At 40.6% G+C, this 72,089-nt stretch overlaps 3 protein-coding genes across 4 annotated transcripts in view; 1 reads left to right on the forward strand and 2 right to left on the reverse strand.

Annotated features, from left to right (window-relative positions):
• Positions 1 to 20,060: 20,060 nt before the first annotated feature.
• LOC147638244 (uncharacterized) lies at positions 20,061 to 21,009 on the reverse strand. Its single transcript, XM_086795255.1, has 2 exons — positions 20,490 to 21,009; positions 20,061 to 20,277 (listed from the first exon to the last, which is right to left on the reverse strand). Exons 1-2 carry the CDS (start codon positions 20,894 to 20,896, stop codon positions 20,271 to 20,273), a joined length of 414 nt encoding a protein of 137 aa, XP_086651381.1. The 5' UTR covers positions 20,897 to 21,009; the 3' UTR covers positions 20,061 to 20,270.
• Positions 21,010 to 48,915: 27,906 nt separating this feature from the next.
• On the forward strand, positions 48,916 to 52,316 carry LOC147638245 (putative pentatricopeptide repeat-containing protein At3g01580). Its single transcript, XM_086798164.1, has one exon. It carries the CDS (start codon positions 48,997 to 48,999, stop codon positions 52,084 to 52,086), a length of 3,090 nt encoding a protein of 1,029 aa, XP_086654290.1. The 5' UTR covers positions 48,916 to 48,996; the 3' UTR covers positions 52,087 to 52,316.
• Positions 52,317 to 71,666: 19,350 nt separating this feature from the next.
• The window catches only part of LOC147638246 (uncharacterized), a 31,492-nt gene continuing 31,069 nt past the window's right edge, over positions 71,667 to 72,089 (reverse strand). For both annotated transcript variants that reach the window (XM_086798165.1, XM_086798166.1), the window contains one exon: positions 71,667 to 72,089. This exon is cut by the window's right edge and continues 47 nt beyond it. In XM_086798165.1, coding sequence (XP_086654291.1) covers positions 72,086 to 72,089 — 4 coding nt within the window. In that variant the 3' untranslated portion in view covers positions 71,667 to 72,085.

The raw sequence follows: 72,089 nt of genomic DNA on the forward strand, positions 1-72,089 counted from the left end.
CTCAAAGACTAGCTAAAGATGAGAAAGATAATCCTTCCATCTTGAGTGTATACATAGGTCGTGAATTAATACCTACAAGATTTTCTGAACAAGATCCTTGAAGGCTAGTACACATCAAGTGTTGGAAGGTAGTGGGATAAAAGTTGAATGCCATGACTTGATATGTATAGGTTTTCCATTCCATGGCCAATGTTGTTTTATATTAATCAATTGAGTGGATCGTCAATTGGTTGTAGCCTAAGAAGCCATCCAAGAAGTTTCTGCTCTGCTAACAACTCTTTCTTAATGTAAGGCAAGGAGTAGTAATCGTGAATTATGGGTGGCATTAACCTTTTTGAGGTTAACAAATACTCTAAGAATTTTGTTCTTTTTGGGAACAATCACTATTAGCAAGACAACCACTCATGGTGAATTATGGGTGGCATTAACCTTTTTGAGGTTAACACATACTCTAAGCATTTTGTTCTTTTTGGGAACAATCACTATCAGCAAGACAACCACTCATGGTGTGCTCTATCTCGTACACAAATCCATGCATCGATGAGCTTGTCTAGCTCTTCTTTAACCAATTTTATGTAGTGATATAGGCTCTCTATTTGGGTGGTTTTACATCTTCATGGAGAGGGATTGTGTGTTTCACCACTTCCGAAGGAATTCTCTTTATATTAGTGTATGTCGAGGCAAAAACATCATGAACTCCTTTAGCAAGGCTATCAATTCTTCTTCTTCACCTTGCTCAGGGGTGAGGTTCTTGGCAATAAACATTCACTTAGGTTCTTCACCACTAGGGCCAGTGAGATTTACTTCCTTGACCTTGAGGGGACCATCACATGAAGCATGTGGCTATTAATTCAGCAAGGATATCAATTCTTCTTCTTCTTACTCAAGTATGGGGTCCTTGGCAATAAACATTCACTTAGGTTCTTCCTCACCAAGGCTAATGAGATTTACTTCCTAGACCTCGCCCAGAAGGGGGGGAGGGGGGGCGTCACATGAAACATCCTAAAACCCCTTTAGCAAGGTGTAGGTATTATGTGAATCTATGGCATTAACATAGCAAATCCAAGATACTTCTTTGCCTAAATGGTGACCTTGTTGAGGTAAACTTCCCCACCATTGGTGTAGGTTTCATGTCAATCTATGGCTTCAACATAGTGGAGCTAATGAAGGTCTGTTCTCCATGGGGAGAAGATAATTTTTTTCCTAAATGTTGACTTGTTTAGGTCAACTTCCCAACCATTGGTGTAGGTTTCATGTAAATCTATGGCCTCAACGTAGTGAAGCCAATGAAGATCCATCTCCATGGGGAGAAGATACTTCTATGTGGCTTTCTCCTTCTTGGTCAGGTAACTATGGGCAATGCAAAAGTTGATCCTGCTATGGAGGAGTATCTTCTCCCCATCTCCATGGGGAGAAGATACTTCTATGTGGCTTTCTCCTTCTTGGTCAGGTAACTATGGGCAATGCAAAAGTTGATCCTGCTATGGAGGAGTCCTCACTAGATAAATTACTAGTTACTCCTGGTTTGAAGTCATTCTTAGCTCTCAAAGGGCATGTTGCTCCTAGCATGAACAAGGAGGTGATTTCCATTCCATTCAGTCATGCAAACTATCTTCCAAGCCTTTATAGAAGAGTTTCCAATCCTCAAAGTCATCAGGCTTTGGGAGAGGCTTGTAGTCTTGGTTCTCATCTTCCATATCCAACAACTTGTTATAACATTTGTACATATTGATCAAAGCAGTTCAGATAGTTGTGTGAGACTCATGGGGCAAGAATATCTCAACCCATGGAATGAGTCTTCCATATCTTCAAGTTTATCTTCAAGGACTAGTTACATTTGTGTATATAAATGTGATTGGTCTCCTAATCATGAACCAGCCTTATTTTCTAATATGTAAGGCCTTTTGATGATCATTATGTATGACCCTCTTCTCCACAAATCCATCACTAGAATGTGTGGTGAACGTCTTAATCTTTGCATCTTGTAGGATTCCTAAGGGTTTGGTTGTGTTCCTATCAATTTACCACAATGCTTGTGTCTACAAGCGATGGGCTAGCCCATAGCTCCCAACAATTCTTGATGCTTATACTAACACCACCACCATCCAAGATCACAGAGAGATCGTAAGTCCTTTGTACATGGTGGTAAGTAACACAACGTTCATTACATCACTGTCAAAATAGTGCCCTAGCTTGTTCATGGTGGGCACTTTTGGTTGTTCTTCCATTTTGGTTATAGGGAGGATGCTCAATGGGACATGGCTCATCCTCCTCCTCTTAGAGTTCGAGCTCAAGTTCAGTTATGTGTGGGCTCTTAAGTTTCCATTCATCCATTCAAATAAGCCTCTCCAAAATTGGGAATTTCCTTACAAAAGAGAACTTGTTGAAACTCTGACTTCTGAGGATAAGAAGGTTATGAATCTTGATTCCAAGTACATTTTTTTATTCATAGTTTCATAATTTGCATGAATAAAATAATAGAAATTGATTCATCAAACCATAAAATAAGTTGAATGGAAAATACTTATAAGACATAGACAAAAGCATTAAGTGCAATCTCTCCTCCCTGCCCCCCCAACATGAGTGGCTCTCTTCTCCATGTGTGAGGCGTGCTATGTTCCATGGGAAATATTTGCACTCATTCATACTCACATTGAGGTGGGATATGACCTACCAATGTGTAAGAAATGTGCACTTATCCTTCCCTTATGAAGCAAGAGGTAGGGTTGGTGGTACGCACTCGACCTTTTGCTCCTCTAGCATTGGCTCTAGTTTAGTATGCATGTTCCTTTACAAGCTCTTGGGCTTGCTTCATTCTCTCCTTCTCCAACATGGGTTTGTGGTAATCCTTGAGTTTCTTTGGAAGGTTTTTGTAATCTATAGGTTTCTTTTCTCTGGTAAGAGCGAGCTTGTCGTTGGTTGTCTCCATAAGGGAGGCAACCTCGGAGATCCACCGAACCACTTGCAATGATTCTGATATTGTTGTCCTTCACAACAGTTTGTGCATTGCATTTCTATGTGATCTTCAAGGTATTCTTCTTTTGGACTATGGTTCTGGGTCATTATCCCTTTTAGGGGCTACTACAGCCTTTGGGGGTTGTGCTTCTAGCTCTTTGGTTGCCTGCTTCAAGGTGGAAGCCTCAAAGTTTACTGTAGCCTTTGGGGCTTGTGCTTCTAGCTCTTTGGTCTTTGGTTGCCTAATTTGAGGTGGAAGCTTAGGCTTTCTACTTTATTATTGGTAGCCTTGGATGTTCCTTTAATTAATGTCCTCGTGTCTTGGAGCCTTGTGATTGGAATTAAGGATGACTATATGAATAAGTCCTCTCCTTATTATTGATAATAGCCTTGGATGTTCCGTTGATTGTCTCCCCCATCTTGGCTTAGAGATTTATGATGAAAATAAGGGGGTTATGATGAAAATAAGGGGGACTATATTAATATGTCCTCCTTGTATGCCTAACAAGATAAGGCTCATCAAAGTGGTAGTAGATGCTTTTTCCACATGAGGGTGATTGTCACTCTATTGGGATTAATCCTTGTAAGCTTGGTTAAATCCACACTTATGCCATGTGCCTCTCTAAGGAATCACATTAAGGTTTGGCACAGGATTCAGGGTGCTTGGAGCACTCGGCAAATTTGTTGTGGGGTCTATGTGGGGAAACTCCGCAATACAGTGTGAGCCTATTGCAGAGGGCCTTTGCATCCAAAAGCATTGCATCGGTGGCCTACTTATGTTGAGGTCTCTTGGTCTTTGTTACACCATGGCTTTGAACATGGCTTCAAACAATAGAGAGGCATAGTCTATGGGTGAAGCATGTTTAGTGTTGAGATATCAAGCTCAACACGAGCTGACACTCATGACATGCTTGGGTGATTGTTCCACCTTTACACTATTGGTGCATTTGGTAGCTGACATGATGGATCTTCACCAGTTATTCTATAGCTGGATTACACCAAGTTATGGCATACTTATCTTGCCAACTTATCTACTTAGCGTGTTCAAATTATGGACCGCCTATACATAGTAATCTAGTACTTATGTTGGTTTTAACTTATCTTTTGTAGACCTCTTTTTTGAGAGCAACAAGTAGAAGAAGATTTTCAGCCTTCCATCTCTGTGGGTGTCTTATCCATTGTTGTGAGAATGTGTGTGCTTTGTAAGAGCTCAAGCTCTCTCTCCTCCCCCAATATTTTCATGGTATCAAAGCATGGTTCAAGCAAGGATCTAAGCAAGAAGCAAAGGACGCTACGAAGGCAAAGGAAGCAGTGCATAGGTAAGAGCATCAGCATCTCTTCCCCTTCTTGTTTCGGTACAACACCCCCTAGGTAACTACATCTCCAATTGAGGAGTTGTCTTTGCAGAGGTGTGAAGGTACTTGTCTTGTGTGTTCGGGCATGTTTTGGCCTCCGTTTGGCCACTGCAAGGTGTTTTCAGCCACTTTTGGGAAGTTCTAATTTGGAATTGTTTGTGTCCTAACTCTAGTTATCATAGTGGAGCAATGCATTTTGGGTGTGCAGACAATGGATTGCACATGTATTGATGATTGTGGGTGTATGTACGTGTAATCTAGTCATGTGTTGTGACAGACACACTGTGCAAAAGTACCACTACATGAGTTACATAGCCTTATTGTTGTGTTGCAGGTTACGTACAAAAATTACCTATTTGCATATTTCTAGTTGTTGAAAGTAAAGATGTTTGACAATATCAACCAAATTGTTAGTGAGAAGCTTGACAAGAACAACTTTCATGCATGAAAGTTCAAAATGACCAATTTCCTGATGGGAAAGAGATTTTTGGACTATGTTGAAGGAGACAATGAGGAGCCTCCAAAATTGCCTAAAGGGAATGCTACCCCAATAGAAATAAAGGCATTCAAAGACTAGAACCAGGGTGCAAGGAAAGTTATATATTAGCTTTCAATCAGTGTTGTGTGATATACAATGAGGAGCCTTGGAATCACTTGAAGAGAAGGCTACTCCAGCAGAGATAAAGGTGTTCAAAGTCTGAAACCAGGATGCAAGGAAAGTCATGTATTGGCTTTCAATCAGTGTGACAAACAATGAGGAGCCTCTGAAATTTCCTGTAGAAAATGCTACTCTAGCACAGATAAAGGCGTTCAAAGACTAAAACCAAAGTGCAAGGAAAGTCATGTATTGGCTTTTAATCAGTGTGACAAACACTATGGTCGGGCATATATAGGATGTAAACACTCCAATAGTTACATGGCAAAACCTGGTGTGTGAGATCCCTGTTCCCACCGAGCAACGGATTCGAGTACTAGCAGCGGAAGTAGCACTTCTCGCGTGGGACAGGGGTCCCACACTCGGGGCCTCGCCCACGGATATCCGGACAAGAGACTAATCCGTCGGTTTATCCAAAACCGAACCCGAAAAAACTTCCTTTACTCGGAAAGCACGGGCGATTCCACCAGGATAATTTTTACTCTAACGTAGTCAAAACCCTTACTGATCAAACAGATCCGACTACATCTATAAAGATACTTGATCAGATCAAGGAAGAAACTTGCACTTGGATCATTGGGATCAACGCTTTTTTCCCCACCAAGGAGGCACAGCCTGTTGATTCCTATCCATAGAACAATTACTATCCGAGATTTACTTTATCTATCGTAATAACAGAAATTGAGTCTCGATTTACGGATCCATCAGTCCAGCCTAACCCCATCCAGTCCAATGGGTTAGCCAACTGCCCAACCACTGTAGTGATGGGATCCAATTAAGAATTTGGTTAGGTTTTGTCCCGGGTACCAAGGAAAAGAGTTCCAAGGCCCCCTAGCCAGAAGTTCATGCAAACATAAAACTAGTCACACCACTTACACACCCAATATGAAATTACCTTTTCCTCAACATCAGCTTACTTTAAAACAATCTTTTAATGAAACCATAGTATCACTGATCACAATCTTCCAATTTATCCGATTGATTCAATTTTCCATCATTCCTTCATCAGAGTATCTATGGCATCATTGGCAACTAGAACGTTCACCACCTGTCCACACAGGGGCCTTTTCAATAGTTCCTAGCCCATAATACTCGGCAATATAATCACTTATAAAAATCAAGATGGACTCTCGTTGAAGATCAGCAAGATCAACCAACAGATCCATAAAAAAGAGCCATGGACTCATCCATTGAAGACCAGCAAGGTCAATCAACCAGATCCATGCCCGGTTTCAGAAAACAACTCTTACTTCTTGTTCCAATATCTTCCTCGATGCACGCGTGGGTATCCTGGGCGACCCAGAGCCCGAGCACCGTATGGTCAGTACCCTCTAGGATCCTTCGCAGGTGACCTAGCGGTTCACTCATAGGCCGCTTCCTTGGTCCCTCATCCACCGTACCGGAAGCTCACCATTTTAATCAAACCGAGGCTAGTCAAGACCTCGGCTGACTTTGCTACGCGAGACGTCCTCCATTGACTCTCCGTCAGCAGTTGCAACTTTATCAGTTAGGTCTCCACGACCTTAATCACAAGACAGTCAAAATGCTTCCCCAGCATTCTTGACATAAAACAGCCATTTACAAACAGCATTTACAGACAGTTTACAAATACAGTTTCTATATTAGCTCTCATTTTTCCACATTATCCCTCATCAATCCACATTACTTATTCCACATTCCATTTATATGTGTACTCATCCCATCACATCATTTTCCATCTCATCACTTCAGATTCCTTCACATCACATTATCCCTCATCAATCCACATTACTTATTCCACATTCCATTTATATGTGTACTCATCCCATCACATCATTTTCCATCTCATCACTTCAGATTCCTTCACATATCATATATTCACATCCATACATATATCCACATCCACATCCACATTCACATCCATACATCCACATCTACATCCATGCATCTATTTTCACATCCACATCTACATGCACATTCATGCATCCTCATCCATACATCCACATCTACATGCACATTCACATCCATATCTACATGCACATTCACATCCATACATCCACATCTACATCCACATTCACATCCATACATCCACATCTATATGCGTACATTCACATCTACATGCATACATCCACATCTCATCCATGCATCTACATCCACATCCTCATTTACATCCATACATCCACATTCACACTCACATCTACATGCGTACATCCATACATACACATTCACATTTACATCCATGCATCCACATCCACATCCTCATTCACATCCATACATCCACATTCATGCATCCACATCTACATGCATACATCCATACATACCCATCCACATTCACATCCACATTCACATCCATATTCTCACCCTATCACAACCCATATACATCTTATCCCATCACATACACTTCTTACCTCATCCCATACACATCCTATCACTTCTTAACTCATCTTATTACATCCTAACTCATCTCATATGCATCTTATCACATCTTATCACTTCCCATATCTTTTATGCATACCTCTATGCATGAAATTCAATTATGCTAAAAGTAACACTTTTATAATAAAATAATTATCTTTTATGCATACCTCTATACATGAAATTCAATTATGCTAAAAGTAACACTTTTATAATAAAATATTCATCTCTTATGCATACCTCTATGCATGAAATTCAAGTATGCTAAAAGTAACTCTTTTATAATAAAATATTCATCTCTTATGCATACCTCTATGCATGAATTTCAATTATGCTAAAAGTAACTCTTTCATAATAAAATATTCATCTCTTATGCATACCTCTATGCATGAATTTTAATTATGCTAAAAGTAACTCTTTTATAATAAAATATTCATCTCTTATGCATACCTCTATGCATGAAATTCAATTATGCTAAAAGTAACTCTTTTATAATAAAATAATCATCTTCTATGCATATCTCTATGCATGAAAATCAATTATGCATAATATAAAAATCAATTTCTCTAGGATTACAATGAATATCTTTCAATTAATCTAGGATGATAATTCCTAGAATATGGTAGGAAATCCTCTTTTCATGCTTTGAATGAAATTATTTTATGCGTAATTTTTATAAAAATTTTGCCATAGCTTCGTTGCTATGATTGATAAATCTCAATTTTTCTAAGGGATAAAGCTTATCATTAAGAAAATAATTAGAATGATCCCCAATTGGATCATTAATCCATAATGGATTGAATCATCAATATTCATGAAATACATAAACTAAAAGCATAGGGAAAGCCATTAATTTGGTCTTAAGCATAGATTAATCTTGGATTAAGAAAAAACTTTATGAAAAGCTTCATTTGGATTGAGAATAGGTCATGAGTATAACCATTTCTTCAGTATGAGAGAGATATTACATAAAAATCATTAGGATTAAGCATAAATGGAAATTTATGTAATTCTTTACTATCATTCATTAATTACTTCTCAAAAAAAACCATTTCAATTAAGCTTCTCAAGCTTGAGAGGGGTTGAGAAGAGAGAAACATTGAGAAAATATAGAAAAGATCAAAATTCACCACACTTACCTTACAAATTGCTTGATTCTTTGTTCACGGTAGAGCCAATCAATTGGTTTAGTATGTTGATGAAGCCACTAATGGAGATTGAAGAAAGAGGGAAGCTCCAATTTCTTACAAATTGGAGAGAACTTTAGAGAATAGTAAATATTAGCATTATTTCAGCATAGTTCTAGAATAGTAAAATTCTCCTCCCTACACATGGATTGATGCTATTGGCCCATAGGAACCTTAATTGGACCATAATCCAAAAATTTCTGAAAATCTAGACCCTTAGGATAAGGTCCTTTATACCCATTTCCAATTAATTCCAATTGCACATTGGAAAGTTCTTTTTGAATTTCTGTTTCAGGGAAACTTATTTTAATAAGATGAGATAATTTTCTATCCAAAAATATTAAAAATCTGAATATTCTCTCTCAAGAATATTTTCTCTCTCTAAGTTAAAACAATTAGAAACAAGTCTTTTATATATCTGAAGAGGGATTGATTACAGGGAAAGATGCTGGACATTTTGACAGGCTGGGGAGGAATCTTACATTCTCTCCCACTTGAAAAACGCGAGATGTCCTCATCTCGCAAACTTGGGATAATTTCGCAAGATGCACGAACATGAGACTTAGAGAAAGATTTAATTAAGATTAACCACCAAATAAAAAAGTCTCAAAGAGAGTAAGGGTCAAGACAAGAACAAGATTTAAACTTTATTCATTCTTGGAACATATACAGTAAAGATAGAAGAACTCTTTACACTTCCATCAGTCCGTCCATCATATGATCACAAAAGCAGCACTCACAAGCTGCGCACGTATAAGGTAACTCATCTATGGGAAAAATTCTGTCGGTTATTACCGCACCTATCTCAGTGGTATGAGGTGATCTAACAAAAGGACCTCTGAGAGGCAAGCCAAAAACGGGGTAAAGGCATATCTTCTAATGAGGAAGAAAACACGCCAGTAAGAAGACCCGCTCAGAAAACCCAAGATGTCTTGATCTCATGACGCAGTAGTATCGAGGACCCAAACCCAAGGCTTCAATAACCATGGCCAAGCGGACATTGTTACGAAAGTGCTGTTGACCCCAGGGTGTTACCCTAGTTATGTCTTGATAGGTTCGCCATTTGGTCTGAGCTACAAAAGTTCCCAAGTGAGAAAAAAGTGAGCGCTCATACTGTTCTATAAAATCTTTCTTCACAGACTCGCTTGCGTCTTGAAGGTGAGAAATCATCATGGATAAAACTAATTCCTGTTGCCAAGCCATGAAGGAGATTAAGAAGAAGGGAGATCGATGGAAGCAAGATTACTGTGAGCGACAAGTAAAAGTTACGACTTATATAAAGGAAGGCGCTAGCGTAACTTAGAAGCCAACGGTATCTTGCCACACTGAAGTTTTACCGTCTTTCCATGATTTGGGTCTGGCACATTTTTCTATAGAAGGTATTAAGAACTTTGAGATGAAGAGATAAAAGAAGTTCGTAGGCTAAGTCACCTACTTTCTTTGGTCCACAATATCTGGGGGGGATAACTACTTATACTCCCCTAGAGATAAAGAAATTCTTTTGGTCCGTATTCAAATGAAGACTATAACTGCTTCTTTGAATTCTCTGATTGTCCTCTTCTTATCTGTATATTATCTCTGTCGATCCTGGGCAGTGTTTATATCTTTATGAATTGCCTGCATCTGTTGCTCTAAGTCGCCAAGCATTTGACTCGTCATCTCGACCCTAATCAATGGGTCGGACCTAGTTAATGGAGTTAAGCAATCTTGTCCGAGACGGACCCTGATTAGATTGGTATGAAGGAATTGGTCTCTGAATTTGGGTTCTAGACTTCCCTGTGCCCTTTTCATGGTAGGAGTCAGGCAGTCTTTTAACTGATGGTCAAAACCTTGGCATCCAAAACACCGGTTCTCACTTCTGAATTCATCGTTCTGAATCTTTGAAACAGGTGGGCGCCTGAGAAGGTATTCTGGGTAAAGTGTCTTCCTTTTTTAAACAGAATCTTTCTTTTATTTTAGAGAGGGAATAATTATAAGATCAAAAAGAGAGATTCTTACTCCTGTATGCCTCGAAGGTTGGGGAGGAATCTTACATTCTACCCCACTTAAAAAGTGCGAGATGTCCTTATCTCGCAAAGTAGAGGACAACTCTTTTTCTTAAGATCCAATTTATTCTGGGGTTCCTTATATTCTGGTCAACCCAACAGAATACGAGGATAATTATCCCTTAAATAGAACTCATCATTACATAACAATTTTCATTCAATTCATATCATTCATATCTTTAACACGATAATGGTCCATTAGACCGAAAAAACTTCCTTCTGAACATTCCTCCACGGGAATTTTAGTTAAGCAAGTTCTCAATTTGTCATCCCTTAACTTGATCTACCGTCTCAAGTATTAACAGTAGCAATTTGACAGTACAATCCACTAATCTCATAGTGATTTGCTGAAATCATTATCATCATTTATCATCATAGGGACTCGTCCCATTCATCCTCATTGTAGTTTTGCTCAGGTTATTATATTTCAACTAAATTTCAGAAATCATCATTTTTCAATCAGAATCCAAATCAATTCATCACTTCTCAAACAAAATTAAAATCATATCAACCACATTCGAAATCATCATCTAGATAGCATTAACGCTTATAATTTCAAGTCTTGGATTTACTCGTGTATACTGCCAGTAAAGAGCTACCATCATGTCTAGGCCTCAAGCAAGTCAGGGTTCCATATAATTGTGGTACTTCCATTTGAAGACCCAATTACTAATTTATGAATTTTTAGATTGAATATCGATTTGTATGAATTATATCACACAATTACAACCTTTTTGATTCTTGATAAATTTTTGATATATTTGGCTTCTCGGTTGATCCTCATTAACCAAAAAGCTCTGATACCAACTGTGAGATCCCAGTTCCCACCGAGCAATGGATTCGGGTAGTAGCAGCGGAAGTAGCACTTCTCGCATGGGACAGGGGTCCCACACTCGGGGCCTCGCTCACGGATATCCGGACAAGAGACTAATCCGTCGGTTTATCCAAAACCGAACCCGGAAAAACTTCCTTTACTAGGAAAGCACGGGCGATTCCACCAGGATAATTTTTACTCTAACGTAGTCAAAACCCTTACTGATCAAACAGATCCGACTACATCTATAAAGATACTTGATCAGATCAAGGAAGAAACTTGCACTTGGATCATTGGGATCAACGCTTTTTTCTCCACCAAGGAGGCACAGCCCATTGATTCCTATCCATAGAACAATTACTATCCGGGATTTACTTTATCTATCGTAATAACAGAAATTGAGTCTCGATTTACGGATCCATCAGTCCAGCCTAACCCCATCCAGTCCCATGGGTTAGCCAACCGCCCAACCACTGTAGTGATTGGATCCAATTAAGAATTTGGTTAGGTTTTGTCCCGGGTACCAAGCAAAAGAGTTCCAAGGCGGAAGTTCATGCAAACATAAAACTAGTCACACCACTTACACACCCAATATGAAATTACCTTTTCCTCAACATCAGCTTACTTTAAAACAATCTTTTAATGAAACCATAGTATCACTGATCACAATCTTCCAATTTATCCGATTGATTCAATTTTCCATCATTCCTTCATCAGAGTATCTATGGCATCATTGGCAACTAGAACGCTCACCACCTGTCCACACAGGGGCCTTTTCAATAGTTCCTAGCCCATAATACTCGGCAATATAATCACTTATAAAAATCAAGATGGACTCTCGTTGAAGATCAGCAAGATCAACCAACAGATCCATAAAAAAGAGCCATGGACTCATCCATTGAAGACCAGCAAGGTCAATCAACCAGATCCATGCCCGGTTTCAAAAAACAACTCTTACTCCTTGTTCCAATATCTTCCTCGACGCACGCGTGGGTATCCTGGGCGACCCAAAGCAACCCAAGCATCAGCACCCTCTAGGATCCTTCGCAGGTGACCTAGCGCTTCACTCATAGGCCGCTTCCTTGGTCCCTCATCCACCGTACCGGAAGCTCACCATTTTAATCAAACCGAGGCTAGTCAAGACCTCGGCCGACTTTGCTACGCGAGACGTCCTCCATTGACTCTCCATCAGCAGTTGCAACTTTATCAGTTAGGTCTCCACGACCTTAATCCCAAGACGGTCAAAATGCTTCCCCAGCATTCTTGACATAAAACAGCCATTTACAAACAGCATTTACAAACAGTTTACAAATACAGTTTCTATATTAACTCTCATTTTTCCACATTATCCCTCATCAATCCACATTACTTATTCCACATTCCATTTATATGTGTACTCATCCCATCACATCATTTTCCATCTCATCACTTCAGATTCCTTCACATCACATATCATATATTCACATCCATACATATATCCACATCCACATCCACGTTCACATCCATACATCCACATCCACGTTCACATCCATACATCCACATCTACATCCATGCATCTATTTTCACGTCCACATCTACATGCACATTCATGCATCCTCATCCATACATCCACATCTACATGCATATTCACATCCACATCTACATGCACATTCACATCCATACATCCACATCTACATGCACATTCACATCCATACATCCACATCTATATGCGTACATTCACATCTACATGCATACATCCACATCCCATCCATGCATCTACATCCACATCCTCATTTACGTCCATACATCCACATTCACACTCACATCTACATGCATACATCCATACATACACATTCACATTTACATCCATGCATCCACATCCACATCCTCATTCACATCCATACATCCACATTCATGCATTCACATCTACATGCATACATCCATACATACCCATCCACATTCACATCCATATTCTCACCCTATCACAACCCATATACATCTTATCCCATCACATACACTTCTTACCTCATCCCTTTGCTTGATTCTTTGCTCACCGTAGAGCCAATCAATTGGTTTAGTATGTTGAAGAAAGAGGGAAGCTACAATTTCTTACAAATTGGAGAGAATTTTAGAGAATAGTAAATATTAGCATTATTTCAGCATAGTTCTAGAATAGTAAAATTCTCCTCCCTACACATGGATTGATGCTATTGGCCCATAGGAACCTTAATTGGACCATAATCCAAAAATTTCTGAAAATCTAGACAAATTTTAGGATTTCTTATCTATGTTAATCATAGAAGAGAAGTCTTTGGGTGAAGACTCTTCCTCCCCTAAAGTAAAAACACTTTAGAACAGGAGTTTTGCACAAATTCAGGTAGAGGTGGAGATAGATGTCACAGTCAACAAGGCCAAGGGGGTGGCCGTTTTAGAAATCAAAATTATGGACACACAGGTGGAAGAGCAGCAAACACACACAAGTGGAAGAGGCCAGTCTCAAGACAAGGGAGTGGTAGAGGAAATTGTCAAAGACAACAATCAAGATCAGGTTCAAAGGATTTTTTTATTGTGGCAAACTAGGTCACTTTGCAACAGAATGTCACCAAGAAACAAAATGACATATAAAATGGTAGGTTATAGTAAAATAATTATGCATCTTCAAGTAATCAAGTTGAAGATAGATGTGAGCATTTGTTTGTTATGTAGGACATGTTGAATTCAGTGACAGTAAATGTATCCACAAATGGTGATAATGTATGGTATGTAGATTCGAGAGCCTCTAACCACATGACCTGTCATATGGTGAGTGATTTAGAGATGTTAAAAATCTAGAAAAACCAGGTTATATAGAGATAAGGAATGACACAGCTCATCCTATTACTGACATTGGAAATGTGCCATTGGCTATGCAGAATAGCAAGATGAGGTACTTGGCTAATGTACTTCATGTGCCTAACATAACAAAGAATCTGGTTTTTATTATTGAGTAGGGTTTGTAGGTACGCTTTACCCCTAAGGGCTGCTATGTTGAGGACTTCAACAAAAAATGCCATTTGGTTACAAAGGATAAAAGAGTGAGCAGAATGTTTACTTTGGATGTAAGCATGCGTGAGGTGAACGTTGCTATGTTTGCACAAGGTGCAAGTATTGTAGCTGATATAGATATTTGGCACAAACAAATTGGTCAAGTAAATGAGTAGCAATTAAAGTCTATGCAAAATTCATAAATTGTTACAGATTTACCAAAGATTAAGATGGATGAAATGCATAAAGTATGTGAAGCATGCCAGTTTTGACAACAAACAAAGGATGTATTTCCACATGACATGAATGTAAGTAAGAAAGAACTTGATGTAGTACACTCAGATGTATGGGGACTAACAAAGACGGCATAAATGGGAGGATGTCATTACTATGTTTCTTTCATTGATGATCACCATGTAAGAAAGGTGTGGGTCTATTTCATGAAAGAGAAAAGTGAAGTGTTTACTTACTTTTAAAATTTCAGAATGATGGGTGAAAAGTAAATAGGTTTGCAGGTTAAGTGCCTCAGGTCAGATGGAGGGGGAGAGTACTTCTCCAATGAGTTCAGTGTGAGAACTTAGGAAAGCATAGAATTCAGAGGCAATTCAGGTACACTTCACAGCAAAATGATATTGCTGAGAGGAAGAATAGGCACATTTAAGATATCTCTCATGCATTAATGGGGCTAAGAAGATCATGTCTTACCATTATTGGGTTGAATCAGTTATGCAACTGCATTTTACATTATGAACAGGACCTCCACAGCAGTGTATGGTGTGACTCAAGAGGAGAAGTATATTGGTAGAAGACCAAATTTTTCACACTTGAAAGTGTTTGGATACATTGCATATGTACACATTTCTAATGAGCCATCCAGTAAGTTAAATCTAAAGGCTTAAAAAATGTGTGCTCATTGGTTGCTCCCTTGAGAAAAAGGAGTATAGATGTTATAACCTTGTCACATGTGAAATGAGGGTGAGTAGGGATGTTGTCTTAATGAGATAAGAACTTGGTATGCTATTGTAAAAAGACTCGATTGGGACTGATACACAGGATCATGTGATTGTACATAATACAAATCACAGTAATCATAGTCATTGAGTGGACCAAGAGAGCCCTCTAGCAGTGGGTCTAAAGATAGACCATGGTATGCTACTGTAAAAGACTCAATTGGGACCGATACACAAGAGTAGGTGATTGTACAGAATACAAGTCATAGCAATCATAGTCATTAAGTGGACCGAGAGAGTCCGCTAGCAGTGGGTTTGAAGATAGACCATGGTATGCTGCTGTAAAAGACTCGATTATTGGGACTGATACACAGGAGCAGGTGATTGTACAAAATACATGTCACGGCAATCATAGTCATTGAGTGGACCCAGAGAGTCCTCTAGAAATGGGTCTAAATATAGACCATGGAGTGGCAAGTTGCGTTAAAAAATCAGTCGTGCTGGTTTAGCAAGTGCATCAAACAAAGGTAAAGAGAAGGTTGATTAGTCTCTTGGTATGCTTGACATTTTACACAGCATTCGTATGTTGATGTTGGCGGAGAGTCTAGTGGCTCAGAGAAAATCCTTGAGCTTGACCTTTTAACACAGCATTCGTATGCTTGATTGGTGGAGAGTCTAGTGGCTCAGAGGAGTTTAGGACTCAAGCTATCAAAACACCTACTACTGCAAGGAAGGCTAAGGCAGCCACAAGGACACCAAGGACAAATCCATGACCACGTAGGTTGAGTAGGGTCAAAAATCCTATTCAAAGATTGATGTATAATGGTTATGTAGCTCACCACTATGCATTCACGGCACACGTTGTGCAAGAGGTGGAACCTACATGTTTTGAGGACGTTGTTGGGTATGTACACTAGATGTAAACCATGGAAGAAGAAATGTTTGCATTGGATACAAATAAGACATGGAAATTGGTGCCTTTGCTTGAGGGTAAAAAGGTTATTGGTGGGTAAGTGGGTCTACAAAAATTGGCTACCAAGGTTATGCTCAAACCTACGGCATTAATTATGAGGACTCAGGAGGCATTTAGTCCCATTGCCAAGATGGAAACCATGAGAGTTGTTATTACTGTGGATTGTGTTAAAAGGTTGGGTTTTGCATCAGATGGATGTAAAGAATGTGTTCTTGCATGGTGTTACAAGAAGAAGTATATTTAGACCAGGCACCTATGTTATGTGAGGTCCACAGTGGATTATGGTCTCTTCTATGAGGCTGGAATATAGTTGCAAATGTATGAATACACTGATATGCAGATTGGGCTAGTAGCATCTTAGATAGAAGATCTACTAGGTTTATGTTTTCCTTTGGCAGTGGTGTTGTTACATGGAGTAGCAAAGAAGTAGTCCGGAAACAATTACCTCATCGAGTACAGAGGCAAAGTATAGGGGTGCTATGATGGCAGCATGTGAGGTAGCTTGGTTATGTCAACTACTTGGAGATTTGGAGTTGCATGTGGACAAGGCAGGTTGTCATCTATTTTTGTGACAAGTTAGCCAGGAACCTAGTGTTTCATGGCCGAACCAAACACATAGAGGTCAAATATCACTTCATCAAAGAGAAGGTCTTGGCAAGAGATGTTAATCTCGTGTATGTCAGCACAGAGGAATAGGTAGCTGACATTTTCACCAAGGCCTTACGAGTAGAGAATCTTCGTAAATTTCACACTATTCTTGGAGTCTTAGAGATGGAGTTGAGCTTCAAGGGAAGTGTTGAGATGTCAAGCTCAAGATAAGTTGACATTCATGGCGTGCTTGGTTGATCACTCCACCTTTACACCACTGACATGTTTGGTAGCTGATATGGCATATCTTGCGAGTGATTCTACAACTACACTACACCTACCTAATCCAACCGAGTTATGGACTACACCTACCTAATATAACCGAGTTATGGCAACCTTTATACCACTGGCATATTTGATATAGCTGACACAGCAGATCTTCGCCACCAGTGATTCTATAGCTAGACTACACCTACCTAATTCAACAAAGTTATGGCATACTTATCTTACTAGCTCACCTACTTAACATGTTCACATTATGGATATAGTACTCTAATATGTTGGTTTTAACTTATATTTTGTAGACCTCTTTTGAGAGCAATGAGTAGAAGAAGATTTTCAGCCTTCATCTATGTGTGTTTTATCCCCATTGTTATGTGGGTGTGTGCTTCCAAGAGCTCAAGCTCTCTCTCCTCCCCCAATCTTTTCATTCAAGATATCCATAGGGGTCATATTATTGTTGTTCATATAGGTGTTCTTGGTCATAAGACTCATACATCTATTATTCATGGTTTTCTATCTCTTGTGCAAGCAGTGTCACCAAGTACCATTGTACTAGTGTGGTTATTGGAGGAACTAGTTAAGGTGGTAGTACTTCAGATGGATATGGCAATTGGGGCACTCTATACATACCTTGCAAATAAGGGTTTTGATAGGTAGGCAATGGATCTTGTGCCTTTTCTAGTGACACTAGCAAGGCCAATGGTTACCTTGCACATGAAGTATTTGTCATGGTGTCAGAGTCCATCCTGGTGGGTTTCCTTGGTACCAACAATGAGTTGTGTCATAGTTCCCATAGTGCTAGCAATGGGCAAAAAATTATTGTTATCTAGGCCTCAACATTGGGCACTCTATACATGTATGATTTTGGCAACGATTTGCACACCAAACCCATGTCCCTTTATGGGATTAAGCGTGGATATCCTTCTTGAGGTGTTGGCTCGCGCTAGCCTTGAGGTTGCCACCATTAGGACTGGCCCTGTAAAAACCGTTGGCCTAAATAGTTTAGGAGATTCTCTGCCAACTCACCTATGCTCATGTCCTTGACTAGGGTCTAGTTGGTGCTAGTTTAGCACCCTTGGGCAATGAGGCTTTGGATGATGGATCCCCTATCTCTTGGTTCAGGTGGATGACTTGTACACCCCTTGTCTTACAAAAATGCTCTCATAGATCCTTTTGTGTTAAGGAAATCCGAAACACTGGCTCTTTATCATAGGTCAACAGCCAAGGTTGGCCCCACCCCACTTTCTCTCCCTTGTAGCTTCTTTCTCTTCACAATGGACAAGCCAACCTCTCCCTAACACAATGTGTTGTTACCAAAGGTAGGTAAAGGGACATTTTGTGAGCATTTTGATAAGTTTAGGAGTGGCAAGGATAAAGAAGGCATACATAGAGAGTAAATGATAAGAGAGGAGTGTTAATTTCTACTAGCCAACACAATAAATCTGCAAAAACTATTAAATCATGCATGGAGAGGACTGGCATGTGCCATGTAGGCTAACAACCCAAAATATAACATAAGGCAAGCAAAAGGTGAAGGGTGTACCAACAAGTGTTCAATAACCTAGCATAATGTTGGAGGTTCAAACCCCAATGGCCACTTGTGACATGATACCTTGTAAATGAAATATATATGCTAGTGTGTGTTCATGTTTCAAAGTGCACTTGCCCTTCATTTTTATTTTTTAAGTTGAAGAGGTTGATTTTTAGGTAAATGTTTTTAAGTGCAAAAGGCAAAAGTGCAAGTGGTTGTACTTATTTGTCTATAATAATCAAGTAGAAAATGTGTTAAAATGGTAATTGCTAAGGAGTTCAGCATGAGAAAAAAATGTTAGGAAGACTTGAGAATCCTCATCCAATCATAAGATGTATTCTTTTTTTGCCTCCTAAGTTATAACCCAATGGTAGCTCTCGCACCTTCCAACAAGGAGGCTTCCAATAGGAGGTGTCAAGTTCAAATCTACCTACTCCTAGGGATGGAAGTGATGGCATGTAGTTTTTTTAAAAAAAAGACTAGTTGTTTGATCATTCCAAACATATCAAGTAGGGATGTACTTTGTCAAACTTTCTATGTGCCAAAGTGTGATCATTTGAACCAAGCAAGCTTTAGCACAAGTAGTAATGGTCTATCGATTAGCTATAACACAATGGGAATTAAAGGTTACCATACTAGGGAAGAAATTAAGTTTTTAAAAAAAGGATATTTATTTTAATGCTTTTAAGTCAAAAGATGTTTGCGTCTAGACTCGGTGCTTAATATCTGAAAAAACTGAGTACACTTTATAGTATTAATCATTGAGAATCTACTTTTAAGAGAGCAAAAATTATTACTTAATAACTTAAAATTTTGAGTACACTTTATAGTATTAATCATTGAGAATTTACTCTTTTAAGAGCAATGAATAATTTTTGTTGTATGCATCGAGTAGGAGCAAGTGGCATGTTTTTTCTCGATACGAAACAAAAACGCTTCTAAACAAAAGAAGTGGTGGATCCAGAAATCTACTTATGAAATCTACTTGACTGAAGAAAACATTCTCATAATAAAAAATGGCAAGATTTGTAAATCCGTATAGTTGTTCAATTTTCTTAAGTGGGTTGGATCCAATGTTTTCATAATTTAGTATTTGTCAGGATATTAATCATGTAAGGATTAGAGTGATGAAAATAGTGATCACGTGAGGATTGGGAAACACATGCTTGCTCACAATCTTTTTATTAGATGGGCAAATATCGTTGACTTTATGTGGTCTTGCACTTGCCATTAAGTCTCTTGATGAAGCTCCTCTGTATGCACCTTTCTATGCATAAAATAAAAATTGAAGAAACCTCTACTTGTACACACTATGATATTATACAGGCTTTTTACTTGATCCAGTAAAGCCTTAACCTTGACCCATAAATAGGAATTATAAAAAAGTAAAATCCACCACTAATCTAGTCCTATGGCTGCAAATTAAAGCCTTAACCTTGACTCATAAATAGGAATTTACAAAAAAGTAAAATCCACCACTAATCTAGTCCTATGGCTGCAAATACAGTACAATTGAACTCCAAGGAAAGCCTGCTCTTCTATAACCTACACAAGATACACACAAGATGGCTGCTGAAGTAAAACATGCATAGCTTGAGAGGTTAATTCAAGTTAAACCATGCAATCAACAATGAGTTTAATTGCACATCGTACCCATGGTATGATTGAAGAGAGCATAATAAGATGACACTTCCCAAGAATTAACCCTAAAGTCGGCTCTTCCTAAGAACTTGAATCCTCACATATAGAAGCTTTACCTCAATTTACTGTGGTGAGGCGGACCAGGAGACCTAGGGGGGAAGTCCTGCACAGGGTTTCCATGTTCATCATACAAGATAAGCCCAGAGAAGTCTGGGGGCTCGCATCTCTCGCCCATGAGTATGGTGCGCTGCCACACAGGAGAATTTACACCAACAGAGAAAGAAGAATCTATCGCCATCACGTCATCGTTCACTGAAGCATGCTTCGTCTTCGTCATGGATATAAGCCTCTTGCTGCTCAAATTGATCCATCGTTTCGGCACTTTGAAGCTTCCATGGCGACTGCTGCTGCTGCCGCCACCGCCCTGCGAGGAGCTCGGGGTTTCTTCGCCACCATCGCTGGACTCTCTGCTCTGCACGCGATTGTCTCTCGGCGCAAATCTCACCACGCAAACGTTGCCCATGTACAAGCAAAGAAGGGAAATCGTGATGGCACAGAGAAACCCTACCGCTAACAGGATTCTTCCTGTTCTGCGTGCTCAGAGAGATGGGGGGAAAAAAACTTATGGCGAGCTATTCAACGCCGTCCTATATATAAAAAGTCTAAGGGCCCTTTCCTCCTATTATATATAAAAAGTCTTAAGGGCCACCGCTGACTAGTCATCAAATCCAGAAATTACACGTTAAGAACATTTTTTCTAATTATTTATTTATGGGACCCTTCAACACAGAAATTTTGACCCTTCACCCCCCCCCCCCTTTTGACCCCATTTATAGAACTTGATATTTATGGCTTTCCATCATGCCTCAGTGCTCACTAAGGTTTTCGAGCAAACATTTTGAATCTGTGATGTATCTTGAAGGTTCTGAGTGTGGTAGCTTTTTCTCAGTAAACCTTTTTTTTCTTTAGTAAACTTTTCTCTCTTGCTTTTAGTAGCAGGCAGTATGTGGTGCTTTTTTCTAAGTGCTTTTAGTAGGTAGTACATGGAGTTTTTTTTGCTTTCAGTAGAATTTTGACAGATAGTAAAAGCAACAAAAAAAAACTCCATGTCTTGAAGAAAATTTTCTCTGTCCTTTTAGTAGGTAGTACATGGAGTTTTTTTTTTCTGCTTTTCTCCATGTACAACAAAATGGAAGATTATGGGACCCTTCAAGACAAAGAAAATTTTGACTCTTGGCACCCCCAAAAAGAAAGGCCTTTTGACCCCATTTATAGAACTTGATATTTATGGCTTTCCATCAGGCCTCAGTGTTGACTAAGGTTTTCAAGCTTTTTTCCAAAATATGTGGCATATTTGGAAGGTTTTGAGTAGTGGATTTTTTTTCTTTAGCAAACACTTTGAATATGTGATGTATCTGGAAGGTTCTGTGTGGTAGCTTTTTCTTAGTAATCTTTTTTTTTTTTGCTTTGAGTAGGTAGTAAGTGGCATTTTTTTCTAAGTGGTTTTAGTAGGTAGTACATGGAGTTTTTTTGCTTTTAGTAGGTAGTATGTGGTGTTTTTTTTTTTGCATCATCCCCCTCTCTCTCTTTCTAGATCACATTCTCTTTGTGCTCCCTTCTTCCGCACACACATGTTCTAAAATAAATCTCTCTCTCTCTCTCTCTCTCTCTCTCTCTCTCTCTCTCTCTCTCTCTCTCTCTCTCTCTCTCATCATACTCACCATTGGCATCGAGAGTCATAGCATGATAATCTCTATTAGCATGTGTCAGGGCAAGATGGTGTGGCAACAAAAGAAGAGAGGACTATGTCCCACCTCTCTCTCTCTCTCTCTCTCTCTCTCTCTCTCTCTCTCTCTCTCTCTCTCTCTCTCTCTCTCTCTCTACTCTCTCTCTCTACTCTCTCTCTCTCTACTCTCTCTCTCTCTCTATATATAGTGTTTGCTTCTTTGTGCAAGGATGCACGTTTAAATCTCGCTCGTGCTACACCATAGTCATAAAAAACGTTTTGTCATTTTTGTCACTTTGACTTGTTTTGTTTGGTCTCTATGGACGAAATGGAAGGTTTAGAAGTGTCACACTTGTCAAATAAAATTGGGGAAAAGTGAGAAATTAAGAAACGATTGAGGTTGAAAGTATGAAATTGAGATTTATAAATTGTAAGAAAGTGAAAAATTGAAGAAACTTTAACAATTGGGTGTGAAATAATGTGCAATTGAGGCTAAAGTATGAAACGTGGATTTATAAATGGAAAGAAAGTGAGAACTTGAAGAGCTAGTGGAACACTTCCAGGAAATTTATAGAGAGAGAGTAGAGAGAGAGAGAGTAGAGAGAGAGAGTAGAGAGAGAGAGAGAGAGAGAGAGAGAGAGAGAGAGAGAGAGAGAGAAATCCATCTCTTTGTGAGCAAGTATCTCTAAAGAAAAACGAAACAATCCCCACATGGCTTTCATATTTCTTCATTTCTAATAGCGTGCTCAATTGATGTAAAGGTAGTCAGATTGAGAACCCTAGAATTGTACTTTGTAAGCTATGAGCTCCTTGAGAACTAGGTTATGATGTATTTGGAGACGATTTCTAAGAGAGCAATTTGCAATGACATTAAAGCTCTAAAACTTCAAGATGGTATCAAAGCACCCAAGGCTAGCCATAGTAAGTGATTTCACGATGGTATCAGAGTATCGTAGGACCTAGAATTTTAAGATGGTATTAGAGCATAGCCATAGCGAGTGATTAATGCCTAGGTTTGCTTGATTAAGGCTCTCCTTTGTATGGTGAGGACTATGTAAAAGGGGATGGGTAGATGGAGAGATATAAATGAGTCACATGGATTGTGGTAGGTGGCACATGGAGAGGTGTCTGTTGACTACATTTATGGCACACTAGGGTGCATGTACCTTGTGAGTTGTGAGCTCCATGAGAGCTATATTATGATGTATTTGCAGCTCATTTGTAAGAGAGCAATATGCACTAACATTATAGCTTATGCTTTGTGTTTACCTCTCTGCTAATTAAGTATTTTTCTTGTAAATATTTTTTCATTATTCTCGATTGTTAAGTTTAGCACTTGCTATGAGCCACCTTATAACCTAATTTCACGATCAAATATGAAAGAGTATCTTTATGTATATTATCCATGGATATTGACTTCAAAGTTGCATCCTCGACCAAAGTTCACTAATAATAATGCTAGTGACATATAATTTTATAACTAAAGAACTTGTATATCAAGTGTGCTTCATGCAAAGTCCATGTGGATAAATCTTGAGGCACGAGCTTTAAATTCTATTATAAGTGCCATGAGTTATTTCAATATAAAAATCTTATCCTCGATGTCAATTGTGTTTTTTTAATCTTTTAGCCCTTCCTTGCTCTATAATTAAATAGAATTGCATATTTGTAATAATAAGGGCTTTCTAAGTGAGTATCTCATGGGGTGTCATGCCTTCTTTAAAATTTTGTAAGATGCTTGGTTTAAAAGATAGCTGATCAAATGCACTTTTATATCTTGAAGAACAAGATACAAATTGGAGTGGGCTACAGAACAAAGGATGGGAGTTTTTCAAAGGCCAATGGTGATGCTCTAATGTTTAATCACCCTCAATTAAGCTTGCATTCTTAGTTGTCTTTTTCTTCTACAATTATCTATTTCTTACTTAATAAAGTAAATTCTAAGTATAAATAGTTAAAATTGGATCAAACAAAAAATTTCCAAGACCAAGCACATACATATGATGGAGAAGATACTTGGTGATGCAAAAAGATGGAAGAAAGTGCTCAAATTGGTGGACAATGTCTTGAATTATTTTCCTAAAACTTGCCTTAACTAATTTATTAAATGCTCTTTCACATTTTCAATCCACTAGTGGTGCAAAAATTTGTGAAATACTCAATTGAGTAGTTGGTATTAAAATTGTGAAACATTCTTCTTAAGGTGGTTGTGGTGATTTGGCTTCTATATCCCTCATAATATGTAAAAGTACACTTTAAAAAACCCCTTCCCTTTACCACACGACCACCACAAGCCTCCCCCCTTATGTTTGCTTTTTGTATTTCCATGTGTTCCTCCCCATGGATTGTAATGCTACTAGGAGGAATATGGTTGTGTGTGTGTGTGTGTGTGTGCGTGTGTGTGTGTGTGTGGAAGGAGGGTGTAGGAGGGGTTGTGTAATGCTACTAGGAGGAGGAATATGGTTGTGTGTGTGTGTGTGTGTGTGTGTGTGTGTGTGTGTGTGTGTGTGTGTGTGTGTGTGTGTGTGTTGGGGTGTTTTTCTTTGGTTGCTTTATATTTCCATGTGTTCCTCCCCATGGATTGTAATGCTAATAGGAGGAGGAATATGATTGTGTGTGTGTTGGGGGGGGGGGGTTGTTGTTGTTGTTGTTGTTGTTGTTGTTGTTGTTGTTGTGTGTGAGTGTGTGTGTGGTGGGGTGTTTTCCTTTGTTTGCTTTATATTTTCCATGTGTTCCTCCCCATGGATTGTAATGCTACTGGAAGGAGGAATTTGGTGGGGGGGTGTATAAATAAATAAATGAATATATGTGCCTTCATAGTTATGGGATAAGAGGATGGAAGTGTAGAAATAAATAAATGAATAGGTGTACCTTTATAGTTATGGAATAAGAGGATGGAAGTAAAGGTCAAAACGCCATAGTCCATGGCTTACGATATGACTTACTCCTTGTGGTCCCCAAAAAAAAAAAAGTAGGGACATAAGAGAAACATGGTGCGACTGGTGCCATGTGAAAAAGTTGACAATGTGACTCTATTTGAGAGAAGACTCTCAAAAGAGTTCTCAAACAGTTCACGCCTTGTGTGCTTTTCTACTTTTCCTTTCAACACGGCAAATGCAAAAGGATCCCACAACTCCACAAAACGATAAGCTAAAAACAAAGGTCATACATAATCCTACACAAGGTATTATTGGTTCATCTCATTGCCCTACCCCCTCTCTCCACTAAAAAAAAACCAAATTTTGGTAATAATCACTCATTTGTAGGACTTTTTTATCACACAATTACATCATGTGATCCCATTGCCCTTCCCACTATTAAACCAAGTTGTGGTGATTACTCATTCATGGGGCTTAATCACCCAATTACAACGTGATTGAACTTTTCCACCACTACCCATTATCAATGCAAAAACATGCTTAGCCTTTGAAAAGTAAAACCATCTCATCTCACTTAATTAATGAAATGCAAATTGCTTAACTTCATCACCTTATTATTTATCCTTTATGTCAAGCTCTACCATGCAAAAGTCTTATTATTGTTATTTTTTAAGATTCCATCATTCAAATCCAAAGGAACATGAATGCACCCAAGTGTCCATGCTTGCATGATAAGGCTTCACACTACCATCCTTGTCAATGTAACAAGATCTTACCATTATTAGATTATATTACTTTTACTTTGATCTTATGCTTTCTAGATGTCAACTTTAAAGCCATTTGTGAATCTTAATTACTATTTGATGTGGGTAGATAACATGATATGAAATTCCATAATTCCACTTAGATGGCACATTAAGGAATTTAAAATTTTGTTACATTTTTGAAGGTAGATTGATTGTATGATATACATTTCATTAGTCTCACCTGGATGGCCTTATGCCTTATATAAATTTGTTTGCATTCTTGTAGTTGGTGGTAGGTTATCAGCTATTGTTTTCAATGCACAGCAGTGATACCCATTGCTCTAAAAAATGGTTTTTCCCAACCAATCAAAATAAAGGTAATGCTTGGATTTAGGTCTAAAAGTCGAAGAAATGCTAGGATTTTAACTAGAATGTATTTTAATTGTCCCTTGTAAATAAAGGCCACCATTCCATAATTTCAACCTTAAAAATACATTAAAATCTGGGTTTTTGAACACCGATTTACGTCAAAAGTTGTATTAGCTTATTTATCATTTATATTGTCTTTGTACTTGAAAAGTGAATGAGTCCCCACAACATATCAATCTTTTTTAAGGTGGCTATCCATGATTGTTTACATTATAAAGATCAAGCTTGTAAGATTAAGAAAGATCAAGGCATTCTATCATTATACTTAGGTTTAAAGTCATATGGTCAACAAGCATATTCCAAAAGTTAAGCCCCTATTTTTCTTTGTTAATCCCTTTACTTTTTATCATACTATGGAAGGCTTTTACATTTCAACTATAAGATCTTGCTTCTTCTCAAATTATGGGAAAGTTGCACACTCAAAACACAGCCAAAGAATGTCTCAAAATGAAGACAAATAACAGGGCTTACTCTCTCTCTCTCTCTCTCTTTCTCTCTCTCTCTCTCTCTCTCTACGCTTTTCTTGAGAAGCTTGGAAATCAACCAGCCTAAGCTATAAGCTGTGGAAGAGCCTGTGATCACCAAAAATAACTAACCTATGTCTCACCCCCCACAAATGGCATGGGAGTTCCTTCCTGTATTTCCTTGTGAATGGGATGCCTGCCTTGGGTAAATTGGCAATGGATTCACCCAATTAGCTGCTGTGACCCTTCCTGCAGCTATAGCTAGCCCGCCGGGTCTCCCAAGCAAGAAGAGTACCATAATCTGCAGTACAAGTCTTTTACTTTCATCCATCAGAGGCTTCAGCTGCCTCTGCAACCAAAAAGACAAGCCAACATCTGATCTCCAAGTCAACCCTTTGTTTCTCCTCCCCCTCCCGCTGGTTTGTTGATCCATCATTAGTTGCAGCAGCAGCAATTGCTGCATTATATGCTTTTACTCCTTTAATTGTCTGCAAGTATCATACACCACTTTGCCTCCGCAGCTTTCGAGTAAGGATCCTATGAAGCAGAAAATAGCTAGTCCATACACACTACATTCTAGGGCTTACTAGGTGGGTAGGAGAACATGTGAACATGTTCAAAGAACTCATGAGCTCTGGTCTAAGAACATGGTTGGCAGTGGTCAATTCATATATACCTAGGTGAATACACGAACATGCCCAAATTCACCTTTTGGGAACGTGCATGTTATATACTCGTGGTAGTCAACCCACAAGACTATATAACTATCAACTCCATTATGCATAGTATGGACTAGATATTACGACATCCCCACTAACGTCATCAGTGCCCAATAATGGGTGTAGAACTCTGTATCAAGATATGCTCTCACACACACTCCACACACAAACACACACACACACACACATAAGAGCACATATTCACACAAAGGCCTTCGTATTGAGTTTCTATCAAACCTCCAGAGATGCAGAGTAGACTCAGCCATAATGAAGCCTAGCACTAAGGGAAGTAGCAAATAGAAAGAATTAGTATAGCAAATAAGTAGTTGATAGGGCAAATGCACCGCTATTTTACATTAGAAAAAGGCCAAAATGTTGATACTTACCACCTGATCACATGCCACATAACCATGTCAGCAGATAGTTTCACACACACGGTTCACGAGCGGGCGTCCCCTTACTCGAAACTACACATTCGTTAAGCAAGCATGAAAACAACATACAATTTGAATTGCAAGTACATAAAGATGCTATGCAATGCAGCATTGGTATGGACAATCCCTATTCATGAGACTATACCAAAATAGACATGCTCCAAGCAAGTACACGAGGTACTACACCTAATGGAACACCAATCCATCAAGCATTTCCGAGCATGTACACAAAGTCACAAGTCTCAACGGAAAGCCAATTCCACTGTATCACATGAGTGGTATCAATCCCCGGCATATACAACTGCCATGGACACCAATCCAATGTACATACACGATGAGAAAGCACGGGTGGACCAACAGTTGTCTGCCTGCAACTAAAAAGCATCCAAATATGTCTGAAGCAAATGTGGGCAATCTCTGATGAACTCTTCATCTACCCATTTAGCATCAATGGAAAGATGGTTCTTAAACTTCACAAGGTAACTACTAACGCCGCCTGACAACTTTGCCTGGAGCAAGCTTGTGTTCCTTGTGATACACAATCTGCTCTGGTTGCAAGATCTCCTTAAGCTCATCCACTTCTAGTGGATCCTCAATAATAGTTTCACTGAGCTCCGGCCCTACATACTTGGTGAAGGAGACTCACATGAAAAGCATTGTGTGTGTATGTGCCAATGACTAGGCAATGCCAATCTGAAAGCCACTCCATTAATCTTCTCGATCACTTGAAAAGGCCCATAGTACCTAGTTGCAAGCTTAGGATATGCACCCTCTTTGCCATGCCTGTTTGCCGGTTTTGCTTTCTCAAATTTCAACAATACCTAATAACATCCAATTGCCTTCTATGCTTGTTCTTGGCAGCCTTTTTATACTTGTCTTCTGACCTTGCACCTGAGCAAAAGTAATATCCAAGTCTCTTACATACTCATCACTGCAAATATCTCATCCTTTGTGCGAAGGATGGGTGGAAAAACCACCTTACCATAAACAATCAAAAACGAGGCCTTTCCCGTAGATGCATGCACCGTGTTGTTGTATGCAAATTCCACAAGTGGTAAGTACTTCTCCCAAGAAGAACTCTCATCTGCCACATAAGATTTCAAGAGATCCAACACGACTGAATTTGCAACCTCACTTTTCCCATGCGTTTAAGGGTGATAAGTTGATCAGAAGTCTAATTTGGTGCCCATGTTATCAAATAAGGCCTACCAAAAGAGACTTGTAGTCCTAGGAACTCTATCCCCCACAATGGACTTCAGCATTACATGATGCTTGAACACTTGTGGTGCAAAATATATTTTAACCATATGCTCAGCTTTGATGGTCTTTTTGACCGGCAAGAAGTGAGCTTGCTTGCTTGCTTGCTTGCTAAACCTATCCAAAATTGTCCAAATAGCATCATTACCCTGTTGGGTCCGTGGTGGCAAGTCCATAATGAAATCCATTGTAATACTTTCCCATGGCTGCGTGGAAATAAGCAATGGCTGAAGCAACCCTGGTGCCTATTGCCTATCAAATTTCATCTTTTGACAGGGGATACATGTGCCTCTATGTCCTTCCACATACCTGGCCAAAAGAAATACCGCTCCATCATGTGCGTAGTAGGTATTATGCCTCTATGACCAGCATATGAAGGAGCATGGCACTCGTCCAAAACCTTTTGCCTCAAGTCACACACCATACATAGGAAATTATCTTTCATGAGATAACCCTCTTTGACCACATATGAGGCATGTGCATGACCAGCCATCAACTTTCATGCACCGATGTCAATTCGGGCCAATTCCGAATTACATCAATCTTTGCGGAATCCATCCGCACTCCATCTTTGGACACAATCTGCCCAAGATAATGCATCTTTGACAAAAAGAACTCACTCTTCTTTGCATTTATGAAAAGGTTATGCTTATGGAGGTCTTCAAAAACAATAGCCAAATGAGCTCTATGATCTTCTTCAGTCTTCGAGAAGACTAGGATGTCGTCAAACAAGACACCTGTAAATTTCTTGTACCCACGGAATATGCGATCCATCATTCTATTGAATGTAGCCAGGACATTCATAAGACCAAAAGGCATAACAAGATACTCATAAAGCCCAAATGCTGTCCTAAAAGCAGTTTTGTGTACATCCTCTGGCACCACACGCACTTAATGATACCCACTCTTGAGATCAATTCAGCTAAAGCATGCCGATCCATCCTTCTTTTGAACCAAGAGAATGGGTGAACAATATCGGGAAGAGCTTGGCTGAACCAAACCCTTCTCAAGAAGCTCATTCACCTGCTTCATGATCTCCTCTTTTTGGGATGCACTTACACGATAGGCTGATCTATTAGGTCGTGAGCTACTTGGCACAAGATCAATGCGATGATCTTCCGGTCGTATGGGTGGCAACTCATTTGGTAACTCATCAACAAAACAATCATTGTATTCTTGCAGAAATTTCAGCCTATCATTACTAAGAGTGTTTACTGCTGGCACATTATTTTCCACAATATGATCTCGTACAAAAATCAAGCACGCAAAAACACTCTTTTTCATTACTTTCTTAATTTGTACATGAGATACAAGGGGAATGGTATCACCCTCTTCACTAGCATCAATTACATGCTCTCGACCTTTATGCATGAAGGTGATCCTATTGGTCTTGTAAGCCCTGCAGGGGTCAATGCGTGTGTGCCAAGGCTTTCCAAGAAATACATCACAGCCATTCAAAGGCACTACAAGAAAATCCTCATGATCCACATAGCCTTGAATATATATGTGTGTGAACTTGCCAATAATAGGCATAACCTGCACTTCTCTACCAACAAATGCAGCCCCTGCTTCAATTTGAGGACCCATGCCCTCCACTTCAATACCCAAAGGTTTCAATTAGAAGATGTCTCCATTTCAATTAGAAGATGTCTCCATTTCAATCATGGCCTCCACCAATGGGCAACAGTGCCTTTCATGAACATGCTTACATGCCGGATCATGGATTTCTGAGTGAAATCCTCATCATTGAAAGCAATATCAAGCTGGGAAATAAAAGCAAGTGCCTTTGATGCATCATATTTCCCATGATATGCGTCAAACTTCACAAATTTGTCCCCGGCTTTGAAGTCACGAGACTTTGGTGCATGAACCTGCATCTCAACATGTTTTTCTCCATGTTTGTCCATTGGGATAGCCCCTATGACTGGCATCATTTTAGGAAGAAAAGGTGATGCATTAGGCATAGATACATGTACCCTATAAGCATGAGGCATGGCTGGCCCCTCAGCATGCATTGGTGCATTTTCACCCATAGCTTCTCCCTCACAAGCACACTTGAAGGCATGAGTGGCATGAGAGATACGCGGAATGCCTGCACCAACAGAAAACTGCATCCCATGTTGCACGTCTTGTGCATACACATTTTCAATCGGCAATGGCATTTGACATACATTTTGACCACTGCCATAAACATTGCATCCTTCATGGGCTATATAAGGTACTCATGCATGGCGTGAAGTCGCCAAGACGGTTCCTCTCCCATAGCATGGAGATTCATCCTCTTAGACATAACTTCTTGTTCGAGCACCTGTGGGGATTCCAAGACATGTGGGATGGTTGCCTTTTCTGCATAGGCATCCTCGATATACGAGCCAAGTATGCACGTGCTCCATCCCTCGGTTGCATGTGCAACTTTTGAGCAATCATTGCCATTGCATGATCCATATACAATTCACTTTCTTGGCTTTCAAACGGTCATGTGGCACGTGGCGGTAGAGCTTCAATTCTTCTTCTTGTGCATAAAGAAGAGCCTGCATACAAGTAAGCTCAACCCTTAAGACTATGGCCGCTTCTTCCTACATTTTCTCTCTGCCACCACGGGATGATTGTCCCACATATTCATGTTCTTTAGTGTGCACTGTTAGAATTTATGCATCTCAGTGTTTTGGGGTTGTACCATTTATTGGGTATTTTATATATTTTTCTCCTATTTATTTGTCATGTGCCAGTTGGCTAGCCCTAGAGGCAGTCGGCCATCTCTCACATGGACTATAAAAGGAGTTCCCCCATTATTCACTAATCTATCCATTCCCTTGCACAAGTTCAACGTTCTCTTATTGGCATATTGCCATTGTAAAGCTTTAAGCTAACATAAAAGGTGATCTTGTCCACAAGCTCTTTCTACTCTCTCTCTCGTCTTGTTTATGCTTCTATATGTGCATTCTCAATCATGATATCATTCGCTTAGGTTCAGGCTGCTCCATCTTCTGCAAATCTGCCCGCCTTCTCATCTGTGCCTTGTGTTTTCTACCCTACTTCCTCCTGGGGGCTGCAGTTCACAGTCCTAAACAGTGGCTACGTTTTCATACACTGCTACGTTTTCTGATCTAGCCAGTCTTTCCCATGCTGTCGGCCAGTTCTTGGCTACATTTTCTCCTACAGAGGCAAGCCGGCCTGGTTTCTTGGCTACATTTTCTTTTATAGAGGCAAGCATTGGAGTTTTGGTTACAAATTCTGCTCTGGCATCAAATTTGGTGAGTTATCTTGCATGTGGAGTTGCCAAAAACAAGTGGCTGTACATTTCCTTCTTCCCCCACGAGTCCTTGCCCTTCCGGTAGGAGGTTCCCGGTGGTTTCTTGGACTATTATGTTGCTGTCCAGCCTCCTTTTCTTTGAGTTCTCTTCTAGGTTTGAGAGGGGGTTGATTAGTTATGGAGCCTCGCTTCTTCATTAGAAAGCACTTGAGAGAAGTGTTTGAGAGCTGAGATTTGTTCTTTTGCTGTGGATATGGCTCCCCCTGTAGTACGAACAAGGATGACAAGTTGAATAGGACCCAACTATGCTCATTGAAAGCTTTGGATGCGAATCTGGTTCATCCCACAAGGGTTTGTGGGATATTATTCAAGGCATTGAGAGAGGAAGCCCGAGCGTCCTCAAAACTCTAGGAGGTGGACACACGACCAGGAGGATGAATTTGCTGTGGAATTACAAGACTGGGAGAATCGGGACTTGAAGAAGGCATATTCTATCCTTGTGCGAACCATCACACAGAGGAGGTCTCGGCAATGCAAACTCTCACCAGTGCTCACTAGGTATGGTCTAAATTGGAAGATCTCTTTGCTCGAGATTCGTCGATGAGGGCAATTACCTCGAAGGCGTATTATGTGCTTGTGCGAACCATCACAGAGGAGGTCTCACCATCAATGCAAACTCTCACTAGTGCTCACTAGGTATGGTCTAAATTGAAATATCTCTTTGCTCGAGATTCATCGATGAGGGCAATTACCTTGCAATGGGCAGCTCTACGGTTTGTTATTTCCTGACTGCAGTTCCATGCAGTCATTCCTCATGAAGGCCAAGGTTATCCACCATGACAGTTACTGGCTATGGGTACTGCTTTGTTGTGACTTGGCACTGCAAAGATTGAGAAATCACATCATAGTTCGGAGGAAGCTTGGTGAGGATAAGAGCAGCCAGCTGAGAAGTCCACTTAGTTGGCTTTTGATGATCCTTGCTCCCTACTTTTGGAGGAGGAATCCGTTCTCATCTCACAGGGTAAGTTGAAGGTGTCTCTCCAGTTCTGACCAGGCACTTTCCTCCATTTAGAAAAAGGTCAGAGACGCTGCTTCTGTTAAGAAAACGTGGTGCTCATGCTAGATCAAGATATGTGGACTCACAAAATACAAGAACACATCTTGTTTATTAAGTTGTTTATGAATACAACTTGGCCTTTGCTCACACAAAATGCCTTCTAGCTTTGTCTTTAAATAGGTGAGCTAGTGGACCATAAGTCCATTCACACACACACCCTTCTCCTACCCTTTTACATGACCTTAGTCTTTTAATACCCCCCTCAATACCAACTATGATAAAATTAAAATAGGTGGTATTGGACATAGGTTGCCTTTATAACATTAGGCGTACAAGGTTAGGAATATAGGTGTTGTTACATTGAGATTTAAAACAATTTCTCAGTGGAGTTAGAGGCTGATGCAAAGTTAGCCTCTGACTCTTTGTTGTTAGGACATTTAGAAGTGATATGCCCCGTTTGTTTACACTCGTTACATTTAGAAGTGATATGCCCCGTTTGTTTACACTTGTTACATTTCATCTTGTTGGGATATTTGATCCAACAATTATTTGTCAAATGACCCACCTTTTTGCAATGGACACACCTTACTTTGCTCACTTGATGTGATAAAGCTTGTTCGATATTCAATGGAGTCGATGCATTTGAAGATTCAGTTCCTCCCTTTGGCCTCTTTTCTTCATCAAGACAAGATTTAATGACTCGTTCAAGGGTGGGATTAGGAATGTTCTTCAGGGTGGTGACTAAGGTGGGGTACACCTTCTTGACTGCTTTTAACAAAACAGCCACTGCATCATCTTCAAATGAGAGATAAAGGCTCCAATGCCGTCTCCCTCACATTCACTGATGCAAGTTGAGCCATAAGGCTCTTCATCCATTCTCGCATTCACTGATGCAAGTTGAGCCATAAGGCCCTTCATCCATTCTCGCATTCACTAATGCAAGTTGAGCCATAAGGCCCTTCAATGAGAGATGAAGGCTCCAATGCCGTCTCCCTCTTTGAGCTCCAAGCTAAAAAAATTCAATTTTAAGTGAGATCTTGGAATTCTTACCACGAGCTCCATAGAGCTTGTCAAGCTCATCCCATTTCTCCTTTGCAGTCGGAAGCTGGTCCACATGGTGATAAGAGCCTCATTAAGATGAAGCATGATGATGGCTTGTGCCCTCTCATCATCTTCAATATCTTCAGCCTTAGTTCGATCAATAACCTTAGTGCCGGAGGAATGGCCAAAAACCTTTGGACATCATCTTGTACTTGACAAGAACTTGCCAAGTGTGGAAGCCCTCTCCTGAGAACTTCTTAATTTGGTGTTTTCCTTTGACATTGGGTATTGAAGGGAGATTACAAGAGAGTAATGGGTTGATTTATGAAGAAGAAAACCAAAAAATTTGTGATGTTTTGGCTTAAGTAGAAAGAGAAAGGCTTATGAGAGTGCAACAACCCTTAATCAAACTAAGGATGTTGCATAAAAAAGGAGATTAAGATGGTGAAGCTTATGGTTTAGCACTTAGGGTTTGTGCCCAACCACTAATTCTGAGGAGAGAGATTCATTAGTGTCAAGGAACACTTTCTTTGGTGATTAAGATCACCATTAGTGTTTAGCAATACTATTAGTGCTTAAGAGCACATTTTTAGCATCAAATGACACTTATATTGGTGATTAGATTCACCATTAGTGTTTAAGAACACACTTAGTGTTTAGAAACACTTTGAAATGGCTCCCCTTTGTTGGATTAGTAGCATCATTAGTGTTAATCAACACTATTAGTGTTTATGAACACTATTATCAAGCTCTTGAGCAAGCTTTCATGGAGAAAATCAGTAGGCCCACTTGGTCTTTTGCCTCCCACAGTCATTTCACGTAGCCACCATTGGGGCTGAAACTTCAGGTAGTAGGCCCTTATGTCATGGGCTTTAAAATCCCCAAGCTCACATTGCCCACAGTCGCCTACACAGGACGAATGAGCTGTACGACAGCAGCGACGCAGAAAAAGTGCACCGGCTTGCTCAGGGCGCAATGGCGAGGCAGAGAGAGGAGAAACCCAACAATTGGCAGTATGAAGATGAACGCCCATGGGTCTTCTACAACTTCTTAGTCGGACTCAAGCCAAGATATGGCCTCCACAAGCAGCTAGAACGCCTCCACTGGCTGGGGGTCCTTCTCCACAAAAAGTGAAATGTGGATAACCTAGTCTACACCAACCAAAATGTGACCTAATCTACCCAAGCTCTAGATACCATGTTAAGAAAACGTGGTGCTCATGCTAGATCAAGATATGTGGAGGAGAGAGACTCGCAAAATACAAGAACATATCTTGTTTATTAAGTTGTTTATGAATACAACTTGGCCTTTGCTCACACAAAATGCCTTCTAGCTTTGCCTTTAAATAGGTGAGCTAGTGGACCATAAGTCCATTCACACACACACCCTTCTCCTACCCTTTTACATGACCTTAGTCTTTTAATAGCTTCTCTGTGGGAAAAGAGGACATTTGTCCAAGGATTGTTTGTCCAAGAAGAAGAACAAGACTAAGGGTAAGGCTTCATCTTGGAGAAAGGGAAAAGACACAACACATGACAGTGATACAGAATCTAGTACCACTTCTAGGGCTCCCAAGGCACTTCGAGCTCAAGAGAACCCAAATGGTGTACTTCTCTAGTACATATGCAATTTTTCCCCATGTGCTTCCAGTCAGAGGAGGCTTGTGGTGGGCAGGAGAGGGGGCTGATTACAACTCCACCTATTGGTGCATGGGGACCATGATTCGGAGTTCCAAGCATTGGGCATCTGGCAGGACATGGATATCCTTTGTATAGCAGAGATTATGAACTAGATGTGTTCCGAGTTCATTGTGCAAGGCTTTGGGACATGACGTGTTCACCGTCCACTATTGGGGATTATGGGCGTGATGAGTCCAACAACTCATTATATATTCTTGGAGTTCACTGCACACGTGTGTAGGAATTCATGTGGCCACGCAAAGTTCCTTACTGTTCGTGGTGGCATTTTGTTTCAAGGGAATAGCTTGGTGGATGCTCTCTCCGAGGTGATTCCAGTATTCGCGGTGCTGTGGGGAGGGTCCATGGTTGCATCTTCATCGGCCTATCTTCTTCCGACTCTTGCACACTATGAGTTGCAGAGGAGATGTTACAATTTATGCATCTCAGTGTTTTGGGGTTGTACCATTTATTGGGTATTTTTTATATTTTTCTCCTATTTATTTGTCCTATTCCAGTCGGCCAGCCCGAGGCAGTCGGCCAACTTTCACATGGACTATACGAGAGTGTATAGCACCTAGAAACACTCTTGGAAGCATTGGAAAACACCCTAGCAAGCTTGGATATGGAGTTGGGAAGGAGAAAGTGCAAAAAATACAGCCAAAGAGACCTCATGAAGGAGGTGCCTACTTCTAGAGAGAGAGGGAAGAGTGAGGTGGTGAGTTGTCCACTCTAGGTGGCAAGTAGGTGCTTTGTGGTTCAAGCTAGAATGGACACATGGCTGGTTACTCCCTTTGTACAAAGCGGATAAGGTTTGGGCGATGGGCATTGGGTTTTGTCCACCCCAGGACATAAGTGTGAACACCGGGCTGGTCATAATTTATAAGTGAGTTTTGGTCACCCAAAACTTAATGAAGTGTGTACACACTCACATATAAATTAGTGCAAATTCTTAAGGCTAGGTTTATGACCAATACTTACCACCTGTCACATGCCACATAACCATGACAGCGAACAGTTTCACACGCACGGTTCACGGGCAGACGTCCCCTTACCCAAAACTACACATTGGTCAAGCAAGCATGAAAATAGCATGCAATTTCAATTGCAAGCAAGCAAGCACATAATAAAGATGCTATGCAATGCAACATTAGTATGGACAATCCTCATTCATGAGATCATACCAAAATAGACATGCTCCAGGCAAGTACACGAGGTACCAAACCCAATGGAACACCAATCCACCAGGCATTTCCGAGCATGTACACATCCCAATGGAAAGCCAATTCCACAGTATCACATGAGTGGCATCAATCCTTGGCATATACAACTGCCATGGACACCAATCCAATGTACATACATACATGATAAAGCACGGGTGGACCGATTGGGTGGCCAAATGGTGACATTTGAGAGGGGGCTGATTGGTTCTAGAGCCACGCTTCGTTGTTGGAAAGCACTTGAGAGGAGTTTTGGAGAGCTGAGATTCGTGTTCTTTGTTGCTATAGATATGGGTCCCCTTGTACGAACAATGATGAGAAGTTGAAAGGACCCAACTATGACCATTGGAAGCTACAAATGTGGATCTGCTCATCCACAAGGGTTTGTGGGATATTGTTCAGGGCGCTGAGAGGAAGCCTGAGCGTCCTCAAAACTCTAAGAGGTGGACTCAAGATCAAAAGGATGAATTTGTTACGAAATTACAAGACTGGGAGAATCGGGATTCGAAGGCGCATTTAGTACTTGTGCGGATATGACCTGCTACTATCAATTGAGGGATGGCTTCCTTGATAAGTTGTCTAGCCATATGTGTTACATGTGTCGTGTATACCTCATGGTTATCTTGGTGTGAACGGGCTCGTACACACGGGCACTTTTTACCTTCTTGATGGGAAAGGTTTTTTCCCCTAGAGCATATTGTACTTTCACTTCTCACATATCTTATATAGAAGAAGTGTTCCCGCTCTCTTGCTCTTTTGTGTCTCAAGTTGTGTGTGTGCATGTAATCTTGGTCCCCCTTAACCCAATAGTGGTATCAAAACATGTTTATCAGAGTAGGTGTTATGGCTTATGGCTTGTGCTCTCTCCTTGTGGAGCTTTCCATTGGAGCTTAGAGTAGGTTTGCAAGTTGAAGTTTCCAAAGCTTACACTATAGACTGGGTCACTAAAAAGGGTGCATTTACTCTTCTTATAGCAAAGAGTTTGTGCCTCCTTTAAGATGCCCAAAACTTTTCGAACATGTTTTTCATGATAAGTTGCATTTAAAGTAAACCAAGAAAAATCATCTAGGTGCTCTTTAAAGATCTTTTACATTAGCCGATTGAAAGTTGCAGTGCGTTGGTCAACCCAAAAGGGATAACTATGAACTTATACTACCGATTGAAAGTTGTAGTGTGTTGGTCAACCCAAAAAGGTGCATTTACTCTTCTTATAGCAAAGAGTTTGTGCCTCCTTTAAGATGCCCAAAACTTTTCGAACATGCTTTTCATGATCAGTTGCATTTGAAGTAAACCAAGAAAAATTATATAGGTGCTCTTTAAAGATCTTTTACATTAGCCAATTGAAAGTCACACTGCGTTGGTCAACCCAAAAGGGACAACTATGAACTTATTGTGCCCATATCGAAAAGGATGCACAAGCACATGCACATTGGTTTCCCTATCATATAAAAATCCGAGTGGGATGGAAAGGATGCACAAGCACATGCACATTGGTTTCCCTATCGAGGTACATCATCCCACATGTAAGGTCGTGTCCGTCGACCAAACATGCATGTGATGTACTTGCTTTGTTGTATCAGGTGCACAATGAGGTTCATGTAGCTTATCAAAAACTTGGCAAACATAGATGAGATCATTCCCAACAGTTTACTTGTATTCACCGTTCTTGGTGGGTTGCCGATTCCTTATAGAACTTTGCTACTACCCTCCATTTGATTGCCAAGGGCAATGCCAACTTGTACTCCTTTGATGAGTTGGTGTCCTTATTGCTACAAACAAGAGGAATAGTCCTGGGTAAACCGGTCACGTATGATTTTTAGAGATCACGCTTTTGCTGCCTCACATAAACTAGCTTTGGTAGATCTTAGGGCTAGCCATAATGTAATATCTCATGAAACTTGGTGTTCATTAGGCCAACCCACTCTAACACCCACAAAGGTATACATCAAAACTATAGACTCAATCATAATAGCATGCTTGGGGACATTCACCACTCTATTTCTTCACATTGTGAATAATCTCTTCGAAGGGAAGGTTTATGTGATGCATGTGAGAACCATAGGTCCTCCTTAGGGATGAGGATGGATGGGACACAATTCATGTCACATCAACTGGGGATCACAAACTACAATGCTACATCTTTCCTTAGGGCATGTGACAATGCTCATGGCTGAGGAAGTACCCAAGTCCATGAACCCCTAAGAAAGAAAGGGAGCAGCAAGTTGTGGATTCCCAAGGTAGTAGCAAGTTGTGGGTTCCCAAGGAAGGGAGAAGCAAGTTGTGGATTCCCCAGCCACCACTAATCAATAAGGAAGGTAAGAAGAATACAAACCCACACCCAGGAGATGGTGGATAATAAAGGCACTACTTATAGATCAAGGATATTATGAAGCTAACACATGGATTTCATTGCTCCAAAGAAGTCAGCCTCTACCACGCAACAAACCTCACACAACTTGCCCATTGCACTAAAACTAAAAAGCCATAGGTGCTATCTCAATGATAGTGGAGACCCAATGGAACTAACACTACTACTGAAGGGCTCAACTAAAGGGAAGGAGAAGATGGAACATGACCAATTTTTAAAAGTCCCCTTGAGGAGTAGTGCCTATATGGAGTATATGGAGGAAAATCCCTTTACTTCTCCATCTCAATGGAATGTATGGAGAAATTCCCTCTATCTCAATGGTAGTAGTGGAGACCCAACGTAACTAAAACTACTACTGAACGGCTCAACTAAAGGGAAGGAGAAGTTGGAACATGACCAACTTGAGGAATAGTGCTCGTATGGAGTGTATGGAGAAAATTCCCTCTAAGGTCATGAACTTCTCATGCCATCACTTGAAGAACGTTGCAACACTCTCTAATTTTGCCTCATGAGCTAAAAAAGGTACAAAACCCTCATGAACTAAAGCTAAGCAAAGAAGGGTTCCCCCCTAGAAAAGAGATGAGAGGTGGAATGTCAAAGAAAGTAGTAAAAGAGAGTCCAAGAAAGCAGGAGTGGTCAGAGATCTGAAGAAAGCACATATGAAGGAGTTTATGTGCCGGGAGATCTGAAGAAAACACATGTGAAGGAGTCGTAGTCCAAATGTTCTCAAAGTAAATGCTTTCATCTTGAATCCCCTAAAAAATGGACCATAAATAAAAAATGTCAAGAAAAGTAGGAAAGAGAGTCAAAGAAAGTAGAAGGGTTGAAACCACAAAGAAAGTAGCACAGCACACGTGTTAGAGGTAAGGAATTAGATCTAATGTTGGGAATAAAGGGAGAACACTCAGTGGACATTGCCCACACCCCACATAGGTCATTAGCTTAAATTCACTAAGGGCTTAGCACATCACTAACATATCTTGCATTTCACAATCTCATAAGGTGTACACTAAAATTTGTTTAAAATTGTTAGATTTGTGCTAAAAAGCCACATACATTCCTAGAGTGCGAGTATGCACATACCTAGATTGGTCTAGCCATGTACATACCTAGATAGGTATATAGCCATGCACATACCTAGATCTATAGGCATGCAGCCATGAGAAGATAACCTAGATCTATAGGCATGCAGCCATGAGAAGATAACCAAAGGTATGTGAATGCAAGTTCCTTGAAGTCGGGACACACACATTCTCAAAATTACCGTATGCATGTTCCTACATTTCTCTATGCACACATGTTTCCTTGATTGAAAAATACACACATGTATCTACACTCACTATTTCTGTGTGTATGCACATTCCTTCATTATTACTCTGCTCACATATGTCTAGCAACATATATGTACCCACTGATTTTTCTAGGTATGTACCTTTCATAGAAGATCTTAGTGAACACAGATACCCTATGTACCTTTCATAGAAGATCTTAGTGAACACAGATACCCAAACCTATCCTATATAAACTAGATGGCCCCCTTCTTATTTTTCATCTTTTCCTCATAGTGCAGTGGAGCTCTTGCCAAATTTTCTCTTGATGAGTGTAGCTACTCACACTCACTATCTCGGCTCTTAGCAAGAATTTCAGCACTAAGCCCACATGTCATGTCAGAGTCTGAAAGTAGAGAACTTTGTCGTCATCCCCAACAAGAAGTGGAAGGCATCTAAGACTAGAGTGCAAGAGGAATGCAACACACACTGACTACTCTCCCTTGGTTTGAATATTCTTAGGGCATTAGTATGATGCACAATAGAATGACTAACCTAGAAAAGATTGAGCACAAGCTCACTACTCTCCCTTGGTTTGAAGATTCTCAGAGGTGGATGGTAGTATGATGCACAATAGAATGACTAACTTGGAAAAGATTAAACACAAGTTTGTTGAAAATATGAAAGCAAGAGTAGACTAGAAATGAAACAAGAACACAAATGAAAGACAAAGAGTTACCTTGAGATGAGTGTAGACAAGACACAAGATTGATACATTCATTGATGTGACACCTACAATTTATAGGTGAGAAGTACAAGATTTAGACTCACTTATGGGATAAATGTAGAGGTGCCACATGGCACTAGACTCAAGACACAAAGACTGAATTGAAACTAGACTAGAGAAATAGTACACCTAGTGTGCACTTATTTCCAACACCCTCCTTAAGTGGACACTAGGAGGAAGACAAAAAAACAAGACTATGACATGACAAAAGATAAAACCAAGACAGAGAGACTAGATAGACTGAGAGACAAGACAGAAGACGTGACAGACAAAGATCCTGAGACACCCCTCCTCAAGTGATATCCTCATATGGGTTCACAAGGATAGGGACAAGATGGATCTAAAACAAGACACAGTCAGCTTGATAGACAAATAGACAGACAGACAAGACTAGATAGACAGAAGACTGACTGTAGACAAATAGATGGACCTTGAAGACATCCCCTCCTCAAGGGCAATCTCTGCCTCTTGGGTAGGGACAAGAGAGAGGTCAAAAAGCATAATGAGTAAGACACTAGAACCCCTTGACCTACATCCTCGGTGGTCAAAGTGGTAGACAAGAAAGGTGAAGTAATCAGAAAGCCCACTCCTCATCATGTGAGGAATGAACAGCAAGATCTGCTAATGTAGATGCTGCAGCAACATGGGCTGAGGTAGATGCAGGGGCTGATGTAGAGGTTTTAGAGTAGCAGTCCTTCTCCCGGTGATTATCACGGCCACAAATGGTGCATGGATGAGCCTTGAAGCAGTCCTTCTCCATATGATTAGTTTTTCCACAATGGGTGCAAGGCTTTCTTACCTTAGAACCTCCTTTCTTTGCTAAAAATGCAGTGTCAGTTACCTTTTGTTGTTTTGTTCTTTCCTCTTCTTGGAGAGCATTGATGATACCTTCAAGAGTAGGATTATTGTGATACTTGAAGGTAGTGACAAGAGTAGCATAGGTGTCAGGTAAGCTTTTGAGAAGCACAGCAATAGCAATATCTTCGGAGATGGGGGACTTCACTGATGCAAGCTGAACCATAAGACTGCGAAAATAATTGACATGAGAGGCTATAGTAGCTCCCTCCTGCATATATAGATCAAAGAATGAGATCATAAGTGCAATCTTAGAGTTGCGGGGTCCAAAAAGGGTATCCAAAGTGATCCATGCTCGAGAAGCAGACTGTATGTCGGAGATGTGATGAATGTAATCGTCTCCAAGACCGAGCAGGATGATAGCATAGGCTTTGTCATTCTTGGCAGTGGGAGCATAAGTGATAACTTGCTCAATGTCGGAATCTTCGGGAGCAGCATGGTGAACAACGTCCCAAAGACTTTCTTTCATAAGATGGCACTTGATTTTGATTTGCCAAGTATGAAAGTTGGAGCCATTGAATTTGTCGATAGACATGAGAGAATGAGTAGAAGAGGCCATGTGGGAAGGTCTTACCTCTTGCTAAAGGCAGTGTCTATTCCCTTACAAGATTGCAGAAATGAATGAAAGAAGAGATCCAAACTGTTTTTAGAAGCCGGCTCTCTCACCACTTGTCAAGGCCATAGCATGTGACAGCCCATCGAAGCATGAGGAACTAGCAGTTTGCAGATATGAGGATAAGAAAAGGACTGACCAGCAAACTGAAGGAGACAATGCACAGTACCTTGTAGATTCTTCAAGAGGAAGCGATGGCAGAACTGAATGCAGCAAATAACTTGTTAGGAGGAAAGTCGATCTGCAGCTGCCTTTAGATGATGCACACCCTTGAGTTGATGAAGAAGGCAGCCAAAGGAGAGCTGCAACAGTACAGCGGGCAGCAGGCAGCAGCTCCAAGAAAACGAGAGGAGTACGCAGCAGATATGGAGTGATGCGTAGCCTGTAGATGAAGAAACACCGCCTCCAGCAGATAGACGTAGGCTGCTGCAGAGGTGTAATACAGCTCCTGTGAATAAGCAGCACAAGTGCTGCTCATCCAGAGAGGGAGGCCGACAGTAGCTGTAGGTATGGCTGACAGAAGCTGTAGGAATGGAGTGATGCGCAACCTGTAGAGGGTGAAGCGCCAGCAGCAGCAGTAGAAGGTATTAAGTGATGCGCAGCCTGTAGATGAAGAAATACCAGCAGCAGCAACTGGAAAACAGGCCGGCGCAAAAAAAAAACTGGCGCAGAAAGTTCAGGCCGGCGCAGCCTGTGCAGAATGTGAATAGGCTGGTCCTACAAGCTGAGCGCAGCTAGAGAGATAGTGGCCTGAAGCTATGGCGGGCAACACAGGGCAAGAGCAGCCTGCTCTGATACCATGTTGAAAATATGAAAGCAAGAGTAGACTAGAAATGAAACAAGAACACAAATGAAAGACAAAGAGTTACCTTGAGATGAGTGTAGACAAGACACAAGATTGATACATTCATTGATGTGACACCTACAATTTATAGGTGAGAAGTACAAGATTGAGTAGACTCACTTATGGGATAAATGTAGAGGTGCCACATGGCACTAGACTCAAGACACAAAGACTGAATTGAAACTAGACTAGAGAAATAGTATATTTCCAACAAGTTCACATACCACACAAACTCATGCTATGAGGTTCTTGGTGGTGGGTGACCATATATATATATGTAACACATGGAAAAATAGGGCCTTCCAAGGATGGCTAGCCTACTAGATTGGGGCCTTCCAAGGATGGCTAGCCTACTAGATTGGGGCCTTGACCTCCCCACCTATCTCCAACACATATCTCTAATACATTTCTTGGGTGGCCATATATATTATGTAGCACATGGACAAATTGAGCCTCCTAGGGATGGCTAACCTACTAGCTTGGTGCCTTGACCTGCCCACCTATCTCCAATACATCTCCACCTATAACCCCACCTCTATCTCTCTCTAGTACATCTCTAGTTATAACCCCTAACCTCCCCACCTATCTCCAATACATCTCTACCTATTACCCATCCACCAACATGGACACAATGATGGTTGCCTGATGTCAAATTTATAGCTAGCACTCACTACTATATAGAGAGCCATGTTGCACCTTTCTAATGTGTTGGATCCAAAGATATACAACAACACGTTAGGGGTATCTTGTCAGGGGTCTTATCTGCCCGAGGAGTTATCATGGGCTTTGAAACTAGGATGGTGTGGAATGGGAGAATATCACAAATCAGGCTAGGGCACTAACCCTTATGACACACCACTGGTGGACTAATAGGTATGCTACATGTAATCCTTCAAACCTAGCCAAGGTGAAGCTAGGTCAAAGGGTGGACTACTATGACAAGAGCTCACTAGTATATTCATAAACTGGTAGCAAAATATTGGTGTAAGGATGGTTTTGACCATGGTATTGTATCATCAAGCAAGTTGGGACAGTTGCCACCCCCCGTCTCTGTATACAAGCTATTCCAACTATCTCCCAACTATCAGTAGGAATGTGCCAAAGACCACCATCCTTAAAGGCTCTCCCATTTGCACTCCACCCGTAAAGAGGACCCATAGAGAGGAGGGAAAAGATATTGAATGGTGGGACCCATAGAGAGGAGGAAAAAGATATTGAATGGTGGGATTGAATATCCACTATCCTTAAAGACTCTCCCATTCACTCTTTACCCACAAAAAGGACCCACGCAAAGGAGGCAAAAGATATTGAATGGGGGGATGAAGATCCACTTTTCTTGATAGTGGAGACACCATCCATCCACACCTATCTCTACCACAATAGGTACAAGCTTCTACATACCATCCACACCTATATCCACCCTAGCACATGTGCTGGCTTCTAGACACTATCGTAGCATATAGCAGGGTCCCTCCTTGTGTTTCATCTTCATAAATGCAAACCCTATCCACCTTTCACCTTCACAAATGCAGGTCCATTAGTTGTCCATGACTGGAAAGCATTTACACAATAGGACAGATCCCAAGGAGGCTTGGTAGTCAAAGCTAGAAACCTCCAGGAGAGCCTATAGTGGGACCATATAGTGATTTTATGAAGGGAATCTGCTTAATCAAGATATACATGTTAGAAACATGCAGACCCTATAGTGGGACCCTACAGTGGATTGATGAAGGGAATCTACATAATCAATCTATATATGCTACCATGATCCTCACATGGGCCATTGCTAGATTTACCAGTTAGGATGACCAGACTCTTGGAGGATATAGTAAATGCATAGCCAATGATCTCATGCATTAGCTACCATGATCCTCACATGGGCCATTGCTAGATTTACCAGTTAGGATGACCAGACTCTTGGAGGATATAGTAAATGCATAGCCAATGATCCTCACATGGGCCATTGCTAGATTTACCAGTTAGGATGACCAGACTCTTGTAGGATATGGTATATGTGCAACTAGTGATCTCATGCATTGGCACAAAGAGAAATTCATGGCTATTGATCAAGCTTTATTACTCACCCAAGCCATATCCTACTAGATGGACATATAGAGGAATGCAGTTTATTGCCTTGAACAATGCTTATAGAGATTCTAGAGAACAAGAGTATAATCATTGGTTTAGAGAGGACCTAAGAAACAATTAAGGAAAGAGTTATAATTGGATCCAAAGTGGTGGGAAGGCAAGCAACAATTGTAAAAACCTATAGTGAAGGCCCTTAGCCTTCACTATAGGTTTTTACAACTAAACTTATCACATCATAACATATGCATTGAGGAGATTAGTGCTACCTCTTTTTCCACCATCCTCTCTAAAATCCCTTTTGTCGACCCACCCTTCCTCACCATGTTTATCTTCCTCACCATGTTTATCTTCCAAGGCATCTTCACCTTTGTCGATCCCCTTGTCCTTTGATCCCCGCCCATTCTTATAAGGCATTAATGTAGTGACATTATTGGTGATGCAAGTGCGGTGATCTAGCTTTCCCACATGAGGGGTTTGTCCATTCTTGGCAGCTAGAGGCAAGCTCCTGCATTGACCTTGCAATTTCCCATCGTGTACGGCATTAGAATGTTCCTTGTAATTTCTATTCCTTCCATCATGAAAAAGTGTTCCTTGTAATTTCCATTCTTTCCATCGTGCTTGGTGATCAAGTGCCTAAATTGCTTTTGGTGGTTCCTATTATGCTTGTTACATTGTAATTTTAGTGTTGAAAAAGATAATATGATGTTGGAGGGTATTTAGGATTGGTTAGCTGAGTGGGAAACCTACTTCAAGCTCCTATCAAAGAATTAGCAACTTTTTACATGACCTTAAAAGGGAACGTGGTGTCAAGATGGGGTGCTTAGGGAAACAAACCCACACTTGGCTAAGCTTTTATAGTGCCTTTGAAGGTCAATGGCTCCACAATCCACAATGACTCTAGAGATTGCAGCTTGCAAGATACAATAAAAAATAATATCCTTGTGGAGAACTATATACACTAGGAGCTAAGCTCTAAGGCTATTCCCTAAGAATGGTACCATATATTGCTTACCTTACTGAAGCATGTGTTGTGTTAGCTTCACTAAAGAGCCCCCAAGGTAACTTCCTGTTGTGGCTGTGCTAGCCTGTCACCTAGATCCTCACTTTGTCTTCACACTGGAGAGATGCCAATGAGGTGTGAGGGAAGAGATAAACCCACATTAATGGAGGCAATGATAAGCTCCAACACTCAATCCACTCAAGCAAGAGGTGAACAGAAGGAAACTCATGGAAATACATAACTCAAATCACTACCATCAGTGCAAACTTCCATTAAGCAAGGCATGGATCAAGACAAAGCATGCAAGAGAGTAAGGGTGAGAAGAGAGATCACAAAAAATGTATACAAGGGGAATGACTTTTGTATTACTCAATGTCAAAATTGACTTATACAGAAGTGGCGAGTGTTCACACTTGGCCAGCCATGGCCAGCCATGGCCAAAAAAGTCAACGGCAATCTATTCTAGCCTAAAGCAAGACCTTGACTTCCCCTATTTTACATTAAGCTCTCTGTAAGGTCACTTTATATATTCTAGCACTGTTGTGTTGATGAAAGATAATCTTCCAGCCATGTCCAAAAAAGTCAACGGCAATCTATTCTAGCCTAAAGCAAGACATTGACTTCCCCTATTTTACATTAAGCTCTCTGTAAGGTCACTTTATATATTCTAGCACTGTTGTGTTGATGAAAGATAATCTTGCATTATAAAAAGATGGTGTAGTACCTTAGAAGGTTAGGGCGAGGTGAGGTCATGTTAATGGGAGTGGTTAACATGTCATGGTGTCACACATTTCACATTTTGAATATTTAAAATTGTCTCACATCTATGTGTGTATTACTACTGCCAAAAATACCATTGAAGCTATTTAAAGAAAAGCACATGCATAGAAAACACCACACTTAACCCAACAAGAGATATGCAGATTTGGCCTAATCTATTGTACACTAAGTAACAAGAAATGCATAGTCAACAAATTAAGTGTTGTTTTGTTTCAGTAAATTGATTTTAAAGATTTGTAAAATGGCGATTCTAACAAAAGTGCATTCACACTTTCTTGTACACAATATGTAAAAATATATTTTATTTACTTATATAATATAACCACACTTTTAGTGAACATAGGACCATAGATTTGCGAGTTTGGTTTGTGTAATTGGACTATTGTAAACATAGTATTGTAGGTTTGTGAGTTTGATTTTATGAAAGAGCTTAAGGTACCCCCTCCCATGACCAAAAGCATGTAAAAAACATATGGAAACATGCTTTTATGATGAGAGAAGAGAGGCACATTACCAAAGGCATCTTTGGCTTATAACACATAGCAATTGTAGCACGAATGAGAATCCACATTGTGTACGATTTACCAAATGTAAGCGACGACAAGGGAAATGAGGTTTCATGTATTTGAATTGAGAGAAAAATAAAAAGTCCTAAAATAAGCAAAGGAACCATAACCCATTCGTGTAAGCCCATGTGCTCATCATACCCATACGTGCATTTACACCCCAAACAAAGTAGACAATACCCTCTCATTATAGTTATCCAGACCTTGTATGGCTACATTGTCCATGCACCCCGTAATGCGCCTATTCTCAAAGCCTTCTACCTAAAAGCAAGCTCTTGAGCTCTCAATATAGCTGGAACACTCATTATAGCCAACAAAGATTATTTTATGTTTTTTTTAAATTCCTTTTTTTTTTGGGACCTACCACATCGTCACATGGAGTAACCACAGGATAGTGTTTGATTTTTCGCCACATTGCTACTTGCCTAAATATAAGTTTTTGATTTTTTAGCAAATAAAAGGAGCAATTAGATGACATTAGATCCATAATGCATTTGACCATTGCTTAATGTGGGGCTTATGAGTTTTTCAACTTGAGAGTGACGATGGGATTATGGGAGGGAGGCCCAGGTTCGAGAGACGCGAGGTCTTAACGTGTTTAGCTGCTGGTGCCTGTAGTCTTTCATCATCAGCATCACCATCGCTGAGCCATCAAGAGTTGCAGCTGTACCTCTCAAAATGGCGGTTGGACAACGGGCCCTACGACAAGGTAAGCTCTTCTCCTCCTCATCGTCGTCATCATCATCATCAATGTCATCCGCTCAGGTCGACAGAGCCCCTTGGATTGAACCCCTCTCCATATGGGAGGTCGGTTGATCATGAAATTTCAGCTCTCTGCCAGCAAGGTTTGTTAGACAGAGCCTTACATTGCATGGATCAGCTCTCCACATCCCCCTCCCATGATGTCTATGTGTCCCTCCTCAAAACCTGCGCCAAGAAGAAAACCCTAAGCCTGGCCAAGCGTGTCCATGCCCATCTTTCCCTTCATAGCATCCAGCCCCATGGCCCCCTCGGTGAGCACCTTGTCTTGACCCTCGCCAAATGTGGTGGCCTCCAAGATGCACGCCATATACTTTACAGCTTGCCCTGCCGCACCGCTCTTTCTTGGACAGCCGTGATTTCTAGCCTGGTTGATCATGGGCGTGGTCATGACGCCCTCGCCATGCATCGGCACATGGTGGAAGATGGTGTTGTGCCAACATGTCACACATTTGCCAGCCTTTTTAGGGCATGCGGCAGCATCCCTGACTTAGAACAGGGCAGGCAATTACACGCTGATGCCCGGCTGAAGGGCTTTGCTTCAGAGGTCTTTGTTGGTAACATCCTTGTGAGTATGTACAGGCGGTGTGGCAGCATTGTGGAAGCAGAGCACGTATTTGGTGGATTGCCACGGCGTGATGTTGTATCATGGAATTCAATGCTCTCAGCTTATGTGGGCCAAGGGGAAGGAGGGAAGGCTTTACTATTATATAGACAGATGCGAGAGGAATGCTTCAGCCCAAATCAACAAAGTTTTGTGATGGCTCTTCAAGCATGTGGCATGCTTGCAGAGATGGAAGAGGCTAACATTGTAAAGTGGAGATCCAGCAGACTTATGTACTTGGATATTGTCCAGGCATTGCATGCTGAGGCCAGGAGGAAAGGCTTTGCTTCACATGCCTTTGTTGGTACTACCCTTGTGACCATGTATGGCAAGTGTGGGACCATTATGGAAGCAGAGTATGTGTCCGGTGGTTTGTCTGACCATGATGTTGTGTCCTGGACTGCCATGCTTTCTGCATATGGTCATCAGGGCCAAGGAAAGAAAGCTTTACAGTTGTATAGAAAAATGCTAGAGGAAGGCATGAATCCAGACCCAAAGGCATTTGCAATCGCCCTTCAGGCATGTGGCACACTTGCTGAGAAGGAAGAGGATACCTTTGTGGATGAAAGCGCCACCAAGTTGGTATCCCTTGAAATAGTCCGAGCATTACATGCTGATTCCTGGAGGAAGGGATTTTCTGCAGATGTCATTCTTGGTAGCATGCTTGTGAATATATACAGCAAATGTGGAACTATTGGAGAAGCAGAGAAGATTTTTTGTGCGTTGCCCCAACGAGATTTTACAGCATGGACTGCCATGGTATCAGCATATGTTGATAAGGGTCAAGGAGAGAAGGCTATGCGACTATATAGACAGATGCAAGAGGAAGGCGTGAGGCCAGACCATCAAACTTTTGCAACTGCTCTTCAAGCATGTGGCACCCTCGCTCAAGAGGAGGAAGCTATCATTTTGGGGGCGCGATCAATTAAAGCGAGGTCTCTAGATATTAGTCGAGCGCTACATGCTGATGCTCAGAGGAAGGGCTTTGCTTCTGATAGCTTTGTTTGTAACACCCTTATTAGTGTATATGGCAAGTGTGGGGCTATTACGGAAGCAGAGAACGTGTTTAGTGCAGTGCCGAAGTCTGATGCAGTGTTGTGGATTAAGATGCTCTCTGCTTACCTGGAGCAGGGTGAAGGGGAGAACACCTTACAGTCCTTTAGATTGATGCAAGAGGAAGGCCTGGATCCAAACCCACAGACACTTTTGATTGCTGTTCAGGCCTGTGGCATTCTTGCACAGAGGGAAGAAACGATTGTTGTGGAGGGGCGATCAACCAAGGTGATGTCTCTGCGAATCGGCCAGGCATTGCTTGCTGATGCCCAAATGAAGGGCTTTGATACGGATGTCTTTGTTGCTACGGCTCTTGTGAACCTGTTGGGGAAGTGTGGAAGTATTGAAGATGCAGAAACTGTGTGCGCTGGCTTGTCCCAGCCTGATGTTGTGCTATGGACTGCAATGCTCTCAGCATACATTGAGCAGGGCCAAGGAGAGAAGGCTTTAGAGTTGTATAGACAAATGCAAAATGACTGTTTGTTAACCTTGGATGACATCACACTTGTCTGTGTCCTTCAAGCATGTGGCAAAACAGGAACCTTGGAGATATCTAGGCAGCTCCATTTCGCCATTGTTTCTGCATCGTACAATCTAACTTGTTTTCTCGCAAGTGCTCTCGCCTATGCATATGGGAGTTGTGCAAGCATTGTGGATGTGCTGGCCGTCTTTGATGGACTGGTTGAGCCTGATCTTGTGACATGGAATGCATGCATTGCTGGGTACGCTGGAGAAGGAAATTTCATAATGAGCCTGAAAATGGCTCAAGAAATGCAACTGGTAGGCTTCAAGCCTGATGGAGTAACTTTTGTCTCACTTCTCTCTGTTTGTAGCCATGCTGGTCTAGTTTACAGAGGTTTGGAGTTCATTGAATCCATGGGCAGAGATTACCAAGTAATGCTTGACTTGAAGCATTATGGCACCATATTAGATCTCCTTGGGCGTGCAGGTGACTTTGAGAGGGTAGGAAACATACTGAGGAGATTGCCTTTGCAGGCTGATTTAGCCACCTGGTTGTGTTTGCTGGGTGCTTGTCGCATACACGGTAATGTGGATCTGGGTAAACAAGCATTTGATCATGCAGTGAACTTGCAGCCAAAAGAGGCTGCTCCCTATATTTTGATGTCAACGATCTATGCTGATGCTGGACTGCACTATCTTGCGGATGAAGTGGACAGGCTTAGACCACAAGGGTGCAAGGAGATGGCCTGGCCAGAGCTGGATTGAGCATGAGCAAATCATATACTTTTCTTGAATTGAAGGCCTGCTGCACTCATTATGATAAGGGTAAATATGGAGTAACCGTACCCAAAACATATTGCTTACTGCATTGCAGTGAAGACAAAAAGTGTGGCCATTCTAAGAAACTGTACTTGATAGATGTGTTTTAAGATATCCATAGATGAAGAATTTACATAAGGATACATGAAATGAAAGCCAAAGTTACATGGCTTAGTCATTTTTTATTTTTTATTTATTTATATTGGAGGTGGTTGGTTGACACTTTAACATTTGGGACCTCTCTACGAGAATGCTGCAGGAAAAATCCCAGCTGCATTCAGGAAGTCATATTTGAAAGAATGCAAAGGGAGAGAGAGAGTCAAGAAATGAAAGGCAAAGCAACATGGCTTCATTGGACTTTAAAAATTCATTATGTTTTTGTAAGGTGTTTGTGTTATGTACCTAACAATAATCCTCAAGATTAGCTCCTAATCTAGGCAAGGTTGAAGACCCTGAGATTAGGGGGAAGGCTGCAGGCAGGTTACAGGTGGCTAGAGTTCACAGTATTGTTGGTAATCCATGGTTATTGGCTATTCATGAGTGGATGGTTATTTATAGCGGCAGTAGTCACTATAAGTGACTTATGGGTTATTGTTTGTGCTTGTGCTAGAGTAGTCTTACTCCTGCCATGGACATGGCAGTCTTGCTGATCGAACTCCTCCTCTGCCTGGAGGAACTCATCTCTAAACTGCGCCTCAAAATCTGCCCAAGTAGTGGATTTATCCATTAATGAAGGTTTTTAATCAAGGAATTTGATTTTTATAGATGGAAGTTCCTCACTTATCTGGTATTCCTGACCTCACCGAGTCACAAGACATGACTGCGTTCGCCTTCGAGCATCTCATTGCTTCCCCCACAACTTGAGCAAGTCGAGCCAGACTCGCAGGCCAGTTCGAGGATCAATATTTCCCTGACGACCCAGCGGAGAGACAGCAGCACAATCTCCACCACCAAGTAAGGGCCTTCCCCTTCAGGAGACCCCTCACCATCTGTATCATCCGGGCACCCGGGGAAAGGATGAAATCCAACAGTTTAGCTAGCAGTCTACAACCTCTTGTGTCCTCTCCTACTTGCCCGCAAAAGCGTACAACATGAAAGGAGGAGCTATGCCAATGGTACGTGGAGCCGGGGCTGATCCAATCACTGCCCTTTGAATAAGTAACACTTGCACCCGTAACTGCTAAATATCAGCCTGCAAATGTGCCAAGGGTTTGGCCATTTGCTCGTCAAAGTAAGATTTCTGGACTCCTTCAACTTCTTTCTGCTCGAACTCAACAAGCTCCCCATCGGGTTTAGGGTGCTCCTCATGGTTCGCGAAGTTTGGGCTCCATAGGTAAGGTGAAGATGATAAAACTAATGATGGTGCAAAGACTAAATGCCAATTCTGAATTTCAGAAACCGAAGAGAGAAAAACATGTTTTTAAAGTTTCGTCACCCTTGGGAGTAGAGTAAGATGAGTTCAAAATAGCTGGCTTTAAAAAAAAATGCGGAGCTGTTGCGTCCAAACCCTTGGCGGTTGCAACAACTGATCACCTTGCACTCATACACATGTACCATGATTCTCCCCACCACGTTCTATGGCAACCTGCGCATCAGCTACCACAGTCGGTTCAGGTCCCGTACACACCATCAGTCTTTAGGTCCTAATTTGGGTAGGGTTGGGGAGCCTTGAGCTTAGCGGAAAGGCTGCAGAAGGTAGGTTACAGGTGGGTTCATTATTATTAATAATCCATGATTATTGGTTATTTATGACTGATGGTTATTATAGTGGCAGGGTTATTGTGTTGGAAGACTGTCATACTTGGAAAGTTGGTCTGTGACACGACCACGATAGTCTTACTCTTGCCATGGACATGGGGTTCATAGGCGATGAGGGCACCTTAGGACATGCTCTGGTGGTATGGGAGGCCAAGGCCGGTTGGCTTTGCTTGTGGGGAGTGGAACCTTAGCCTTGGCTTGGGGGAGATTTTGGGATTTTTCCTACAACATTCTCATAGAGAGGTCCCATATGGTTGTGTCTATCAAACTGTTATGTACCTAACACTAATCCTTAGGATTAGGTTCTAATCTAGGCAGGGTTTGGGAGCCTTGAGATTAGGGGGAAGGCTGCAGGCAGGTTACAGGTCGCTAGGGTTCATTATTGATAATCCATGGTTATTGTCTATTTATGATTGGATGGTTATATATAGCGGCAATAGTCGCTATATAAGTGACTTACGGGTTTTTGTGTCGGGAGATTGTCTCACTTGACTTCTTGGACCAGAGTAGTCTTACGCTTGCCATGGACATGGCGGTCTTGGTGACTGCCTGTGAACCACACCTGCCAGCTCGAAGGTTCGGAGACCGTAGTGAAGATATTACAGCCGTAAGCGCTTAGCCTTATTTACCTGACATTGATGACATTTCGCCACATAGTCTTGGACTTCCACCTTCATTTTAGGCCAGTAAAATGTCCATTTTACCAAATCATAGGTCCGGTGTATCCTCGAATGACCTGTTGTACGAGAATCATGACATTCATAAAGGATTCTTTTTTGATCTCAGCACAATCCGGTACAGAGATTCGATAATCTCAAAACAATAACCTGTTCCAGATCAAGTACTAACTACCATCCACCCTAACAGGTGGTATGAGTGGTATGACCCTTGGTCCAAAGCTGTGGAGCTCCTTGCCTGAACAACCTGTTGCCAATACCGACTGAAGTGCCCATTGGCTCGACACATCCCTCTCAAGGAATCATATAAGTCAGAACTAATCTTGGTAAAACTCAAAAGATGCACCTCCTCAATTTGACTCAAAGCATCTACAACCGGGTTCAAACTACCCTTCCTATACTAAATCTCCTTTGAACCCTTCCTATACCAAATCTCCATATCAAAGTCCTGCATAAGTTCTTCCCATCGTGCCTTCCTTCCTCTTAACTCAAGTCTATCACAAATGTGCTTGATTGACTCATGGTTAGTCAAGACAACAAACTGGGATCCATACAAATAGTGTCTCCAAATTTTCAATGCGTGTATAACCACATACAATTCTTTCTCTAGAGTATGCCACTTGACCTGACTATTATCAAGCTCCTTGCTTTCGAATGGCACATGGCTTCCCCCTGGAACAAGGCACAAGTGGTTTGCCAGGATTTGGTAAGGCCAAAATAGGTGCATCCTTCACCTTGAGCTTGAGAGTACGAAAAGCCGCATCAAGCACTTATCCCAGGTAATAGGACTATTAGACTTTCGTCCCCGTCCTTTGAAAGGTTCGTGAAAGGAACAATCAGATTCAAATAATCCTTCTATGTTGAAGCTTTGTACTGGGATTTTCTGTTCTATTGTCATGTGATAATAGTGAAAACTGTTGTTGAATTTTCTATACTAATAAAACAATGTTTGGATAGGTTTATGCCTAATGAACGTCTTAAAGTTCTGATAGGTGATGTGTCAAAATGCTATTGGTATTTTGTGGTTTTAAAATTCCAGTAGCTGCTGATGTGTCATAATTTTATTAGTTTTCTGATATTTAATATGCTAAGTGCTGAGTTGTCATTGTTTCCTTTTAAGAGTTGTATTTTTTTAATATTCCTAGTGATGATGTTTAGAATCATATTGAATCATCACATTATTCCTTCAAAATAATGCTTGCTAATTGAATGGTTCAGTCACAAGCCGCCTTGTACGGCCAAGTACAGCTTATGTACGACCTGTCCCACATCTGTACTGCCTTGTACATTGCCTGTACGGCCTGGTTTGGCTGCGCATAGGCCTGGCCGATCCTATGCGAGGCCTTACAGTTTTTTTCTTGCGCACTCAGCCCCCAAGCTATCGCATGCTTTGATTTCAACCCCAAATGAATCTTACCCACATGCGCAGGCGTCCACAATGCAGTGAAACCCTCAGGGTTTCTGACTATCCTCCCTTGCACAAACGCACATAATCCACTAGGTTACTTCATGCAACCACATCACAAAGCTCTTACCAGATTTGCAAATCAAACATAGACATGGTGCCCCAAGAGATACCAAAATAGGGCGCGGCCACATGCAAGACACGCAAACCCGCTCGTATCACCACATGCAAGACACGCAAACCCTGTAGGGTTTACTGATTCCATGATTAGGTTAGCTCTGATACCAGCTCTGAAGTGAGACAGTCTCCCAACATAATAACCCATAAGTCACTTATATAATGACTATTGCCGCTGTTAATAACCATCCACTCATAAATAACCATCCACTCATAAATAGCTAGTAACCATGGATTATCGATAATAATGAACCCTAGCCACGTGAAACGTTCCATATCCTTCCTCGTAATCTGAGGGCTCCCCAACCCTGCCTAGATTAGTGTTTAGGTACATAATAACAGTTTGGCAAACACTTGAACATATGGGACATCTCTATGTGAGAATGTTGTAGGAAAAATCCTGGCTACATGCACTAAGTCATATTTGAAAGAATGCCATGCTTGTGAACCGAGAGAGTCACAAACCTTTTCGAATTCATTAGCACATTATTTTGTAAAGGCAACTCTTACGGGCCAAGGCACAAGTTTCAAACAATTTCTTGTAGAAAATTTGAGACGTTTGTTGAACTTACTTTGTGTAGAATAGGTCATTCCTAGGAAAAGCATGCTATTGCTATCACTTCGATCTGTGCATTTATTGAGTTAGTTGAACCTTTGCAAATTAGCTTCAAAATCAGCTAAGATTGGAATGTAAAAATTTTAAGCTCTTACAATTTGCTTGCAAGACTCTTGCCGCAAAAATTTAAGGTGATCAATGAGTTCTACAATGAAGCTGTCAAAGGTCTGCATAGGCCATTGTTAGGGACACTTGAGTTTTGTTATATCTAGGGTGCAGAAAGGTAATTAACAAAAAGTGGTAAAGAATGAGGCACATGGTAGATAACTACCCTACAACCTTAAAACATGTATTGCATAATATTTCTCACACTAATCAAGCTCTCCAAGTACAACAATTTGTAGACATGGAAGCCTTTCCCTCAAGATGGCACTTCAAACCACTTGACCCACACTTTCCATGTATTCATCCACATAGTTCAATACACGCCATCGATTACATCAACCTCTACACTTTTTTGACGTTCCTTTAGTTCTCTTTAACCCTTTACATCTAGCATTTTCAGTAACCTCACACACATAAACCATAAAAATTTGGAGGACTTATAGCATCCCTCAACCATCAAAGGTCCATACTCACAAATTTCGATACCTCCCCTTATGTATGCAAGCTTCTAGTAGGCAACTGACTTAACATTCCAAAACTCTACCTGGATTGGTCTAGGATACCACCTAACTTGCATGGATTGATCTAGGATTAGAGAATTTTCCATCATCGTAAAAAATAAGACACTGATAAAATAGTATAAGTATAGATGGGTTAGCGGATGTTTTTATATATGAATATAAAACTTTAGAAAACTTGGGCAAATCTTTGATTTTTTTAAATCTTATATGGTAGTATGTAGTGTACTTTTACGAATCTTTGAAATCTTCTATCTTATATGGTAGTATGTAGGGTACTTTTGGCAAATTTGTCTCTAGAACCCACTAAAAACTAAAAACATTTGGGTGATTTTTTCTAAAAAACGTTTTTGGTTAAATAGCCCCGACGACAGTATCAAAGACCCCTTTAAAATAGCTCTTGGGCAAAAAATAGCCCCTAATTTTTTTCTTGTTTCTCATTCTTCTTCTTGATGGTGGATTGAACTCGAAAAATCTCAAGACAGTGACTTAAGCCTTACTAAGTTCACACATCTGACATGAGAGTATGAGCTCTTTTGAATCCCCTCTCTCTCTCTCTCTCTCTCTCTCTCTCTCGCACACACAAATGACACATGTAATTCATCCTTGAAGGTTGAAATCTTCTCCCTTATTAGGACCTATGCATAGCATGTTGTAAAATGATGACCAAAAAATAATCTTAACTCCTTTTAACATAGACATAGAGAGTACTTTTAATTGGACTGTTGCAAAAACCATTTTGCAACCAAGTATGATTTATCTTCTCATACCATATGGCTATGGGAGCATGCTTAAGGCCATATAAATCTTTTCTTAACCTGCATACTTTAGATTATTTTCCCTTCTCAAAAAAACCATGAGTCTGAGATATATAGGCCTCCTCATGCAAGTCACCATTTAAGAAGGTAGTCTTGATATCCAATTGATGTACATTGGAGCCATGATGCACTTCCAATGCAATTTTACACCTGATCGTAGTCATATGAGATGTGGGTGGTGCAAAGGTCTTATCATAATCTATGCCCTTCTCTTGAGCACAACCCTTTGTAACAAGCCTTGCCTTGTAACGATCATCAACACTATCATTAGCTTTACGTTTAAACTTATAAACCCACTTTGTATCAATGGCCTTTTTACCATAAGACAAATCTGCTAAATACCAAGTGTCATTTTTGAGGATTGAATCGTACTCATCCTACATGGCCCACATCCAATGATTATTTTCATGTGTTTCCTTAAAGGAAACATGTCCCTCTTTTTTACATATATACTGGCAATGAGAGCACGATGCACAAAAGAATAAGATGCATGATAAGAACTTGCACGTGTTTTGCTAGGTATAAGAGTAGCCAATTCACTGTCTTACAATGTCTACACCAGCCATTTTGGCATACTCTTAAGCGCTTGTGTGACTACCCTTTCCTCTTAAGCGCTTGTGTGACTACCCTTTCCTCATTCACTGCATCATCCATAATTACCTCATTAGTAATAGGCTGATATATGGGTTTTTAGCTAGTATGGGCTGATTTTTGCAACACCTTATTGAGCTTTCATTTGCTCCACATATGGCTCCTCAACATTGTACAAAGGTAGGAGTGTATTAAAGAGAGATTAAAGATGTCCTATGAGCATACATTTTGTATTTCCTATGAGGATACATTTTCCTATTTTTTTACATGAAAGCATGAGTTGAACGAGTTCTCAACAAAGACAACATCTCTACTCACTAAAATCCACTTTGGCTAGATGGTAGAGTGTATCCCACAAAAATACATTTTACCGCCTTATCCCACTTTGTGGCTAGAGTGTATCCCACAAAAATACATTTTACTGCCTTATCATCTAGCTTATTACATTTTTGCTCAGGCATGAGAGCATAAGCAAGACAACCAAAAACATGCAAATGAGCCTACATACACATTTTCAACCATAGAAACAAAGTGTCTGAAGCATGTAAATACCTTTGACTTTGCTTTTAATGGATACACCCAATTGTGCCTAGAGTAGTCTCATCAATAAAAGTCACAAAGTAGAGATATTCCCCAATCGATGCTATCCTCATACGACCACATACATCACTATGTACGAGTCGTAATTTTTGAACATCTCTCACTGATCCATCTTTTGAGAAGCAGTGCCACTATACCAAATTTTTTCTATGTGCCCTCTTGGATAAGCTTGAAAACTAAAGAGATCATGTGCCTTTTAACCCATTTTGGGGATAATAGTAGCTGCCACTATTATTCTACAACAAATAGCAAAGATAGAGACACCAAAAGCATGTACGATCAATTTATGAATCAATAGTGCTAAATCTACAACTTGGATGAATGCTTGGAAAGAGTTCGACGGAATATTTATGGGGCGATTCTTCTCGCTCTCTAGGACTATGTGGCAACAAGCTAGAATGGATTCCTTGTGAATGTACTTCACACTTGTATTATGAGTTAAGTAATAGACCACTTATGAGCTTTGGGAGCCCGGTTGACCACAGTTTAAGTGTGTCTATGTGAACACTTATGGCCTTGTATATAAGTCATTTTATCTCATAGTGCAACATACTCTCCCATTGTACAATTGAGTCTTGTTGTTGCTAATCCTCCCTTTAATATTTTTCTCTAATGTCTAATGTGACTACTTTTATGGGAGAGACAATCATGAAAATTTCTAACCACCATGGAGGCGTGGAGCTCTTAAAGCGGCGTGGTTGAGCTTGGCCATTGGAAAGACACCCATGACAGTTGTAGCTTGCAAAGGTAATCTCTTGTGTTTCTAGGAGAGGGGCCGAAGCAAGAAATAACATTTTTGGTGCTGCTATCGATGGGAGGAGAAATTCTTTAGCTTTTTTTTGTTATTTGTTCTCCCAATCTACTCATAACCCATTGCTCATTCTCTTGAGTAATGAATTTCGAGATAAGAGAAGTGGTTTTGATGGAGATTTATGTGAGTTGTGGTGATTTTTTGCTCTCTTTTTTTTTTGCATTAAAGAATGTCTTATAGCTTATTTTTTTGTTTGATTTATTGTTTTGATTGCTTGTAGCGTAGGTTTTAGTGTTTATAACATCAAAGAATGCTTGGTAGCTTAATTTTTTGTTTGATTTCTTGTAGAGTAGGTTTTAGTGCTTGATTTATTATTTTGATTGCTTGTAGAGTAGGTTTTAGTGTGTAGTGTTTTAATGGAGATTTTTGTGTGTTGTAGTGATTTTTTGCTCTCTTTTTGTGCATTAAAGAATTTTTGGTAGCTTAATTTTTTGTTTGATTTATTGTTTTAATTGCTTGTAGAGTAGATTTAGTGTAGAGTAGTGATTGATTTAGTGTTCAGTGATTGCTTGTAGAGTAAGTTTTAGTGTTTATTGTTTTGATTACTTGTAGAGTAGGTTTTAGCGTTTATACAGCATGCACATAGCATATATTAAGTTTATATTGCATCATTTACATCAAAATATGCATTAGAATGCATATTAGTTGATTTTATGCTCTCTTTAAAATTTTAACATAGAGCTATTTTGCTTAATTTTGGCTCCTTAGATGAGTTTTTTTTGTTGTATGATAGCGATTCAGAGTGTTAGCATAGATCTTAGGTAGCTTAATCTACAAAACATCCTGAAAAACATTAAAAAAATCTTGATTTTTCACTAATTTGCCTTTATGGACTTTTTTTATTAAGGTCATGATTAATAATTTTTAAGAATAAAAAAATTAGAAAAATGGGTTTTTTAATGTCTAAAATTAATCATATGGGTAGTCAAAATTGATGTTTTTGAGGGTTTTGAGTGCATCAAAACATCCAATTACACCAATTACTCCATCAATTTGGGGGTTTTCGCTCTCTTTTCCTTATTGCACACAAAAGGAAAGAACAATAAATCAAACCATAATTAGTTTTATATTAGTGAATTGATTATATCTTAAACCATGTAAATGGTTTAGCAATCACATAAGTAATCTAAATATGTGGTTGGCTTTGTTAATTAATTCATAATTAAATATTAATTTTAGCTCAAAGATTAGCCACAAAGAAAAAACATATAAGGGAGTTAATCTTTGATTAATTCTTAAGCATATTTTTTTCGTAACGCATTAGAGTTAAAGTAGGATTAATTGGTTTAAATCTTTCCTCTTTTGGAATGCATTCAAGGCATGTGGAAGAGGGTGTAAGAGGCCTTTAATGCATGTGTATGGGGTAAGAGGGTGTAAGAATGTATGTGTAAGGGGTAAAGGCCAAAAAAGGAAAATGTGTCATAAGCTTTAAAGAGGGTGTAAGTAGGGTATTGACTTATTCTCACCCACATCTTTATGAGATCCTTCCTTGGAAAAATCCAAAAAAACATGCCTAGGTGGGCATGTCACGTCGCCCAAAAAAAGAACTCACAAAAAAATCATGCCTACAAAATCACGGCCAGAAAACCCAATCATGGCCAGATAAATCAAAAAATTTCGATCACGCCAAAAAACCCAATCAAGGCCCAAAAGACCCAACGGCCAAAGAAATCCAATTATGGTCGATCATGTCAAAAAATCATGGTCAGAATCACGGAGCGTGATCATGATGTGACTTCGTAATAATGCTTAAAAACCATGATTGTGACTGCACAATCACATTGAATAATCATGACCGTGATTATGGCCCATAGTTGCATAATCACAGTTGGAAAAATTAGCCAGGTTGTAAAAAAAGGTTTAAAAAGTAACCCTGTTTGCAAGATCCTTGAAGATCTTTCTAGGCTCTTTACATCTTTCTTTCAATCAAACCAAGTCGATTTTCATCATTTTGGCTCCAACCAACCGTCGCAAAAGTTGACCGAGAAATCGAGGCAAAAACAAGCTTGTAGACCACTTTCGAACTGCTATTTGAGCTACCAAATGCAAGAATTTTGATAGGGTCAGGGGAGCAGTCGTAGTACTCCAAAAATTCTACACCTCTTTCATAGCACTTGCTTCCAAATTCTTTTTGTAGCACATTCAAACAAGGACTACAAAAATTGAAAGTGACATTTTTTTAGAAAAACACGCATGATTTAATAGTGATGGAAAATAGGTTTTGAGACCTTCTCTACCATCTGGGAAGCTACTAGCATGCACACTTTTTGGAAAAATATTTCTTAGAGAGCATTCACATAACCTGGTGCCGCAAAGAAAATTCATGCAAATGGAACCTTGTTTGGTACATAGGGGGTAGACCAACAAGCATATAAAGGACGTTTTAAGATACAAGGAAAAAATAAATAAATTTTAAAAAAAGGAGAACGGTGGATGTAATGGCTAACCTAGGGGGTTAAATGTGCCAATATCAGAACTTAATCCATCAGCTGAAATCTAGGCCATGCCTTAAGTATAACCCCCAATCATAGCTACCATGCATTGGACCACTCTTACGCCTCCAACTATGCCACCAAGTTTCGAACCCTTAGTGACACCAATTTTGATGTGAGTGGTTCAATGCTAAATACAACAATTAGTCTGACTTTCTAATAAATGCTCGGAGATGGTACTGTTACAAACCTCACAACTTGATGCCCAAACTCTACCAATATTGAAAAATCTAGGAGGGGGGGCTGCACAATTATTGCATAGTGCTTTAACCAAAGAAAGACTTGCACATGGCCCAAAGGAATCATCTAGAGTCGTGTCCATAGAAATTTCCAAGCTCATGGGGCAAATATGATGGATTCACCAATCCTATTCAATTCATGCAAATTTCCATGATGATAGTGGGGTCGACATGCCTAATAGAAATTTGCTCAATTAATGCAAGGTCCCCTCGGGTTCGATCCTCACTACTAATACTAATGTCATATTGCAAAAACGAGAGTGTTAGTGTGGCAAAGAAAAAGGTAAAGGTTTATGGAGGGGCTTGAGGAACCACCGACTAACAACAAAGCTAACTATGAGGTTCTCTCCACGAGGTTCTTTAACTACTCATTTGGCACTATCGGTAGTGGTTGATGTTGTTGGCTGAGTTATGCTTAATTTGAGCTATCCTTTGGTCCTTTTTTGTAACGAGAACCCTGATGGCTTCTTCCCTTGTTACCCTTGCATGCCAAATCTTATCATACATAGCTACATCTTCTTAAGAGCAATTTACACCTGTGTTTCCATCTCTCCTTTTTTTGTAATGTTGTCATGGTGTCTTGGAGAGATGTGGTTAAGTGTGCTACCTTCCTGGTGGTGGCTCTCAACTATTATTTGCAAGTCATTCTTTGCTCTCCTTGCCTTTTGACCTCTTTGTCTTTGTGTAACGAGATTCTTTTTTTTTGCCAACTTTTTGCTTGCCTTAATGTCATTTTGGAGCTATGCTATAATTTGTCCTAGAATTCCATTGTTGTGCTTTTTATCTCTTGTTTGCAATTTTTGTTCACATTCCATTTTCTCCTTTGGAGCTCCTTCATGTGCTCTTTATCTTGTGTGTGCAGCCTTTGGGATTCCTCTTCATGGGCCATAAGTTCCATAACTTTTGTACCAAAACTAGCTGGTAGGGGTTTTTTCCCCGTGTGAACCAGTCTTGTGTGTTAGCAACATTAGCCTTAGGGCTAGGGATTCTATTTGTACTCTTATACTCCACTCATTTCATATCATTATCATCGAGTACTTTCCAACTTTACTTTTGGTCTCTCTCTCTCATTCTTCAAGATCGATTCGATTGTGTGTGCCTGTGTGTCTGTGTGAGTGTGCAGACATCTACTCCCTCATCCAACTTTGGTATCAGATCAGTGTTGTCAGAGTCTTGTTTTTTGAGACTGCATTTGCCTTTGGCTGTTGGCATCTGCCACTAACATTCGTGTCTACTCTCGACTCGACTTCCTGCCATTGACCTTGATGCCTTTCCTTTCTTTGGAATTGGCTTCTGTTGCGCTTATCAGAGCTGGTTTCTGAGCTTGGCTGCAGAGCCAAAAGCTTCTCACCATTAGTCTTTGAAGCAGTAAATCATGTGTACATTGGTGGCCTTCTTTAGTTTTTCCGCCGTACATCCTTCATCTTCACCACCACATAGCTCTTGGGTAAGCTCTTGCACTTCTCACATTCCACAAATCTAGGGTTTTGTCCTCCTCTGTACATTGGTCAGCTTTCTTTCTACTGCTGTACATTTTGAGCAACCCCACACACTAGCACTACACTCAGCTAAAACTTTTAGAAGCTTTTAGCATTGGATTTTGGTATCCCTTGAGTTTTGGTGTTTTTGATATTGTTGTTGTTGTTTGAGTACTAGCTTTCAGTTTCTGACATTGGACTTTTGCGCTTTTCAATTTAGTCCAGTCAGCCATTCAGCTTTCCATTTGGCATTGGACTTAAGTGTCTAACAATTCTTCTTGTTCAACCATTTAACTACATCAATCAACTTAGCCTAGTCAGCAGTTCAATCTTTGGCTTTCCTCATTCAACACACTTGCACATTCATCGTTCAACTTTAGCTTCAGTTGTACTTGATCATTGTGATCAGCCACCATTAAATTGCTTCCATCGGTTTTGCCATGTTAGCAATTAAACCTTTAGCTTTTGGCTTTTGGCTTTCAGCTTTTGGCATCATACTTTCTTGTCCATGAGCTGTTTTCAGTTGGCTTTTCTTGATCAGCTGTTCAGTGTTTGGATTTCCTCGTTTTGCCATTCAGCTTCAGGCATTCCGCATTCCGCATTAAAGCATTCGACTTCAATATTCAGTTATTTAGCCATTTTGGCTTCACCTTTGAGCATTTGGCACTTGGCTTACAACATTCAACGTTCAATTCTTTGTATCCCGCATTTAGCCATTTCGCTTCAGCACTCAGTCATTCAGCCATTTGGCTTCAGGCTTTTTGCATTTTAGCCATTCAACTTGAGCATTTAGCAAATCAGCTTTTAGTGCTTATTAGCGTTTGGCATTCGGCTCTTGAGCGTTCAGCCACAATGTTAAACATTTGATTTCAGCATCTCAGCTTTCAGTCTTGAGCTGTCCGCTTCCATTAGCTGATTCAGTCAACCGGTTCAGCGTCTGTCCCGTTAGCCGATTAAGATTCTGTCTTACAGTTGTAAACATCGTCTGTTCGTTAGTATTTCCACCACGGCCGTCCGTCAGCTGATTCTGACTCAACAATTCCACCTTCAAGTTTTGACCTTGCTGCACTGATTCCACATCAGCCTCCATCCTGCTCTGCCACACTAGCTTTCGACTTGCCGATCTACTGATTCCATGTTAACTTCCGATGATTCTACGTCAGATTCCGACTTGGAGAATCTGTGTCCACTAACTGACCTGCAGATTACTGATTTGGTAAGTTTGCACATATATTGAGTAGACATTTGAGGCCAGTGGAGGGTCTATGCAGATGGAAACCAATTACCCCCTCTGAAAGGTGCATCCACTAAACCTAGGGGGCTTTGCTCTCCCAAGTCTGCCATGAGGTCCAATAGAGGTGTAAGGTGGAGCTCTCATTAGCACCATGGATGACCAAAGTTATGTCATGCCTAGTGAACGCTCCTAACCACTGCTCACGGGGGTAGGGGGTGGGGAGGGTCCTGCCACTCTAGGGAGACGCTTGTCTCACTTTGCCACATGTCCCAATATAAGAGATGGGTCCTTCCATAAACTTAATCTCTAAAAATATGCCAGCTAGTAGCCCATTTGTCATAGGTACTTTTGGCAACTCTTGGTATTTGCTCAATTCTAGACGTAATGACACGGTCAGAATTTCCATCGTAGTCGGGCCCAAAATAGCAACTCTCCTAAAATTTAGGAGAGTGATCCTTTGTATTCCAGGATAATCTCTCATTTCCAAAGCTTGTATTTTCCAAATATTTAGACGTCATGGAGTCCCCAAACTCCTTTCATACTGGGAAATATTTAGACGTCATGGAGTCCCCAAACTCCATGACGTCTAAATATTTTCCAAATATTTAGACGTCATGGAGTCCCCAAACTCCTTTCATACTGGGAAATGTCTAGGTTGGTGACATCCCTCTCAAGTGTTCATGTTCCCTTCCATATTGTTCCACCCAAACATGGTAGAGACAACCTTCAAGAGAGCACATAGGACAAGAAAACACTACACATAATATGTGAGTACGGAGTCTTGTCCTTCGTACTTGCTACTTGTTGCCATAATTGGTAATGTGAGCTTTGTTGGAGAATGCACAGGCGGAAGCATAAATTGAACAAGAGAGAGAGTAGAGAGAGCTTGTGGATAAGATCACCTTTTATAATAGCAATAAGCTTTACAATGGCAATTAGCCAGCAAGATAGTGTTGAACTTGGGTAAGGGAATGAACTATTAAAGTGAGATATGGGAGGCCTCCGTATATAGTGCATATGTGACCTAGCCAATTGCTCCTAGAATAGGCCGACTGGTCCATGACCTACTACACAAGAAGAATTACATAAAATACACAAAAATAGGGTTTGTCCAAATACACTGAGATGCACTAAATTCTAACACCCCCTCTGCAGCTCATAGTGTTGAAAGAGTCCGAGGAAGATAAACTGATGAAGATGCAACCATGGACCCTCCAACACCGTGAATACTGGAATCACCTCAAAGAGAGCACCTGCCAACCTGTTTCCTTGAAACAAAATGCCACCACGAACCGCAAGGAACTTTGCATGGTAAACTCTAAGAATAGATGATGAGCTGCTAGACACACCGTGCCCATAATCCCCAACAGTGGCTGGAAAACACATCACGTCCCAAAAGCCTCGAACAATGAACTCGGAACAGATCCAGTTCATAATCTCACTACACAAAAGATAACCATGTCCTGCCAGACCCCCCCGCGATGGATACCACGCGAATAGGACTATAGCCGTGCAGCTCCGGGGAGAGCCCCCCTCCGCGATGGATACCCACCACACCCACGAGCTCTGGGTGATAGGAGATCCGACGGTGCTAGATTGTTGCGTATTTTCCACGTTTCAAAACAAATCGTTTTTTATTTAAAAAATCTAAAATCATATACACATGTGTGTGTGTGTGTGTGTGTGTATAAGATTTAAATAAAAAAGATTTTGATTGTTTGAAGAGCCCCCCGCGATGGATACCACGCGAATAGGACTATAGCCGTGCAGCTCCGGGGAGAGCCCCCCTCCGCGATGGATACCCACCACACCCACGAGCTCATAATTCCCATGCACCAATAAGTGGAGTTGTAATTAGACCCCTCTCCCGCCCACCACAAGCCTCCTCTAGTTGTTGGAAGCACATGGGGGAAATTGCATGTATACTAGAGAAGTACACCATCTGGGTCCTCCTGAGCCGAAAGTGCCCTAGGAGCCCTAGACGCGGTACTAGAATCTGTATCACTGTCGTGTGTTATGTCTTTACCCTTTCTCTGACATGAAGACTTGCCCTTGGTCTTGTCCTTCTTCTTGGACAGATGTCCCCTCACAGGAGAAGCAGTGACTCCGACCTTTCTTTTGAACTGTAAAAAGTGCATGGTCAGAATTGTTGAGAGACACCTTCAACTTACCCCGTGAAATGAGGACGGACTCTTTTTCCAAGAGTAGGTACTAGGGAGCTAAGATCATCAAAATTCAACTAAGTGGATGTGGCCTGGCACCGCAAAGATCGAGAAATCACATCATAGTTCGGGGGAAGCTTGGTGAGGATAAGTGCAGCCAGCTGAGTAGAGGACAAAGCAGCATCCATAGCCAGTAATTGGTCATGGATAACCTTGGCCTTCATGAGGAATGACTGTATGGAACTGTTGCAAGGAATAACAAATCGTAGAGCTGCCCTTGCAAGGTAACTTCCCTCATCGACGAATCTCGAGCGAAGAGAGCCTGGAATTTAGACCATACCTGATGAGCACTGGTGAGAGTTTGCACGGCAGGTGAGACCTCTTTTGTGATGGTCAAACAAAAGGGTGTGTGTGAGAGTATGGTTTTATCCTCATTTTCAAACAAGGTCTAGAACAAGCGCCTAGAGTAGTTGGTGGACATTATGCTACTTAAACCATGGTGTAAAAAGTAAAGTAAGCTAACTTATGATGGCTAACTTCATTAGGTGATTCAACCGAGTTCATTAAGTGTGTGTGATGAATGCCAAATATTTGATGCTCCTTAAGACAAGGATAGAATGCCCCTCGATCCAAATCATTGTCTAGCAAGGATAGAATGCCAAATATTTGATGCTCCTTAAGACAAGGATAGAATGCCCCTCGATCCAAATCATTGTCTAGCAGCCCTTTGAAAAGTGGGGTGCCGACTTTGTAGGTCTTATAAACAACTTAGACACGATGAAATAAGGTTGTTGCCTTTTGTGACTGAATAACTTAAATGGCTTTTTAGCCCCATTCCTGTGATGTTAAAACTCACCAAGGTATACCTATTGCACCTTATGCTTAAATGAAACTAAAATTGCCTTAGTAACTCATAAGAATCCAAGTCTTCATTGAAATTGAGCTTTAATATGGATTTAGCACATTCTGATTATCTATCTAACATGGTTGATATTTATGACTAATAGAGGTGATGAGCACTAAAAGACGGAGCCGACTAGGATGCCGTATGGATGGATGCATATGAACATAGCATCTGTATTATCATTTGTGATATCAACCTTTTGTTCTTTTATTCACCACCCATTTTATATTATCAGGGCATGATTCATATGCACACATGTGAGTGCAATTATTTATGGTTCCCCCATTTTGTATTATCATGTCGTGATTCATATGCACACATGTGAGTGCAATTAGCATAAAGTGAGAAATCTCCCTGTCAGTCTTTCTCACATAAAGTGAGAAATCACCATTGGATATTTGAAATCCAATAATGATAAGATAATCCCCTATCTTGTATGACCATGCTCTAGGTACCTGCTTCAAGCCATATAAGGCTCTGAGAAACCTTTGCAAACAAAACCTAGGTGTGTATGATTCTCATATCCTTGTGGCTGCACCATGTAAACTTCCTCCTAAAGTCACCATGTAGATGCATTCTTTACATTCATCTGATGTAAAGACCATCCCCTAGCTACATCCATGACAATGACTACTCTCATAGTTGCCATCCTAGCAAACGGGCTAAATGCTTCCTCATTGCCAATGCCATATGTATGTGCATATCTCTTGGCAACTAATCTTGCCTTGCACTTTCTAATAGAACCATATGAAGTATGCTTCACTTTGTAGACTTTGTAGACCCACTTATATCAAATTGCCTTCCTTAGGCAAAGGCACCAAATCCCATGTCTCATTAGTATCTAATGCATCCATCTCCTCATCCATGGCATCTTCCTTATGTTTATGTCTAGGTACTTCTTTAAAACATGTGGGTTCTACCTCTTATATAGCTTTGACCATATACGATATGATGGGATGTATATCCATCATATCTCAACCTGTCCATAGTCTTTCTTTGTGAAAGTTAGTTAGTTAATTGTTAAACCAATTAATACAATTGATATTTGTTTTTCTACATTCTAATGATTTATCTCTCTTTCTTAAGAGCTTCTTGTTATGTTCCTCTTGTTGTTGAATCTATTTGCTCTCTATTATAACATTATTGATGAGTGCAGCTTCATAGATAAATAATATCTATGCAATAAAGTGTATATTCAGAACAACTGATGGCTTCGTATTATTTATAAGTACCCAAAGAGATGCATATTATTGAAAATTTAGCTTGAATTAGGGATTCCACTTTATTTCTAACTAGTTGGGAACCCGTGCTTCGCACGTCTTTTGAGGCTTCCAAAATCAAATTCTACCCAAACCTTCTCAAACCTCCTTCTCCCCTTCCCGAACCTCCAAATTCTTGCCAGGTGGCAGCTTTGTGAAACTCTTCCTTAGGATAATATAGAGAAGATATGTTGTCTATAAGTAGGATTTTTAGTGTAAATACAATATACAGTGGATGATGCTCCAGACGTATGAACACCAATAGCATTCATTCAGACACATTGAGGTTACAAGCTTTCCATTTTTGCTCGTCTTATTGCCCTGCACCAACATTTGGTATCAGAGTTGGTCGACCTTACGACTGTGATGCTTGTAAGCAGCGGGTTCAGGTATTGTGAGGTGACGCAAAGCAAACAGCAGCTAGGCGGCAACTAAGGTGCTGTATAGCGGACAAAGGCGATGCAACAAGCGGCACTGCACATATAGCTAGGTAGTGCTGGTAGTAGCAGGCAACATCAGTAGTAGCAATTGGCATTGGGCATTGTATAGGTGACTATAAGCAGCTGAGGGCAACGTAACCAGCTAAAATAGGCAGAAGGGACGTAGCACTAGGCAGCACAACCAGCAACAGTGGTGTGTTTGAGCACTACACGAGCTGAAGGCACTGCTGCAGAGGCAAGAGTGAAATACTATGGAAATAAGTACTGCTAAGAGTAAGCGGTGGTGAGAAGAAAAGCTATAGGCAGGACATATTTTTGCATAGGTGGCTCCAACACTCAAGGGACAACAAATAAAGTACCATCAGAGCAAGTCATCAGGTATACCATTACCATTTACCATCAAACCAAGTCATCAGGTATACCATTTTAATATAGTGCAGACAAGGTGACCAATTACTCATTTAGTACAGAACAATCTTCACGACCAGGGTTGAGAGCATATGGTTGAGGAGATTGGTTATCAACTTGTGTGCTAGCCAGCAAGGTGCTACTCCTATGCTGACAGATAGTCAGAGTACTGTGGTTGTGGCAAGAAATCGTGTTTTCCGTGCGCAGACCAAGCACATAGAGGTTCATTATCATTACATATGGGAGAGGCTTCATACAAGGGATATCAATCTTATATATTGTCCATCACAGGACAACGTGGCACATCTCTTCACCAAAGTGCTTCCTCGAGAGAAGTTCAAATCTTTCCATAAAGCTTTGGGCTCGATTCCATTTGGGGATTGATCTACTCTATACATGTATATTTCCACTACAAGGGGGATTTGTGGGAGATATACACATTAGTAATGGAAATATATGTAGGTGTTAGGGGTTAGGCACACTAGAGTTTTTGATGCACTTATAGTTGGTTTATAACCTTAGACTCACGTACACATTTATAAGGACACTCGGCACTTTATGGTTGGGCCAATGTACTTAGTTCTTTACTTTTGCTAGGTAATCTCTCACAACCAGTACGTGAGAAATTCCACCGCCAACCTCTGAGTGTGTGCAAGTCCATTGTGATCTTTCTGTTGTCTACAAGCTTTCCATTTTTGCTCGAGACAACAAGCTTTCCATTTGGCTCGTCTTATTGCTTTTTGCTGGTCTTATTGCCCTGCACCAACAATGCTAACCAAGGCAACTAGGCCACCCCATTTCCAAAGAAAATAACATGAAAATTTAATGTACAGCTTTCCGAATGCATTTTTAAGAATGATATGCTCGTGTCAAAATTGGCTCTGTACAAGGAGACTGGGGAGCTTACAGAAACTCTTTTTGACGAAAAAAGAGTGCTACAAATATGAGATACCATAATCAATCCGGTTCTAACTTTTAAATTTTCCTTTACAGATATTATGAGGGTGGAAAAGAATGCGGGAACGCTTTACACTCAACTAGCCAAAATGCATTTGACATTTTGGCACATCTATGAATCCCATAATAGAATTCTCACAAGAAATATGATGGAGAGCAGATGTTGTGCAGCCTACAGCCTGCCTTCCAACCAGGCAGGCAGGCATCACATGGAAGGTCTGAAAACAACCCAGCAATTGCACTTCACAGGCACGGAGGCCGTTCGGAGCATCCCCCATCAAACACTTTCTTCGACGTTAT

The sequence above is a fragment of the Cibotium barometz genome, chromosome 5 (assembly GCF_041138505.1).
Source record: "Cibotium barometz isolate CiBa-2024 chromosome 5, ASM4113850v1, whole genome shotgun sequence".
NCBI lineage: Eukaryota > Viridiplantae > Streptophyta > Polypodiopsida > Cyatheales > Cibotiaceae > Cibotium > Cibotium barometz.

Bases quoted from the DNA above. Each gene is read 5' to 3' on its own strand.
- LOC147638244 (XM_086795255.1), bottom strand. From the start codon at position 20,896: ATGGGCAACGTTTGCGTGGTGAGATTTGCGCCGAGAGACAATCGCGTG.
- LOC147638245 (XM_086798164.1), top strand. From the start codon at position 48,997: ATGGGAGGGAGGCCCAGGTTCGAGAGACGCGAGGTCTTAACGTGTTTA.